The 72,089-nt window shown below is 44.9% G+C and overlaps 2 protein-coding genes and 1 pseudogene across 3 annotated transcripts in view; 2 read left to right on the forward strand and 1 right to left on the reverse strand.

The window, feature by feature from the left end:
* ZHX2 (zinc fingers and homeoboxes 2) overlaps nucleotides 1-732 on the forward strand; it is a 155,531-nt gene extending 154,799 nt beyond the window's left edge. For both annotated transcript variants that reach the window (XM_035011842.1, XM_035011843.1), the window contains exon 4: nucleotides 1-732. This exon is cut by the window's left edge and continues 548 nt beyond it. The gene's annotated coding sequence lies outside the window, so the exon portion shown is untranslated.
* Nucleotides 733-29,976: 29,244 nt separating this feature from the next.
* Nucleotides 29,977-57,571, reverse strand: DERL1 (derlin 1). The gene is made up of 8 exons (XM_035011851.1): nucleotides 57,186-57,571; nucleotides 45,662-45,773; nucleotides 40,631-40,695; nucleotides 39,590-39,616; nucleotides 38,915-39,010; nucleotides 37,071-37,123; nucleotides 35,132-35,242; nucleotides 29,977-31,805 (listed from the first exon to the last, which is right to left on the reverse strand). The coding sequence occupies exons 1-8, from the start codon at nucleotides 57,336-57,338 to the stop codon at nucleotides 31,667-31,669; spliced, it is 756 nt and encodes a 251-aa protein (XP_034867742.1). The 5' UTR covers nucleotides 57,339-57,571; the 3' UTR covers nucleotides 29,977-31,666.
* LOC118015356 lies at nucleotides 47,846-50,465 on the forward strand (annotated as a pseudogene).
* Nucleotides 57,572-72,089: the final 14,518 nt, after the last annotated feature.

Genomic DNA, 72,089 nt, shown 5'->3' on the forward strand with positions numbered 1-72,089 from the left:
TGGGAAGGGCTAGGATTGGGGCATCTGTCTCCACTTTGAGAGGGTTTGCAGATGACAGATCGTCCCCATCAGACCCATTTCCAGTTCTTCCCCCAGCCACCCCTGGGGTCCCTGTTTAGCTACGCACAAGGCTTTCCGAACTGCCAAGAGGTAGGTCTGTTTTCTCCACCACGTGGCCTCTTCGGCTGACCTTGGGCCGAGCCAGCACCAGAGGCCTGGGGAGCAGGTGGCTCCCCCCTTTCAGCCTCTTTTCAGATACCAGCAGAAAGGGCTCCCACCTCTTTAGCATTACCATTACTTCCATGAAATTAAAACAAAAAGAGGTCTTCCTATCTAGATGGTACAAAGATGAACAGCTTCGGTTTTGATTTCTGTTCCTGATGGGCTTTTCTCAGTGTGGTTTTTGACAAGATTTCAGCTTGAAGCCTCGCCATGAATTGATTTTTGTTTGTGTGTGTGTTTGTTTTCGGGCCAATTTTAGATTCCGGAGCGCGCTTTTTTTTTTCTTTCCAGTTAGTCCTAACTTTTAAAGAGGAAAAACCGAGAGACCTGTCTGGTGTAAATGTTGCAATATGAGTTGTGTTTGCAACCCTCCCCCCATCGCCCCCCATCTGGGTACACTGCACAAAGAAAATGCTAGGGAGTTTGGAAAAAAAAAACAACGTTTTTTCTAACTCGTTGCTCATTTGTTGTAACTCAATAAAGCAAAGACTAAACATTTTTACAACCTTTTCCTCTGCTCCTCGTTCTTCATTGCTGCCTGGCCGCTGGGGCATGGCATGAGGGAAGGGCTCGAACTCAGCCCCTCCCCACTGCAGAGCGGTTATGAGCGATTCGCGTGACATTTCTCACTTTCTGTCTTGGTGAGGTCTTAAAAACAGGGCGTAAGTGTTGATATGGAAATCTGTCATATCTCTTTGACACAGAGAAGTACGTGATAGGCCCTCCCTCCTCCAGGGTCTTCACAAATAGATTCATAAACTCCTGCAGAGTGGGAGTGAGATCCACAGGCCAGGGGCGGCACCATTGCTCACACTCACGTGACCCAAGGTAAGTCACTACCCTCCCTGGACTGCCAAGGACTGGTGACAAGGACACTGCCATTTCTCGGAGAAGGCTGGCTTTTGTGTCTCTGCCCAGGTAAGGTTTCGAGAGTCCCTCACTATGTGGAGAAAGGGGAGCCCTCTTACACTCGTGGTGGGAACGCAAGCTGGTGCAGCCACTCTGGAAAACAGTGTGGAGGTTCCTCAAGAAGCTAAAAATAGACGGGCGCCTGGGTGGCTCAGTTGGTTAAGCGACTGCCTTCGGCTCAGGTCATGATCCCAGGGTCCTGGGATCGAGTCCTGCATCGGGCTCCCTGCTCTGCGGGGAGCCTACTTCTCCCCCTCCCACTCCCCTTGCTTGTGTTCCCTCTCTCGCTGTGTCTCTCTGTCAAATAAATAAATAAAATCTTTTAAAAAAATAAATAAAAAATTAAAAAAAAAAAAGAAGCTAAAAATAGAGCTACCCTACCACCCAGCAATTGCGCTACTGGGTATTTGCCCCAAGGATACAAATGTAGGGATCCGAAGGGGCACCTGCACCCCAGTGTTTATAGCAGCAATGTCCACAATAGCCAAACTGTGGAAAGAGCCCAGATGTCCATCGAGAAATGAATGGATAAAGATGTGGTATAGGGGCACCTGGGGGGCTCAGTCGTTAAGTGCCTTCGGCTCAGGTCATGATCCCAGGGTCCTGGGTTCGAGCCCCGCATCGGGCTCCTGCTCGGCGGGAAGCCTGCTTCTCCCTCTCACACTCCCCCTGCTTGTGTTTCCTCTCTCGCTGTGTCTCTCTCTGTCAAATAAATAAAATATTTTTTTAAAAAAGAAGATATGGTATATATACACAATGGGATATTACTCAGCCATCAAAAAAATAAAATCTTGCCACTTGGAATGACATGGATGGAGGGTATTATGCTAAGCGAAATAAGTCAATCAGAGAAAGACTCATGTGGAATTTAAGAAACAAAGCAGAGGATCATAGGGGAAGGAGGGAAAAATAAAACAAGATGAAATCAGAGAGGGAGACAAACCATAAGAGACTCTTAACTCCAGGAAACAAACTGAGGGTTGCTGGAGGACAGGTGGGTGGGGGGATGGGGTAACAGGGTGATGGGCATTAAGGAGGGCATGTGATGTGATGAGCACTGGGTGTTCTATGCAACTGATGAATCACTGAACGCTACCTCTGAAACTAATGATACACTATATGTTAATTAATTAAATTTAAATTTAAAAAGATCTTAGACTAAAAATAAATAAATAAAAAATAAAGAGTCCCTCACTGTTCAGCAGTGACACTCATCTACCCAGTGGTTTTCAAACTTGGGCAGGCCCCAGAATCACCTGGAAGGGCTACTTAAAGTTTTTGAATCAGTAGGTCTGGAGCAAAAGCCGAGAATCTGTGTTGCTAACAAGTTTCCAGGTAAGGCTGATGCTGCTGGTCCAGGGAACCCACTTTGGGAATCTCTGGTCTCTGTGTTTAATTTTCCAGGGACTAATGGACTTTTGGCCAGTTTATCTAAACTAAGCATGTGTGTAAAGCGTGTATAAGCATATTCTTCGGGTAGTCCCCCCCACTTCCCCACACACAGGAAACATTGCCCACTCATCTCTTTACCTCTTTTTCCTTCTCCATCCCCTGGTCCCCTACACAGTCAGGAGGCAGAGATGCCTTCTGCTTAGCGGAACGCGCTCAGTCCCCACCACCCACCCCAAAGCTCATGCTCCAGATACCACAGGCCACCTGGACCAATGTCACCTGCCCTCCAGGACTCCCCACCTACAGGACAGGATGAGATCGAGGCAAGCAAGCCCCTCTGGGTGCAAAACATAAGGAACCAGGGACGTGCCAGTGCCAGGCCTGGATGTACAGGACCCCGAGAGCGGGCATCTCCTTAAAAGTTGCATCCTAGGCGCCATACTTACCTCACCCCAGCCCTGCCTATCTGCCGTGCCTTCCTCCAACCCTGCTTCATTTTCCACCATCTTGCTTTCCGCAACGTGTCATCATATGTCTATTTACTGTCTTTTGCATCCCACTGCATTGCAAGCTCCACGAGGACAAGGATTGTGTCTATCTTGTCCCCTCTCCCACGTCCTCTGGCCCTAGCACGGTGTCAGGCACAGAGGAGATGCTCCCTAGAAATTTGTGGGATGCATGGGTGGTGGATGGACGGACGGACAGATGGACGAATGGACAGATGGACGGGGGAGGAGTTCCAGCTCTGCAGTCAGACCCAAGTTTGAATCCCAGCTCTCTGGCTCATGAGCTAGGTGGTCTTGTGGGGTTACTTCACTTTTTTCGCAGCCCTCATCTGAGACCTGGAGGTGCAGATCTTTGCCACAGGGCCTTTGTGAGGATTAACTGAGCTCAAGTATGCAAAGTACCCAGCACACAGGTGCTCTACAAATGTTCGCTCCCCTCCTGGTGCTCTGACTGGGGAGTGACACCCGGCCAGGCCGTGCGATGGCTGTACCTTTCCGTGTCTGGACGGGATGCTGGCGTGAGAAAGGCAGACAGGATGAAGCTGCACCCAGGTCTCAGAGATGACAGTCCAGACTGCTTCTGGTTTTGGAGACTTTGCCATGTGTAGCCAATACTCTCCTTCCTCCCCTTGACCCCCAAACTCTCCCTATTCCCCTCTTCCAAAAATATCCCAAAAATCCAACAGGATTTTTCCAAAGGGAAAACCAAGCCAGAACATGTCTCTTTTTATTTTAATTTATTTTATTTAATTTATTTTAATTCCTGCACAAAGAAGAAAGCCTTGATAATCGGTTGCAATGAAAACAACAGGGAAGACGGTTGTGCTCTTTTAAGCATCCGGCAAAATTTGTCAGGCTATCTTTGCTGGATGAGAGGGTGGCAGAAGCGAGGAGAGGTTCTTAAGGGGGGCGAGCCGGACAGGAGCCTCATGGAGGTGGAAAAGAGCAGTGGCGGGGCCCGATCCGCTGCTGCTTCTGTCTGCCCCGTCTTTGTTCTACCGTCTCTTCCCGTGGGGTTCCACTCGGCTCCCCCTCCACTCATCTGATTCTGGGGTGCTGCCCATGGTGTGACCTGCCCCCCCAACAGGACGCTCCAGCCCCCTTTCCAGAGCCGGGTGCGGTGCTGGGCAGGCACGCTCCGGTCTGGGGCAGAGAGCTCCCTTTTCCCTTTTCGATGACAGTGTGGGATTAGCCTGTTGCCACCGGCAGCCGAAGACAGGAAGCCAGTAGGTCCAGAGGAAGAGGCCAAAAAAATAAAGGAGCAGAGGAGCGATGAGTGGAAGAGGTGGTTGGTGGTGACAATAACAGTGACAACATCATTTGAGTCCCTGGACCCTGCCACTCCCCAGGCCAGCATCCTCTCTTTCCAGTTTCATACGTACTCACTTCTCTTTTTGATTTAAGCCAAAAACCTGTTACTAGAAACTCGGTTCTGATGGGTTGATGAGATTATGAGATAAAAATCGAAGGAAAGATGCTAAATGGACACAGCCACCTGTTGGCTGGCGGCTCCTGGAATGGAAGGCTCAGCTCTGAGTCCTTGCTACTTAAGTGTGTTCCCTAGTTCAGCAGCCCCAGCCCCGGCCCCAGCCCCACCAGGGTGCTGGTTAGAAATATAGAATCTCTGGCTCCCACCGAGACCTGCTGAATCAGAACCTGGCAATTTGACACTGATCATCAGGTGATTCACGACCCTGCTCTGAAGGCATTGACAGGCTCCTCCCCGACCTCCTGCGGCACACTGGCTGGGGGGGCGGGATGGGGAGGGGGAGAACCCTAATCCTCCAGCACGCCACAGAGCCTGTTCTCTGAATGTAGACTCCAAGGCCTTGGGGAGCTGGGAGGCAAAGGCAGGAACAAGACGGAGGGCGTGTGGTCCACCAAGTGTGGGCACCCTTGTCCTTCCAGGCCACCTGGCGCCCAGCCACTTCCAACCAACAGCTCTCGGAAATGACAGCTCTCGCTGGCTTGCCCCAGTACAGTCTGGAGAGAACCAGCCTGTCAGCTCCTTCCTACTGATTCCTGAAAGCTCCCAGCTGGAGCGCCTCACAGCTGGATGTACTTATAAACCACAGCAGAGACACCATCATTGTCCCTGAGGGGTTGATCAATACAAATCAATAAAAAAAAGACTTTTGTGCATCCCAGAGCGTGTGGCAAGTCAGGTATCGTGCGGAGTGGAGGAGGCACACTGCCCTTGACTTTGAGGAAGGGGGAGACAAAGATGGCCATCAGTAAACTCTTAAAACACTTCCACCCAGAACAAGCCCCCAAAGCGTTACAGACTTCCTTGGTCCAGATTCTTGCAGGAAAGAGACGGAACACTGAAACTGAGTGATTTAGGGAGAGTTTATTAAAAGTTTATTGTTCAGGGGCGCCTGGGCGGCTCAGTCGGTAGAGCGTGCGACTCTTGATCTCAAGGTTGTGAGTCGAGCCCCACGTTGGGGGTAGAGATTACTTTAAAAATTAAAAAATAATAAAATAAAATTTTGGGGGGGCGCACCTGGGCAGCTCAGTCGGTTAAGTGTCTAACTCTTGATTTCGGCTGGGGTCATAATCTCAGGGTCACAGGATCGAGTGTCTCGACAGGCTCCACACTGGGCACGGAGCCTGCTTGAGATTGTCTCTCTCCCTCTGCCTCTGCCCCGTCTCTCTAAATAAATAAATAATTGTAAAAAAATAATAATAATAAATGTTAAAAGTTTATTGTTTACAAAGGTGTGGGCAGGGTTTGGGGAAACCAACAAGGGAAGACGTAGGGCGCTTGGCCTGAAGGGGTAAGGAAAATAGGGCAGTTACAGGAACCCATAGAGGACAGATGTACAGAGGAGGCTACCTGAAAGGAGATGTGGCCTTCAATAACCATGATGACCCAGCAGGGGTGGAGTCGGGGAAATAAACACCCGGACATCATTGTCCTCCCATCCTCTGCCCTCCTGCCACTGCCTTTCCATGGCCAAACCCATTCAGAACGTCCAAAAGCAAGGGGATCTGTTGATCCAGCCCATCGGAGTCTGGCTCCCGGCACACAGAGCAGGAGGGGTAAGGGTAGAAGGAGGAAACAGATGGTCTCACACACAGATCAATCTATTGGCTGGACCAAAGATGGCAAATATACACCAAGCACACCATATGCCCCATTCCACACCTATGACAGACATTAATAATCAAAGTGCCTTTGCCTGCTGGGCTTGGGCAAACTTTCACAAAATTTAACACGGAACTCCACCTCGAATCTGTTAACCTTGAAACAGGAGATGAAATATGCAGTGGGTGCCATTGGTTGCCTAGCTAATATCCAGCCCCTCATTCTTCCTTGCTAACAGAACCAAGATATTGCCCAAGCACTAACATACCCCAACCCTAGGTGAGAAACTCAGTTTCCCTTGCAGCTAGGAATGGCTAATGAGACATACGCAGAAGGCGACTCCATGGCTGGTACCACTCTCCTTTCTCCCTTTGGACATCGTATGCCTTGGTGATCTTGAGACTGTTTCTGAGAGCTTCACTGAGCCCCCAAACCAATGCCACAGATGAAAGTTTCAAACTTATTTTTTTAATTGGATTGTAATTGACATACAATAGCCTATCAGTTTCAGGTGTACAAGATGATGATTTGATATTTTTTTACGTTACAAAATGATCCCCATGCCAGGTCTGGTTGCATCCATCACCACACAAAGTTATTACAATGTTATTGATTATATTCTCTACGCCGTAAAATATATCCCCATGACTCATGTATTTTATAACTGTACATTTATACTTCTTTAGTCCCCTTTACCTATTTCACCTGTCTCCCCAACTCCTCCCCTCTGGCAATCACCAGTTCTCTGTATCAATGAGTCTGTTTCTATTTTGCTTTGTTCATTTGTTTTGTTTTTTAGATTGCACATATAAGTGAAATCATATGGTATTTGTCTTTCTCTGCCTGACTTATTTCACTTAGCACAATACTCTCTAGCTCCATCCGTGTTTTCACAAATGGCAAGATTTCATTCTTTCTTATGGCTCAGTAATATTCCATTATATATACACCATATTTTTACCAATTCATCTATCCATGGACACTTGAGCTGCTTCCATATCTTGGCTATCGTAAATAATGCTGCAATGAACGTAGGAGTACAAATATCTTTTCAAATTAGTGTTTTTATTTTCTTTGGATAAATACCCAAAAGTGGAATTGCTGGATCGCAGATTAGTTCTATTTTTAATTTTTTTATAAAACTCCGTACTGTTTTCCATAGTAGCTGTGCCAATTTACATTCCCACCAACAGTGGACGAAGGTTCCCTTTCCAAACATCTTGATATGTGAGAAAAGTAAATCTCTATTTGTTTAACCCACCGCTCATTGAATTTGTCTGATACTTGCAAGCAAATACACTCATAACCGACACAAAATGTCTGTGCCATACTTACGCTAGGGAGATCCCCCTTCACTCACACATGTATTTATTTAGCCCTGTGCTAATTGTCAGGTGAGAGAAAAAGTAGGCATAGTCTGTTTCCTCTTCAAGGAAACGTGATCTATATTTTGAAGGATCAGGAGGAGTTTGCCAGACAGATAAATGAGAGGAAGACACAAGAAGCAGAAATGAAGGAGTGTAGACAATGTCAGGGTGTTAAGTACTAGGAATCCAGCTAGCCGTCCACGATGTGTAACAAAAGAAGAAACCCATCAGTGTTGAAGAACCAGTTTAATTCAAACGCTGTCATGAAAAAACAGAAGCAACTATCTACTTGGAAAAACCTGAAAAACAGCCAAAGATTATGTTATTTGCTTCTATGATGGGAAATCAAAAAGTGGTTTGGGATTTCCCAAAACAAACAAAATATTACATAAAACAGATATAAAGTGAAACAAAGTATGTTCGAAGCTTTTTACCTCAGACTTGCTTCCCACAGCTGAATTTGGGTCACAAGACTTGGGAGCAGGTCCATACTTCCCAACTTATCCGCTAATTCCTTCCACAAGCTCATCCTGTGGCCACACTGGCCTGCTTGCTGGTGGCTGAACACTCCCTGTGTCCATGCAGTTTCCCCTCTTAGAACCCCCCACCCCATTTCTTGCCGAGTCCCCTGTTCTCCCAGGCCTCGCTGAAGTCCCAGCAGACCAAATAAAGGTAAATCTTGGGCGACAGGAAGCTGGGTTTAAGGAAGACACCTCTCTCACTGGCTCTCAGGGAGCCCTGTTGTTCTGAACTCCTGCAGCGCTCACTTCAACAGGATCTATCTCGTTCTGACCACGTCGGGGTTTGCTGTTCAACCTCCTCTCCGCGTGCCGCTCCTCTGGTCAGGAAGCGTGCGGAGCCTCGGTGGCTTGTACCCCCGGCATCCCTTGCCGGCCCTTCCCACAGCACTCACATCCCTTCCCACTGGGGAGGGCTTCTATGCACCTGCTCTCCCCCTGGGCCAACCGCAGGCTATGGGTGTGGCACCAGGCGAGGGCAGGGCCCTCTGGCCATGGGAGTCACGGGACTCCGGCCTAGCCAATCATGGCCCTCACCTCTGGCCTCAGTGAGTGGTCCAAGGGGTACACACATGACTCAGGCCGGACCAATCAACATCCTTCTTGAGGCTTATAAAAATTTAAGGCGGGGGAGGGGGCAGTGGGAAGAAGGACGTCTGAGATCATTTGAGTTTTCAGATCCAGCGAATTCTAAGTGTAGGTTCACCCATCTTTCCCAGTTATGTGAGCCAATAAATCCCCCTTTTGCTTAAGTTAGTTGGAGTTGTGTTACTGTCATTTGGAAATGAGTTTTGACTAAAACAGATACTGTTACCCCACTGACCAGCATAGGTCTGCAGAAGTGGTAACTGGAAATGCAGGGGCAGGTTAGATTATATTTTAAAATGTATTGGCTATGGTTCCATTTATATGAAATGTCCCAAATAGGCAAATCTATAGAGACAGAAAGTGGTGGGAGGAGGAATGTAAACAAAGGATTGGGTTGAAGCTAGAGAGTATCATGCTAAGTGAAATAAGTCAGTCAGAGAAAGACGGATACTATATGATTTCATTTTTTTTAAGATTTTAGTTATTTATTTGAGAGAGAGAATGAGAGAGAGAGAGCACATGAGAGGGGGGAGGGTCAGAGGGAGAAGCAGACTCCCTGCTGAGCAGGGAGCCTGATGCAGGACTCGATCTGGGGACTCCAGGATCATGACCTGAGCTGAAGGCAGTCGCTTAACCAACTGAGCCACCCAGGCTCCCATGATTTCATTCTTATGTGGAATTTAAGGAACAAAACATATGAGCAAAGGAAAAAACAGAGAGAGAATCCAAGAAACAGACTCTTAACTCTAGAGAACAAAATGATGGTCACCAGAGGGAAGATGGGTGGGGGGATGGGTGAAACAGGTGATGGGGATTAAGGAGTGCACTTGTCATGATGAGCACCAGGTGATGTATGGAAGTGTTGGATCACTATCTTGTACACTTGAAACTAATATAACACTGTATGTTAACTATACTGGAATTACAATGTTTTAAAAGCCTCTTTCAAGTAAATAAATAAATGTAAAAAATAAAAATAATTATCTATATATATCTATATATACATAGTATGATAATAGAAACCCAGAAACCAGAGGCAGCTGGGTGGCTCAGTCGGTTGAGCGTTGGACTCTTGGCTTGGGCTCAGGTCATGATCTCAGGGTCCTGAGATGGAGCCCTGAGTCAGGCTCCACACTCAGCACAGAGTCTGCTTGAGATTCTTTCTCTCTTTCCCTCCCTCTCTGCCCTCCCCCCCTCACACTCTCTCTCTCTTAAAATATAAATAAATCTTTTTTTTTTAATCTTAAAAAAAGAGAAAAAAGAAACCAGAAACCAAACAGATAAAGTTAAACTGTTAAGTTACAGGAATTTAAGGAACACACACATGTGTTTTGCCGCATAACCTGCCCCTATGTTTCCTGTCTTGGTGAATGGCAGTGGCAGCATCCAATTGCCCAAGTCAGAAATCTGGGGGGACAATTTTCACTTGTCATTCCTCCTGAGTTTTAACCAAACACCACGTTCTCTCACTTCTCCTCCAAATATCTCTCCAGTGACCCATCCACCACCCCCTTGCTACTGTCATCATCCCGATTCTCACCTGTTGCCTTGCACAGCCTCCTAACTTGTCTCCCTACCCCAGTCTCACCTCTGTCGGCCCCATTAGCTCTGCAGACTGCAGTTAGAGTAACCTTTCCTACAACGTAAGTCTGATCACACTTCCTAACTCCCTGTCAGTGGCTCCCACTGCCTACAGAAAAAAGTCCAAGCTCCTGGGCTCTACAGGCAAGTGCCTCTTGGCTCCATCCCCTGCCTGTACCTCCCAATGTCACATCCAGTGTATCCCCCATCCCACTTCTCCCTCCCTCCCTCTGTCCCTCTGTCCCTCTCTCTCTCTCTCTCTCACACACACACACACACTGTTCAAGCCCATCCTCGACCACTTAGTGTCCCCCACCTCCTCCAAGTGCTCTCTCGCCTCGTGCACCTGCTGTTCTTGGTACCTGAACTTCCCTTTTCTTCCTCCTTTACCTGGCAAACTCCCTGATGCAGGCAAGTCCCAGATGAATTTCAGGTCCTCCAAGAATCCTCTCCTGACCCCTTCCAGCCAAGTCATTTGCTTCTTCCTCTGTGCTCCTAAAAGCCCTCTTGCATGTCTCTATTATAATTCTAGACACATGGTATTATAACTGTCTCTGTGTTTGTCTGCCACGTAAGCCTGTGGTCTCCTTGCAGACAGAGTCCAGCCCCGCAGGGACAAGGCAAGCATGCATTCAATCGTGTGTTGTAGGAATAAATCTGCACCAGCAGTATCACAAGTTTAATTAGACTAGGGATGGTAGTAAGATATTTGAAAGAAAAAAAAATTGCAGGGAAACATCCATGATGGGATCAAAGAGATGAATGTCCACAAACTTCTTCCCTTCACCCAATGCACCCAAGAGAACCTCTAGTTGACAACCTAACTCTCCTTTCTCCCCTATCACCTGGAGAGACCAATTCCCAGACTTTCTTGGTGCAGGGTCTGGAATGAGCAAAGAAGGATGGCAGCAAAAGGGTCAAAGGAGGAGTAGAAGGACTTAAGGAGGGAGGTTAAATCACCCTGTGTAATAAAGAATAGAGAGAGAAAGAGAGAAACTTCAGGAAGCAGAAATCAGTAGTACTGGCGGAAAAGGAAAGAATTCTTCAAACTTTTGATTAGTGAACAGCTTCAGAGTGTAAGACAAAAGAAAACCAGCCAAGAGTCTTAAGTAGCATAGAAGGCACACTGCCAACGAGTTATAAACCTGGAAACCTGCTTCATGGTCTTTCAGAAAGATGAGAAAAAAGCTAAATTCCCTTTTGTCAGGTTTTGGCTTATTTGGACTGTGCTTCTGTAAGTGGTTCTAGAACTGGACCATGTGGGTCACAGTTGGAATAGGGTTCCATGAAGTCGTTGCAGTAGATGCAAAATGAAACCAGGAAACCAACTGAAAGCATGTCCTGCTATCAATAGGATGAAACTCTTACCCATTTCCATGGATCCTGCTTGTCTTACACTTGCTCATCCTGTTCTGTCTGCTAAGAATTCTGCGTCCTGGAACAGCAGAAACATGGGCAAGCATTTTCACCTGTCATTCCTCCTTGAGTTTTAACCAAACACCACATTCTCTCACTTCTCTCCCCCAAATATCTCTCCAGTGACCCATCCACCCCAGGCACATGACTGTCCATGGCAAGGCCACCCCAGCATTCAGGAGCCCCGAATCCTGGCCCCTGCTTTACCACAAATGGAGGTCTGACGCCGAGAAGGTCACTGTCTCTCTTTAAGCATCAGTTTCCTTATTTGAAAAATGAGGGGGGTTAGACCAGATGACCATCAACCAACTGTTCATTCCAGCTCTCAGATTCTATGATGATAGGAGCCTGGGCTGATACTCCTCTTAAAAGTCTCCAGATTCCAGCTCCCAAACCCTTACCTTCAACTGAAGGCTTTGGGGATATTTTTCAGGATGGCAGGGAACTCAAGAAACTTGAGGACAAGAGCTCGACGGCTTTGGAGCAAAGATTGTCAGCACGCTCCCCAGAAGAACTTTGAAGAAGCATATGTGCCCATAAATGGTGTTTTATTAAAGAGCAGCAAATGGGGGCATCTGGGGGGCTCAGTCGCTAAGCGTCTGCCTTCGGCTCAGGTCACGATCCCGGGGGCCTGGGGTCGAGCCCCGCACCAGGCTCCCTGCTCAGCGGGAAGCCTGCTTCTCCCTCTCCCGCTCCCCCTGCTTGTGTTCCCTCTCTCGCTGTCTCTCTCTCTGTCAAATAAATAAATAAATCTTAAAAAAAAAAAAAGCTGCCATTTGCTGTTCAGTGAAAACTGAAAAGCCGTCTATGCAGGAATATTTCTCCAAATCCAGAACCCATCACTCTGCATCTCTCCGCCAGCCAAGCAACATTCACAATGGCTTTGTTAGAGAAACAGGGTGCCTTTGTTTGGGGTCATCCAACCAGCTGCTCTGGGAAGGCAGCCGCCCTCATCTACGCCCGGGCACCTGGACGCAGTCCCCTAAGCACCCTCTGCCCCACAAAAGTGAATAAACCTCAAGCACCAGCCACCCGGGGAGGCTGAGGACTGAACTGACCTTAGCAGGATGAATTCCTCTTTAAGGGATTGTTAAATCCCTGTGTGTTCCAGAAGTTTTTCCGTGGTGTTTCTGACTCCTTTGTGTGGCAGGTCATGAGCATATTGTGTAAGAATGGCTAGGACCCCAGGAAAGAAGGACTTACAGGGCACGTGAAAATTGCATCATTTTTCCCACCCAGAGGAGTAAAGTTTAGGCTCCAGAAAGATTGCTTCAAGATTGGATTGAGGAGGGGCGCCTGGGTGGCTCAGTCGGTTAAACGACTGCCTTCGGCTCAGGTCATGATCCTGGAGTCCCTGGATCGAGTCCCACATCGGGCTCCCTGCTCAACGGGGAGTCTGCTTCTCCTTCTAACCCTCCCCCCTCTCATGTACTCTCTCTCTCTCATTCTCGCTCTCTCAAATAAATAAATAAATCTTAAAAAAAAAAAAAAAGATTGGATGGAGGAATGTGGCCAAGGCCACAGAAACTAACAAGTGCCAGAGCCAGGATTTGAACCCAGGGTTCTCTGAGGCCAAAGCCCATGCTTCTAACCACAGTGCTTTTGTGCCTCCTCATCTGGTTGTCTTGGCTCACGACCCATTCCAGCAGTGGAAAGAGCACATGGGCTGAGAGGTGGGGACTATGCCCCAAGAATTATAGACCCTGAGGATTCTTCCACTGGCTCCCAGACCAGGGGAGTGGACAGTAAGCCTTCCGAGCAGTCTGGCATTCATGTTTGTGGTCATGGCAGGCTGATTGGGAATGGAGGCAGGGGTTGAGGAGAGCCTTTCAAGGAGCCATGGAGAGAAATGAAAACAGACTTGAAACAACTGGGTATCAAATGCTGTTAACGATCAACCCCTGTTTACTCATAAGAATGAAGGACCAGGAGATTAAGGGAATTTGAAATCTACATCATGACCTATAAAACAGCTCCATTTAATTACTTATTCCAACTACCTCCTAAACCAGTTTTTCTTCCTTTTCCTTCTCATCATTTGATAGAAGTTGCAAAGAACTGGGGAATACCCAGCATCTATCTCTAGCGGGGCTCTCACACACTGTTTTATAATTATCCGTCTGTGTGACTCTTCCTCCTTCATTAGGCTGTGAGATCCCTAAGGCAAGGATCTTACCTTATTCATCTTTACATCCCCAATGCCTAACACATCATAAGGCTCTTGATCAATATTGTGGGAGGAAAGAAGGAAGATAGGAAGGAAGGAAGGGAGAGAGGGAGGAAGGGAAGGAAGGAATTGAATTGAATAAGATAAAGAAAATAAGGATCTAGGGCATACATTTAAGGCTTTTCTTCTATAACAACCAGTTATGATAGATACATGGTCTTGACTGGATCCTGGTTTGAACAAACTCTAAGAGATATTTAGAGGCAAATGGGGACATGTGAATATGGATGGTATTAGATGATACTAGGAAATTATTGTTAATTGTTAGGTATGCTAGTGGTGTTGGAGTCACATAAGAAAACGTCCTTATTGTTTAAAGATGCACAAGGAAGAGGTGAAATGGCATGAGTTATATATAATTCACTTGTAAATATCTAAAATCCTTCAGAAAACAAAGGATGGCAAATCAACAATTGTTAACTCTAGGTAATGAGTATACAGGTGCTTATTATACCATTTTCTCCATTTTCCTGTACCTTTGACATTTTTATGATACAGAATTCCAATAGAACAGTTTTCCAATATAACCACAGTGCAGATATCAAATTCAGGAAATTATCCTTGCTAAAATACTACTTTCTTATATACAACCCATACTCCAGGTCTGCCAATGGGCTAATATTGCCCTTTATACCAATTTTTTGTTTCCAGAATCCAATCCTGAATCACATTTTGCAGTTACGTGTCATGCTTCTTTGCTCTCTTTCCATCTGAAACAGTTCCTCGGCCTTTGTCTTTCACATTGATACACTGTTTTGTCGCATTTGCGCAAGTGTGTCCGTGACTTGATTCTCGAATCCTCCAGGATTCTGGCAGGAATGAGACCTAAGATGTTGTGATCTCCGCCAGGTGACACATCGGGAGGTACCAGATGTCAGCCATTGATTCGACAACCATGTACAGAGCATGTACTAGGGTTGAGCTCTGGAGCCCCGAAACTGAATCCAACCATGGCCTCACTCGTGAGGAAGACAGGAAATAACTTCATCCCAACCCAGTGGGAGCTGCCACAGTGGTGAGCAAAGCACTCCAGGGCAGAGCGCGGGAAGAAGGGAGGAGTTGCATTTTGGACGGGTCTTGAGGGCTGGCTAGGAGTTCCCCCATAGGACTGGGGAAATGGGCCCTGCCAGATGTGTTTGGAAGCAGTCCCCGGAGTCAATGGGCCTAAAGTTTAGAGACCGTAGGATGGCCAGGTTGGCTACAGAGATAGAGAGCAAAACAATAAAGATTCTTTTCTATAAAAACGGCATTCCCCCCGCCCCCCGCCCATGTACACCATTTTATAATCTGCTCCTCTCATTTCACAACTTGCTCTGCACATTTTTTCCACATCAACAAACGTAGCTTAGTTTTAGTGGATTTTTAAATGAGCCATTTCCAATGTCAGACTATGATTTATTTAACCAATCTCTTGCCGATGGACACACAGGTTGTTTCCAGTTGTTTTGCCACTTCGATCTTTATTCATTCTTCTCCCATTTCTCTGATTATTTCCTTGGGATAAATGAGGGGAGAGGCTTTTGGCTGCCAAGGTCAAGGCCGAATCTCAAGGACTCAGGATTCTCCCTGAGTCAGAGAGAGGGGCATTAGGCTGTCAGTTGTCTTTTTTCATCCCTGCCTTATCCCTGCAGCCAGAACAAAGCTCCTTAGAAGCCTGTTTCCCTGCCTGTGTGAGCTGACTGCGGGCCGATCATGGGAGTCAGTTTAAACTAACAACTCACACCGATTATCGCCAACATGGATGATTTAAGAGTCCATGGAGGCACACTGACATTTTCTAGACATAAAAGTAAGGACCTAGATAGACTCATATCCTATCCCAAGATGCCAGAAAGGAAAAAGAGGAAGAACAAAAGGGTTTAGAAGCCACTCTGCCTGGAGACAGGGAAGGAGATGGGAACTTCACGCACTGAGCACAACAGGGGAGGAAGGACCCAGACTCTGAAGCCAGGTGATTCAAATCTTGTAGTTTGGGCCAAGTCACAACTCTCCGAGCCTTGGTTCCCTTGGGTGTAAAACGGGAAGATAAAGGCTGCATAATGGAGTTTTGGGGCTGGTATAGCACTGGGTGGTCCGAAGCCCAAGAGGGACCCACAGGTGGTTCGACGGAAGAGACTTCATTGCAGGGACCTCTCACACAGGTGTGGGCAGGGCGCAGGGGCCAAGCAAGGCACCCAGGAAGCCATTACCCCCTCCAGGGCGGAAGGAACAGCAGAGGGAAAGAGTTGTACCAGGAGCCAGGGATTGCTCGCACCATGGCTGGAGTCACGGATGCAGCTGTGGCCGGTGACATGACCAAAGAAAGAGAAAATGAAGAAGAAAGGCGGCATCCCCACTCCTCCGGCCCTCCAGTCTCCTGCCATTGTCTACCGGGGCCAAGCCCAAGCAGAAGCCAGTGGCGAGGGGCTCTGGGGGATGCAGACCCGCTCGGGTGCACATCTCTGTTTCAAATGTCATGGCATCCGGGATGCTGACTGCCTTCAGCAGCACGCCCAGTGGAAAGTGGTAGTCCTGCAAGGGCATGGTATAGCCAGGTCACCTGAGGAGGTCCAGCCTGAGGAAGGCAAAAGTTCAAATGGACTCACGTGGATTCTGGCCAGGAATCCAGGTAAACAAGCCATCGATTCAGAGGCACCCAACTGCAAGGTGTTGGAATTCATCTAACCCAGCATCCCCAACTCTTGTTTTACGTGGGTAATTTGCCTAAGATCATCTTCTAGCTAGTTACACATCCAGGACCAAAACTGAAATATTATGACTCCAGAACCAGCTTTTTTTTTTTTTTTAAACCATACACATGATTACTGCAGCCATGCGTCAAAGTTGTCTCTGGTAGAGCCATGAATGCACTTATTCCTAACGTTGCCGAGCCATAAGAGGTTAACTATCCCTGGTATATTGTGCCCAACAGAAGTTACGAGAAACCACAGTCATCTCATCTTTGATGGGCTCAAGCAAGCAGGAAGTACGCGCAGTCTTCAGAGCTCAAGGAATAATGAAGGACAAATCTTCCTCCAAATTCAAAAAATACATCCTCAGTGCCAACACCACTCATACGATATTCACTTTCGGAGTGCTTACTTTGTGTCGAGTCCTTTAACGGCTAGGAAGACAAAACTGATACGTGCTGGCCCTGCCCCAAGTGGGCCCCACGGTGTGTGCCCTCAGAGGAGGTGTCCGACTCACTCTTGTTAAACGAAATGAGCTCGGTCTGATGCGGGAGGCGGACAAGTCAATAACAGCCACAGTGAGACATCTACACAGAGAGAACTAGAAAAACAGAGCAGGGGCATCGATTCAAACCTGGGGCACGGTTGGCTTCCTAGAACTGAGATGCGAGACACATAAGGGTAACCCACAAACAGGAGACGGTAGGAGGCGGGGTTCAGCAGAATCAATCTGATACAGGCTTAGATTTTTCTCTCTCCTCGTTTTCAATTCTACTTAACTGCTATCTGCCTCTCCTTGCAGAGCTGACCGGTTTTTACTCTCAGATGAGAGAACAACCTTCAGTTGTCCCACAGAAACATCCAGTGAGCCTGTTCTGGTCTCCTTACGAAAGTCACCTGTCTGGAAGGCAGGTGGAAAATCACAGCAGTTGCTCTCGCCGGGCCTGACAAGTATGAAGAGAGAGGGCATCGGCCTCTGACCAGGAGCAAGGCAAAAGGCGGGAAGAGGGTGGAGAAGGTCCTAGCAGGAAGCAACGGCTTCCAGTCCTGACCTGTCCTGCTCCCTGGGGGGCAGAGGGTCAGGGCCAGAGTCCCCAGGGTCACCAGGGGTAGCTTCTCCTCTCAGCTCAGGTTAACACGGGACAAAGGCACAGAGAGCGTTCACCCCAGAGCCTGACGTGACTCGGATTTCAGAACAGGTAACACAGTCACTCCTGGCACTGGGAGCTTATAAATCAGCCTGCAGCTGGGCCCAGGGTCAGCTGTGTGTCTCCTGGGGCAGACGGTGTGCCCAGTGAGTCCAATCCCCTTGGCAAGACATGATTGGCCTCACTCACCCTCCAGCCCTTTGCTCCCCACTCCCACCCTTTGCCTACACTCGCCTCCAGCTCCCCATTCCTCTTGCATCCAGACCTGAGCAAACACTGTCACCTCCACCTGACACTCTGGCCCTAGACCCGCTCCTTGATCTAGTTAACCCCTGCTCCGCGGTCAGGTCACAGCTTAGAAATCTCTGCTTCTAGAAGTTTCCCACAATCCTACCTCCAGGTCCTGGGGAGCTTTAATCGACAGACTGCGTGCCCGTGTCTCCCACTAGGGCTCCTTCAGGGCAGAAACCAAGTCCTTTTCATCCCTGTATCCCCAGCACCCAGCACAGCACCAGGCCTGTGACTGACCCAGGCCAAGTGAACACATGAGCGTCTCTTCTCTCATGGGAGCCACTGAGGGATGGATTCCAGCCAGCAGGAGGAGAAAGCCAAGGTCACTCCTCAGCTGAAGGGGCCCTTTGATTGGGGGGGAGGGGGGGCGGTGCGGACAGTGCTCCCTCTGCATGAAAAACCACTCCCTTCTATTTGCAAAGGGCTTCCCCTGCACCAACCCTAACCCTAACCCTAACCCTAACCCTAACCCTAACCCTAACCCTAACCCTCGGGGGTAGGTATTAATCTCTCACTTCCAGAGGCCCAGAGAAGGTGGGTTGCCTGCCACTGGGAGGTGGCAGAGAGCGGGCCGCCCTGGGTCCGTCTGACGCTGGTTCACCAGCAACGCTGATTTCCATCACACACACTGGGCCTCTGGCGTTGCCCAGGGGAGCCTCCAGCCTGAGTTCCCGGTGAGGAGTCGCTGCTTGGGCCCTTCTTGTGACATGGTAAGTACTGCCTGACCCTCCTCCTTAGTGGGGTGCTCGAGGCTCGAGTCTCCCCCCAGCCAGCCCGCACACACCCAGGTGTCTGAACCCCAGCCCGTAACCTGTAGGTCCATGTCCCTCAGGAAAACGGGGGTGGGTGACCACAGAAAATTCATGACCCGTGGTGGGAGGGTTGAAGGCACAAAGGGAAGAGAGTGGTATCACCCAGAGTCCATGAGCCCAGACATCCCTGACCCTTCTCCCTTCTTCCCGCCTCCCAGTCACACACGGGTGCCTTTAGCTTGCAAAAACTAACCGGGACCCAAGAGAGTCTGGACAATGTAGTTTCTCCGTGTTGGCGGGGGGGGGGAAGATAAAAGGGCAGGTATCCCGCTGAGCACCGACAGACAGCATCTGTACACCGTTAGGGCCGCTAGAACAAGGCGATGTCCCCAAAAGGCCCTTCTGAGGGCCCCGAGCACAGGGAACACTGGCTGTGCTTTCTGACCTGCACCTGTTGGCAGTCTCCTTGCGTGTGAGGAGTTCCTGCCCCCGACCTCAAAATAGAAGTTAAGCTCTCACCCAGCCAGGCTCCCTTGCAGCTGGGAGTGGGGCTTGGGCTCCACAGATTTGCCAGCAGGAGCCACTGGAACAGAAGCGAGTGATGTGAGGGAAGAAGGCCCTTGCAGCATCCATGTGAGGCCCGCTCGGTTGGTCGGTCGGAGAACGGGTGCTCGCGCCAGAGCAGCATTCCCGCGGCAGGCAGACCCAATTCCTGGCGCAGCCGGGGCCACGGTGGCGGGACTGTTCCCTCTACTGCTCGCTGGGGGCACTTCCTCACCAGATCTGGTCATGCATGTCAGTGCCAGGGGGTCAGCCTCGGGCCGGAGTCCCCAGCCTTCCCAAGATTCTCTGATTTACCCAACAATCTTTTGACACAAACATGAAAATTAAAGTGTAATGTCCTTATAAAAAGTATACATGGAGGGGCGCCTGGGTGGCTCTGTTGGTTAAGTGACTGCCTTCAGCTTAGGTCATGATCCTGGAGTCCCGGGATCGAGTCCCGCATCGGGCTCCCTGCTCGGCGGGGAGTCTGCTTCTCCCTCTGACCCTCCTCCCTCTCATGCTCTCTGTCTCTCATTCTCTCTGTCTCGGATGGATAAATAAAATCTTAAAAAAAAAAAAAAAAGTATACATGGGGCGCCTGGGTGGGTCAGTCGTTGGGCATCTGCCTTCGGCTCAGGTCATGGTCCCAGGGTCCTGGAATCAAGCCCCGCATCGGGCTCCCTGCTTGGCGGGCAGCCTGCTTCTCCCTCTGCCCCACTCCCTCCCCCTGCTCGTGCTTGGATGCTCTCTCTCCCCTCTCTCTCTCTGAAATAAATAAATAAAATTTTAAAAAAAGTTTTTAAGAAAAGTATGCAAATGTTAAATATGCGGCTACGGATTTTTTATAAAGGGAACCATCCTCCATTATTACCCCCAGTGCACCCCCAGGGGCCTTCCCAGAACCTGCCCCCTCTCTAAATGTAATCGCCACCCTGACTTCTAACAGCATAGCTCCGTGGTGCCTCTTCTTGAATTGTATAGAAATGGGAGCACAAAGCAGATATTATTTTGCATCTGGCTTCTTCTCTGCGACATCGTTTCTTGGAGTCCCTGATGTTGCTCTCTATGGCAGTGCTCTGCTTGTGTTCCCAGCTGTCTAGTATTCCGCTGGAGGAGCAAGCCACAGTTCGCCCATTCTGTTGCTCATGGACACTGGGGTGTTTCTGGGTTAGGCTTATGATCAATGATGCTGCAGTCAGCATCCTCACACGTGGTGCTCCTGTGCGTTGTCGTGCTGGGCAGTCATATGAGGGGAGCAGAACTGAGGCCGGCTCAGATTTTGATAAGGAAAAAAAAGTGATTAAAAAAAAAAAAATCTTTCCCCCCAACGGCTGGTGCTAAGGGACACTACCACTGCTTCGCTGAAGTGTGACATGGCAGGCGGACAGGGTTACCACCTCTGGGCCTCAGTTTCCTTATCTGTAACCATAGCACCAATCCCATCAGACTGTTGTGACAGTCAAACTGAAGACTCAGCTGGAGGAAAGGGGAAGAAGGCAGGCGAACGAATATCGCTGTGGACAGTCTCTGTACCAGATGCTTCCCAAACATTAGCTCCCTGAGGTGTCACCATAGTCGTAGGGGGTGGGTCTCCCTCTTCTCTTTATACAGTTGAGGAAAGTAGAGCTCAGAGGTTTCTGTGAGATCCTAAACGTGGCTCCGGGTCACCAGGCTGGCAGAGGGAAGCGTCAGCTTTGCCCATAGCTGCCAGACCACCCCCCCAAGTCCGTGCTGAATATACACAGAAGGTGTTGATGCCTCTCCCCGGGAAGGGGACTGATCCGCTTCCTCGGTGCCCCAGGGGGGCTCATTTGCCGCATGGGGACAGTAAAACCATTGGAGGGCAATTGTGAGGATGAAATCTGTTCATTGGGTAGGAAAGGAAAATGAACATTTCTGAGGAGAGCCAAATGATTTACACATACGACCCGAGTTAATTTTCACAACAGCCTTCCAAGACAGGAGCCGGATCCTTTCGTTCTAGCTAGGGCATTCGGGTGTCGTGAGTTGTGACTCCGAAGTCCCCGCAGCAAACCAGCCCCCACTGCCCTCAGCACTCCTGGAGAGTCCAGTTCCTGCCCAGGGAAAGGTGTCCCGCCGGAGTTAACCCTGCAAAGACGACAAGCTCCTGCCACTGAGGCCAAACCCATAACTCCTCCAACTGCCTTTGTTCCTCAGAACCTGAAGCCAGGCCCGCACCCCCCAACACACACACACACACACACACACACACACACACACCCCACAGGCCTTTCGCAGCAAGCTCCCCTCCCAACCCCCCACTGCTATCAAGAAAGCCATTGTCAAATGCACACGCTCAAAATGCTAAAAGACTGCGTTTTTATTTTTCAAGGGCCCATTCCTAATCACAAGAGGCCACTTAGTCTGAGTGGGGCCCAGTAATGTTGATTAATGATTATGCATTTCTCAAGAGAGTGGGGGACGTTGGACTCCGTCTCCTGCCCCAGGGCCCGCCCGGGGTGCGCATTAATCAGGGCGACCACCGAGGGACGCAGAGCTGTGACCAGGGAACTTTGGGCAAGAGCGCTGCAAGGCCCCAGCACAGGGGTGACTCTTAGTGTCCAGGTACCTTTGCAGCAGGCCCAGCCGCCCTGTGCCCGGCCTCACCCCGCCGCCCTCCCTTCCCTAAGGGGCTGCAGGGTGTAGGGGAGTCACTTCCCTTCTTCAGTGCCCGGCTCACCCCTCCGATCACACGCCACGTGGTTGTGAATATTAATCAGACCCCAGGCGCCGCCAGGTATTTCATCTTAATGATGTTAAGGGTTGTCTTTAATTCCCTTTCTCTGTGTGACAGATACAGACATCATTAATGAGTGAGCGCTCCCAGCTCCAACCCCTAACAGGAAATTTTATCTCCATGTCTTCAGCTCCGCCCCCAGCCCCTCCCACCGTCGCCCCCACTCCTCTCTACCGGTTCGCTTCCTGCTGGGCTTGCGCCCACGTTTTAGGGATGCAGAATCCGGAAAAGGGGCTCAGAGCGACCACATTTCCCCGCTGAGGAAAGAGAAAGAGAGCAAAGGGGGAAAGTGGAGATTCAAAAATTTCCCTCTGGGGACTTTCCACGGAGGTGAGGCGTCGGGGGGCTCGTGCACACCCTCAGGTGTGAGGGACAAAATAGAGCAAAGCAGAATGAGGATTTTAAGAAGTGCTGGGGTAAGGCAGAAAACGGAGGGCTGGTACCCCCACACACCACGCCACAGGGGGAGCGTAGCATGGGACGATCACTTTGGAACTGCTAGTTTCTACTACTGCTGGATGTGCACATACCCTGAGCTGTGGCAATTCTCACTTCTAAGAATTAGGTCTACTAGGTGCCTTACCCAACAGATATATGTGTCAGTATGTCCCCCAGGAGATGTGCCTGGGGAATGTTCCCAGCAGCACTGCTCCTTCTAGCCTGAAACTAGCCTGCTGCCCATCAGCAATAGCACCGAGGAGTAAATCATGGCGCATTCATACTGTGGAATGATCTACAGCAACCAGAATGAAAGCAATACAACTATACACACCATGAACGACTCTCACAAGCATCACATTAAGTAAAAGCAGCCAGACACAAGAGAAGAGGTAGGGTATGGTTCCATTTATAGAATATTCTAAACCAGGCAAAAACCAATTTATGTGGTGACAAGGCAAGACGGTGGCTTACCTCGGGGGCTTGGTGACCGGCAGGGGGTTCAAGAAGGCTTCCAGGGGCTGGAGAGGTCGTACTCTGATCAGGGAGCTAGTGACACAGATGTGTTCAGTTTGTAAAAACTCATCAAGCTGTACACTTAGGATGTGTGAACTTTTCTAAATGTACAGTATACAATTATATTCACTATTATTTATTTATTTACATATTTATTTAGTAGGCTCCATGCCCAGTGTGGAGGCCAACGCGGGTCTGGAACTCACGACACTGAGATCAAGACCTGAGCTGAGATCAAGAGTCGGATGCTTAACCGACTGAGCCACCCAGGCATCCCAACAATATTTATTTAGAAAAAACAAAACAAAAATAGCAGCACTGTAGCGGATCTGTTCTTTGGACTTCTTAGTAAAGATTAGAATGACCATAGAATTGCGTTGGTTGGCTGGGCTGTGTTTATGTGAATGTAATCCTGTGCTGCAACAATGCTTTGTGTTCTTTCAGCTTCATTTGCTGTTCCACCTAGGCCGTCAGAAGGCTTAGGTTTCTGAGCTTCCCTTGCGGGTAGTTGGGACCACGTGGCTGAGTGCTGGCCAACAGCATGTGGGCGGAAATGACGTGTGCCACTTTCCGCCTGGCCCCTAAAATCTCCCGCATGATCCTCCCCTCGCTGTCTCTTTCTCGAGGTGTTCACCATCTACCAAGGATTCAGTGTACTCTGAGGTCCTGGGAGATGATGGAGCTGCTGATAGTTCGTACCATGACAGACAAAAAAAGTTTAAAACCTTGCACTAACTGAAAGGACACTGAGTCCCTGAATAACGGCATGGAGCAAAACCCCCTACTCCTTCTCCACTCCCCTTTCTTGGCCCCACCATCCCACCTGCCTACCCACATTGGACTGTGATTTGCACAAGAAATAGATCTCTGGGGGCACCTGGGTGGCTCAGCGAAGCATCTGCCTTCGGCTCCGATCATGGTCCTGGAGTCCTGGGATTGAGCCCCACGTCGGGCTCCCTGCTCAGCGGGGAGCCTGCCTCTCCCTCTCCCACTCCCCCTGCTTGTGCACTCTCTCTCTAATAAATAAAATCTTAAAAAAAGAAAGAAAGAAAGAAAGAAATAGATCTCTGTTGTGATGTGCAGTGGGGAATTGGTGATTGCTTGTTACAGCTACCGATCTAACCTGACTGACTCACATACAATACGCCTTTCAAAAGAAGCCCTTTGGGTCCTGGGTCTCCAAGTGGAAACTTCTCTGCCTTGCAAATGGGAGTGGAAGTGAACATTCTTAGGGAGAAATACTGGTTTCTCACTCCTTGCATTGCCACAGAGAGTAAATTTCCCGGGAAGGAAAAGTAAACCAGAAATTCTTAATTTTTCTCCCAAAGGGAAGACTCATGATTGGAGTCAAGGAAGGAACTGAGCTTAGCCCTTGTGAAACCCATTAGATCTCTGGAAAGCCACCTTCTGGGCTCTTCCCCATGGTAAGCTTATAGGAGTAGACACTCCTTTCCTTGCTTCGCTGTATCAATGACATGGGGAGGTCAGTCTTTGAAATTCCGGGGTTCCGTTTTAGGACATCTCCGTGACTACACTCGTGTAACATATCTTCCAATCCATCTTTTCTCAAGAATGAAGCTAACATTTTTATCTCTATCTAATAACTGTATCTTTCACTTGGCTCCAAACTGAGGAGGAAAAGGGGAGTGATTTATTGGTCCTCTAAAATCCAACAAAGATTAGGAAAGTAGCCGTTCTCTATAGCAATGGCTCAAAAAAATGAGACCAACTTTGAAAAATCATTTTGACCAACAGAAGTCGGGGAAATTTCAAAGGATTTGCAAAAAAAAAAAAAAAAAAAAAAAAAAAGGGAAGCAAAAAGGGCCTGAAACGAGGGGCAAGTTGTGACACTAGCTGGGACCCCTCTCTTGCTAAACAAATTTAAATCAGCCTCACTTCTGTCTTTTATATCAGGATCTGAGATTTCATTACAGCAAAGAGTTCCATGCCTAAAGGTCATTTGAAAATCGGATCTAGACTAATCTCTGAGGCACCCTGTAGCCTGCTGAGCTTACATAAGGATTCCAAAGTTCCATTTCTGTACTGTTTGCCAGTGATGATGGTCTCTGGCAGACGCAGACAGAGACTGGCTGGAATGCGAAAAGACGTCTAATGGTTGGCTTCTAAATTAAAGGCCTTTTGGAAGCAAAGAAGAGATGCATCCAGGTGATCTCAAGCATAGTGGTTCTCAACCTTTCTCTCTGTCTTGGGCAGAGTTTGATTGTCTCACCCGAAGGGAGGAAAGATGATCACCAATACCCCATCTAGACCAGAGAGAGTTGAGAGTGTTCCAGCCGAGAGAAGCGGAAAGGGCACCCTGCATTTAAGGAACTGAGAGGAGGTCGTTGGGAAGTTATTACAGCACTTTAGGGGGGATATTAGTTTCCTAGGGCTGCTGTAACAAATCACCACAAACTTGACGGCATGGGACAATAGACTTTTATTTTCTCACAGTTGTGGAGGCCAGAAGTCCAAAACCAAGGCGTCAGCCGACCACACTTCCTCCGAAGGCTCTCTGGGAGATTTATTCCTTGCCTCTCCCAGCTGCTGGTGACATCGGGTGTTCTGTGGCCTCCTTGCTCCAATCTCTTCCTCTGTTTTCACATCACCTCCTTGTGGTCTTCCCCTCTTCTGTCAAATATCCCCTGTGTGCCTCTTTTTTTTTTTTTAAGAGGAGGGGAGGGGCAGAGAGGGAGAGAGAGACTCTCAAGTAGGCTCCATGCCCAGCACAGAGCCCCATATGGGGCTTGAACTCACGACCCTGAGATCATGACTTGACCTGAAATCAAGAGTCAGACTCTTAACTGACTGAGCCACCCAGGCGTCCCTCCCCTGTGTGCCTCTTATAGGACACTTGTCATTGGATTCAGAGCCCACCGGAATAATCCAGGATGATCTCACCTCAAGATCCTTAATTACATCTGCGAAGCTCCTTTCTCCAGATAAGGTCATATTCATAGGTTCTGGGAACTAGTACATGGACGTATCTTTTGGGGGCCACCATGCAACCCTCTGCAGGGGGCATATCAGAATTTTGAGGACTATGTAATAATCAAACATTTGAAATACTGTTTGAAATAATTTGAAATAATAAACATAATGAAATCACCTTAATTTTTTAAAGTTTATGTCTTTATTTAAGTAATCTTTACACCCTCAAACTCACAACCCTGCGATCAAGATGAACATGCTCTTCCGACTGAGCCAGCGAGGTGCTCAATATTGTCTTAATTTTCTAGCCACAGAATTCCCCTGCTTCCCTGACCCAGAGTCTTGCTCTTTATCTGGTGAATAACTTTAATAAGCCTTTCCAAGATGGGTAGGTCTGATTAACTGCAAAGCTTTTATTTTGCTGAGTGTAGAGTTTTGGAGCCAGAGCTAAATTGACCAAGACAGAGGGGACTGGAAGACCCACATGGGGAAAGGATGGAGAGAAGGCAGGAAGCCAGCTGACAGCTCGAGAGAATTTAGGTTATGAAATGGATCCATTCCTTCAACAAATATTTATCCCAAGAAGGCTGTGCATGCCAACCTTTGTGCTAGGTACTGGGGATGTGAGAGTGAACACACACAGACTCGGTCTCTCCTCTCAAGAAGTGTGGGGACTTACTTATCCCTGTGATGTTCAACGCCAACCCTCTTCACCTTCTTCCCCCCAAATTTTCAGCAAAAATCCACACTGCTTGCTAATGCTCTGGAGATGAACTTGAGGGAGGAGATGGGGGGAAATAGAGGCTTGTTCCTGGGTTGGAATGAGGCAAAGCCAGAGACTCTTCCAGAAGGCCACATGTGGTTTACAGGCACTAGTGGGCCAACCGGGGCTTTTCAAGGTGTCCAGCATCTGCTTCCCCTTCTGATGAAGCAGGAGCACTTTGATTTGCTTTTGAATATTACTACTCCCCCGTTGCAGAGAGTCTTAATGGGACTGCCAGTCAAATGTCTTTCCCTCAATTCCTAGTCATGGGAGAGTCACAAGGTCAAAGGTAGGCCAGTAAGACTTGAGAATTGAACCCTAAAAGGAGGAACGCAAGCGCAGAATAAAAAATGGAGCTGATTTGGCCCAGCAGATGTGGTTCAGATTAGTTTCTGGAATCCCTGAATCCCTGGTACCCCTTCCAGGCCAGGCGGCTCAGCAGCCCCTTGGGGTCTGTGAGGTACTATATATCCTTCCAATAAATCCTCTTTCGCTGAAGCTAACTGGAGTCGTTTTTGGGTACCTGTCACCAAAGAACCCTAACTGGTGGCAATGATCAGGAAAAGTCCAAATCCCTCCCATCCACTGAGAGGTCTGGGCACCCATAGGTGTTGAAGGCATGCTGTGGTAACAGATGCATCTTACATCCTTAGAGCCGGGTTTGCGACTTCTGCATCACGACAGTTTTGATCAAAATCTAAAGTCTCCCTTAAGCTAACAGTGACTGCCCTTAATTAACAAGAACACTCACTGTACCAGTGCCAGACCTCCGCAAAAGGGCAACATGGTGAGAGAGAAGAGAGAGGGATCAAATTCATCTAGGTCAGATGAAGGCTTCCAGTGACAACTTGAGCTTAAGAAACATTTCCCGAGTGATCTTTAAACCTTGCACCTGAATTCAATCCCACACTCCCTGTGGGTCTTTCTGGCCCTGGTGACACGGTAGGGGGTCTCTCCTTTCTAAGCGCATATGCATTTGTACAGGCCACAGGGGAATTCCTCAGGGGAGACAAAGCTAAATTTATACCTTCCATTAGTCTTCCAGTGTTCTCGCCTGCGTTCAGTCCATACGGAGTCTCCTTTTGCCCCAATCACAAGTATCACACCCCTTAGCGGATAACTATCCATTGTAGACAGAAGCTGCTCGACTGCTTTTTAAAAGTATCTTAACTTTGAATCCAGTCTTCCCAGGATCTCCAACCTCTTCTAATACCCTCTTTCAGGGAACTAGGATTCCCCCGTATGAACAAGAAGTCCTCTAAGACTCCTGGGAGACCGGACCTTTAGCTCTCTCCCTTCACTGTTCAGGTCAAATTCCTACTCAACCCATCACCCCGTCCAGTAGAGAGAACACACCCTGAAGACAGGGAGCTGGTCCTAACTGCATCTGCCCAAGCACTACTCAACAGACACCGAGTTTTTATCATAGATATAATTTATATAAATATATTTACATAAAAATGTTTTGTATTTGTAATTTATATATTTAAAAAAATTTTTTTCCCCTTTGCAAATCACAAGGCAATTCCCCCTAGGGATGAGAGAAAGCTAATTTATACCTCCAACTCAAGTTTCCGAACGTTCTGCCCTGCCTTTGGCCTGGCAAGAAAAGAATCTTCTGTTGCCACTTCATGCCAGATGCTGCACTTTGGTTTCCATAACGGCAGGGAAGCTGCAGAGATCTTAACTCAGAGCTGGGTTCAGATCTGGTCTTCGGCCCCTTGTAGCTGCTTTATCTTAGGTGCCTTAACCACTCTGAGTCGGATGTTTCCTGACCTGAGAAATGGGGATAATACTCCTATGTCACAAGTGGGTTCCCAAACCCAGCTGAATAGCAGAAACTTTAAAAACGTGCAGAATGACAGCGATGCAAGAAACGTGCGCCCTTAAAAAATCCCAAGTGACTTTCCGGGACAGGCAGACTGGAAAGCATAGATTGGAGGCTTACGTTGCATGAGGCAGAGAGATACCTGGCACATCCGGGACCCAGGTATGCTGCTGAAAACAGGATTCTCCCCTACCGAAGTTGGGAGGGTAAGGGGATCGTGTGGAAAACCGTTCTGGGCTTTCACCATACATGTAAGGAACTACATGACATGATCCTCTCCCCTAACCCCAGTGACACTCTGGAGAGCAAACAAGTCAACTGGCAAGAAGCACGTTTTCTCCGCCCCGCCTTCCGAGATCCTAACAGTGTGAAATCCAAACAGAGAGGATTAGATTCTTCCCAAGGTGAAGCTTTGCTATTAGGTTAATGCTGAGAATTTTAAAGGGGAAGGGACCTCAGAAACAGAGTTGCCATGAATGAAGCGCTGGCAACCAGCATCGCCTACTCGGTCAGTGTTACTCAAAGGCAGCTTAGAACACGGGGATACTGGTGATATGCTGTCCCCTGAAATAAGCAGGATCATTCCTTTCTTTCTGGAATTTCTCCAATACCAGGAGAGGGGTGCAGCACTGCTCCTGCTCGTCACCCCACCTTGTGATGAATGAAGAGGGCCCAAGGCCTGGCATACAAATGTGGATGGTTCATGCTCAAGAAAAAAAAAGGCCCACTAAGGTCATGGCACCTGCCTTCTAGTCTCTAGGTTCTTCTATGGCAAGGGGATTAAACTCCTTCTGCAGGGTTCCAGGAGTCGGACCCATGGGCTACAGAAATGCCATAAAGCACACCACAACTGGATAGGACTCCTAACTCGATGGTTGCTAAAATCAAAACCCAGAGATTCCGCTTCCAGGAATGAATCCTACAGATATTCCCCGAGATGTGAACAGAAGTAGGTATTAAACAGGCTGTGTCACTGGAAGAGCAACAAATCCTGGCTACTCCTAAATGCCCGAGAGAGGACGGGTTCCAAAAATTACGTCGTATCTAAAAGAGGCAGCCGAGTAGGTACGTGGAAACTTAAGGCAGGCAACCGTCAAGTTGTACATTTTAATTTACAAGTTTTACCAATAAAAAGGCTTGGTTACAAAAGGGGAGTTCTTTATACAAAATAGGGATTTTTATTTCACTCATTAAGAGAATCCACTGGCATGTCTTGCCTCACCAAGTCAAATCTCAAATAGCTCGCTTAGCTGAAATTATCCCCAAAAGACAGGTCACCCAGACAAAATTATCAGCTCCCTAAATGTGTCTGAGAAGAATTTAGTGAACGTTTTGCCTTGACCACAGGTATTCTGAAGAGTACCTGTAACCCTTACCAAAGCTTCCGCTAGCAGGCAGGTGAGGTGTCAAGAGGGCATCCAAGAGCGTCGAGCTCACTTACCATGAGAACCTTCTCACACGCACAGTTTCCGCCCCTGTATGGTGAGTGCGCGTGCGACATCACAGGAATAATGGCTTCTAAAAGTTTACAAGTAAATTTTTATTGTGGCCACAGGTCAACAGCAAAAACAGACGACAGTTAAGGTTCAGATTCTCTCCGCTTCCCATCTTACCGTATAAATTAAATACGGAGAGGTACCCACAAACTTTTGTTAAAAACGAGCTGTTTTCAAGTCCCCACTTCCTGGGAGAACACACATCGCTACCGCTTAAGGGTGGGGCAAAGTAGAGTCATACTGTTAGAGCGCAAAGTTTCCTGAGAAGAAACCAATCAAAATGTTCAAAGCCTTTCGAGCGGACTCCAAGTATGGCGGCCACTCAACACGAGCATGCTCCTGTGGCTGCATTCAGACTAAAAACATAAAATAAGAAACTGTGAAACACCAAAGCCTTCAAAAAACTTTATTGGGGGATAAGCCTAACTCTGATGGGAAAAGCCCACCTATGAAAAAGAAGTTGTGGGTATTTACGCTGGTCTGACGTACATTCGTGACTTGCACATTCACGGCTCAAAAAAAAGACCCTCAAACACAAAATGATTCTAAAGCCATTACAACCCAAAGTTACGGGATTCACCTAGATGCGCTTGTATTAGCTCTTAAGATATGATCTCTGTACAGAGCAGCTTACCTTCCTCATGATTAAATGAAGCACGTGGCCATTAAAAGGGGAGCGGAGGGGGGTGGGAAACAGACAATTTAAATAGGGTATAAGGTTCTCCTCTCCACTATTCAATGAACATGTATCTAGAAGGAGAATGAAATGTGATCAATGCCCAGGTGTCTCTCAAAGAGAGCAACTCCCTGTGGCAAATGCAATTTGGAACTTTTAGCACAACACAATCCAAACTACTCTGGGTCCACACAAAACCAGTATGCCCTACACGAGATGCAAAGGGATCATGCCCACCACAGTTCACACCTAGCCCCCCTGCAGCTCCACTATAGTTTTCATCACTTCACTTAAGGAAAAAAAAAATGCCTAGCAACCGCCCTCATGCCTCGCTGACACCAATCTGTGGCCCTGGCTGACACAGTGGCGCTTTTTTTTATAAGAAACATCGGTAGAGGTGGCAAATGGCTGCACCTGACATCAGGTCACAGCAATTCCAAAAGCTGACGAAGCTCTCCATCCGCTGGTCCAGTCTTCTCCCCTATTGTTACAGTTCTGCCACCAAAGGGGGGAACATGGTAGACAAGTTCTTTGTGACCAAGCCTTGGCAGAAGTCAATAAATAAGAGAGCTTGTCACAGGCAGAACCATTTTATGGACAACCTCCTCTAGCTGCAAATGCGGGGGTTGGGAAAAGGAGGAGGGAGGCGTGTGTGCGAGAAAGAGGTAAGAGTCCCTTTGTCAAGGGTTTGGTGACCCAACCCCACACGCCCTGCTTGGCGCCAGCAGACCGGGACCTGTCAAAACCCATTATTCAGAAGGAAAAGGAAGAGAAGACACCAAAAAAATATAGTCAGTTCTGAAATTTGCACAGTCAGTATTTGTTCTTCGTAGCACTAAGGACTTGAATGAGAATCACAAAACTTGAGGAACACTTATATTTTTCTTCAGGATTTAAAAAATTGTGTCTTGTACTGAAAGACTACATTCAGTGTGGGTCGGGTCCAACAGCATTTGCTAGAACTTGGTTGTTAAGCACACCCAGCACTGGGAGGAGACTTCATCTGAGCGGAGTGGCTGGTGGGCCGGCCCGAGGCCGCTCCTTCACTGGTCCCCAAGCCGAAAGCCCTGTCCCCAGTTATGTCTCCCGCCTCCGCCGTTCTGGTCCGCAGCTCGCCTCATGCTAGCGGGGGGCACACCGAATCCTGACACCCCTCCTCTCCTGCTGGGCAGCCAGCGGTACCTGGAGTCGTGGGGGGGGGGGGGGGAGCAAAGGGAGAGAAACAACACAATCACTTCCATGAAGTGATCCGACCATTCAGTGCATCTTCCTTTCTTGCTGTCCCCATGGCATCTGTCTCACTCTATTATATTAGTCCGGCCAATGGAAGGCCAGGGACAAGGGCTTACTTAACTCTGCCTTTTCAGCACTTCGCTCAATGCCCTGGCCGCAGGCGGTACTCACTTTTCGGGTTCCTTAAATTTACTCCATTTCCAGCCAAATTCACACTCTAAAAAAATTTGTTTTCTGGTTACAAAAGTAATTCATGCAGAACAGTATGGAAACAAAAATATTACTCCCACAAGCCCAACAATCAGAAAGAGCCACCTATATATAGCATTTTGACGTATCTAAATATGGATCAAACTGGATCAAAGCATACAAAACAAATGCACGTGCAAAAGACAAATCTGCAGCCTGTGTGTCGAGGCCCACAGGACATCTCCCAGCCGCGTCCCCAAGGGGGACTGGAGATGCCCACTCTGTCTTGGAGTCTGGGGTAGGTTTTTCATGTGAATTCTTTATCTCCCCTCCGACAGCATTCTTTCCATCTCCAAGATGGTGTGAGAGCTGAAGCCCACAACGGGCACACCCCATTTCCCACCTGACAGATTAATAAACCAAGAATCACAGAACAGCCAGGAAAACTTACACCCAGGTCTGTGCTCTCTAGCGTTTTGCCCTCCCTTGACTCTTAGTAAACTGAGAATGCGTTTAAACTTACTCCACTTAGTGGTTCAGTCGGTGAAGCGGCTGCCTTCGGCTCAGGTCAGGATCCCAGGGTCCTGGGATCGAGTCCCGCATCGGGCTCCCTGCTCAGTGGGGAGCCTGCTTCTCCCTCTGCCCCTCCCCCTGCTGGTGCACAAGCACTCTCTAATAAATTATAAATAAAGTCTTAAAAAAAAAACCAAAACCAAACCTATTCCACTTAGATCCTAATGTTTACAATTGTGCCTCAAGGCAGAGACTCTACTACCCGACACCCCTGCTCAAACCCCTTATGGCACCAAGAGCAACCGATGAGCGCTGACTTGCCCGCAGCAAAGAGCCGGCCGAGCACGACCATATCGTATGGCGGGTGCTACCTGTGCATAAATTCACCTCCTCTTCACCACAACCCTATGGGGCAGGGACTATTATTAGTATCCCATTTTAGAAATGAGAAAACCAAGGCAAGACTGACGGTCAGGATTCAAACCAGGCAGCCTGGCTCCAGAGCTGGTACCTGCACCACTCCCTGCACTACAGGCCTTGAGCTGCAGCTGAGGGGACACACGGGGCACCGTTCAGGTGACAGCAGTTCGTGACTGGAGTCCTCATTTGTTTACATCATCCCTGACGCCTTCGTGTTCCCGCCAAAACCAGACAATGAACCCCTTTCAAACAGAAAAATAACTGCGTGCAGAAGAGGATCGACTTTTCTAACTGGAATGCAGAACAGCGATCTTAGAATTCTAGAACTCCCATCTTCTCTTTTAAACAAACACAGCTTTGTCTTTAAATCAAAATGTATTTCCAACTCCTGATTTCTCAATATCCCTGATGTTCGGTACAATAATATTCCTCCCAAGTGTATAATAAAATAGAACACTTAAAAAGGGCGGTCTTGCTTTGCTTCGTACTATAAGACAATATGGAAGCCATCTCCACTGCTTAAACGGATAGTGAAATTAAATGCAAGTAATTAGTACAAAAAGACACCCAATTATACACAATCAACAAAAATTTATGGTAATTTCAAAGCAGTTACTGCTTTTGCAAAGAGCTACATTTTGTCATCTGATCTTTATGCAAAATTTAACAGAAGGGCTTTTCCACCAACAGAGAACGCTCAAATGGAAGGCAGGCCCCAGTGTGCCCTGGATTTTGCCACTAGAACCTCATATACTTTGTTGCCTGCAATTGAGAAAGATCTCCAAGCCGGTAAGTCAGAAATAGGGCCATTTAAAGTAAAAGAACTGCTGGCTACCCACCAGAGGACCAAGTTGGTTTTTTTTAAATGATGCATCTGCCGTCTGACTTGATAAACCTAGATCAAAAATCCAAACCTGCTGTTATCGTGTCCTTTGATAATTAGAAAGCAGATTGGTCATTTGTTTTTTTAGCCTGAAGGCAACTCAAGGCTCAGAAGACAAACAAGTTTCTTTCTATGCACTTAAAAAAAATAAATAAATAACAGTGTACTTCTGTTTGTATGTTATATTTCACAGAAGAAGGCTTTCAAAAACCTACCCCTGACTGACAAAGGTGGTGGGGGGAGAAGGGGCCTCCTCAAGTTTTACTGCTCTCATTGACCCCTCGGAAGAATGACGAACCGCAAAATGTTAAAAATGAGCAAGATGTGTGGAAGGGTTCTGGGGATCAGGCGCGGTCGCCGGGCAGGCTGGGACACCCGGATGGCGATTTCACTGGTCCCTTCTTCAACTGTCTTTTGCTTCCCTGACAGAATGGCCAGCTACTTTCATGCTTCAGTGTGTCAGCACCTCTTCTGGCTCGTAAAACCCCACCCCAGTCCCAACGTTAGGAACAAAGCTAAGAGCTCTTATCTATCGGACACCCACCAACCCGTGGCCAACAGCGGACCTTACCACCTGCAGTGGTGGGAGACAGGGCGGCCCCTCAACTTACAGATTTGCAAGGTGAAGCTCGGAGGTTTTATTAAGTCACTCCCCCCGCGTCCGCCCCGATGATCAAAACTGGCAGATGAGGGGAAGGGGATTTGGTTCTGTCTCAGAACCAAATCAGTGCCCCTAGCCTCCTCACTTGAGTGGACCCTAAAAGCAGACAAAGAGCCAGCACACACTCCCTGGGTGCTTGGACTATATGAACCTCAAGTTTCTCACTTTCACTCTGAAAAGTCCCCCAAATTTTCTGTTCTATAATAGCTCACAGAAAAAGATCTGAAATTGCTAACCAATGGGTTAACTGAACCCCTTTGCCTCTTCTCTGGCCAAATCTTGCATAAAACTGATGCTGGCGCACGGCGGCCCACACCAGAGCCTCGCACAGTGCCCCGCCTGCCCATCCGAGCTACTCTGTGCCCAGTGTCACCTGCCGTGAGTCAGCAGCAGCCCCCAGCTGGAAGGGCTCCACGGCGACGACCGAGCCGTGACTTTGATCCCTGGCTTCCCGGGACTGTGTGACCAGGGCCAGTCTGTTGGCTCACATTTCTCCACCCGCCAAAGACGTAAATGCTACCCCTTGTGGAGTTCTGAGGAGGACGCTTGAGACACGGCAGTAACATGGCTGTTCCATGAGAAAACAAACAAAACCAAAAAAACACTTACAAAAACTGAGGCGTGGAAAGAAAATTTCTTCCTCCCAAGTCCATCGGGTATCTGAACATTAGGAAGAAATAAAGATGTCCAACAAGATTTCCAATTAGCTCATTGATTACCCTGCAAACAAAGAGCCAAATTAGTCTGAAGCCCTTCAAGCAGTCAAGTGAGATGTAGCCAATTGTACCCAGTAGGCCAGGGAAGAGAGCCCTCCTGGCAGCCAGTTTCTGGTCCCCGGGAGCCTGTGACAGCCCCACAATGAGCCCTTTTGTAGTCTGCGCGGCAAAGGTATTCCGAGGGGAGGGGAAATCGGTCCTGCGGGGCTCTGTGCTCTGCGAGACCAGCTGCCCTCTGACAGCTCTTTCAAGCCCCAGCTCATCCTCCAAATATCGTTTTTGCTACTTCCTGCCTCTAGAGTCGGAAAGTTGCAAAGCAAGCTTCTGACCGCTTCAGTCATAAATACCGTGTTTGCAAACCCCGGGCAAATCGGAAGGGTGGCAAGAGAGAAGCATGGGCACCCTTCTGGAGCGGGGGGGGGGAGGCGGCAGGGAACACGTTTCCCCACTCCTGGAGCCACACACTTCTCCCTCGCCTCCTGCATCCTTGAGTCTAAGACATCACAGAGATCAGAGATCACTTCGTACAGCTGACCTTCGCCTTGTAATCCTAAAATAAACATTGACCTTCGGTTTTCCCAGGGCTTACATACAAGCCACTTCAAGGTTTTATAGATCCACTCCTACTATCACGTATCCTTCTGTGTCTTCTCCTGCCACAGGCGTCCCGTCAGGGACAAATCAACATTTGCAGCTACTCCCAGACTCTGCCCTTCCGGGCGGCGGGGCAGCTGTACCACGGTCAGAACTTGCTAAGCTCGAAACAGAGTCTGTTTGCTCAATTCCCTCATTTCTATCACTACACGGCAGACGTTAGGACCACACAGAGTAGCTATGTCAGACATATTAAGAACTGGTACTATTAAAATCTGTTAAAACATTTGAAGTATTTTGTAGCATAGGAAGTGGGAGTTCACAGAACAGTTGCATCTTGATATCTTCCTTTTAAAATTCTGACTGGATGCACTGAAGGTTTTCCTCTCAGGTCCAATTCCAGGCTAGAAATCTGAGCCTATTTGGCTAAAACTTCTGTACTATCAAACCACTTACAAAACTACTTCCCATCTGAGAATTTGCATTTCGATGACTGGCGAGCAGTCTTCAAGGCATCCTGGAAATGCCTCAAGGATAAAAAACATAGTAATTTTACGCATAGTTCTTAGAGGAGTCAAGCTCAGACACAAATTAAATTAGTTCCTTGTTTGCTCAATCTGGACAATGAATCCAGAAATATTTATTCAAAAACACATAAATGGAAGTACACAGTACCTAACGATGAGCTAACAAAATAACAATCATTCAATGCTAAATGTGCTTAAAGCCCTGCAATTTAATCAGTTACATCAAAATGAAATTACAGTTGATCCTTGAACACAGAGCTGAACTGTGTGGGCCCACTTGTATATGGAGTTTTTTCATTAATATAGTACAGTTCTGTAAATGTATTTTTCTCTTCCTAAGATTTTAATAATATTTTCTTTTCTCTAACTTACCTTATTCTAAAAATGCAGTATATAATACATGTAATACACTATAACTTACCAAATGCGTTAATTGACTGTTTATGGTATCAGTAAAGCTTTGGTCAGCAGGAGACTATTAGCAGTTAAGTTTTGGGAGAGTTAAAGAATATACACTAATTCCCAACTATGCAGGAGCTTGATACCCCTAGCCCCCATTGTTCAAGGGTCAACTGTATTTCCTAAGTATAAGGTCCCAATACATCAATGTTGAACTTCTTTAAAGTTTATAAAGATTAGAGAAGGAAGATAAACAATAATGGAAGTCTTCTAAGGATTTGTTTCCTATTAAGTAAATCTACTATCACTTACGAGCCTCCGATGATATAGTTGAATCCAAGGATAACCCAAGGTAAATAACAGGCCTAGGAAAAAAATACACACAAACATGAATAACCACACCTAAAAAGGATACAGCTGCTAGGAGGCTGGAATGGGTAAAGATATACTGATAAGAGCTTTATATAAATCCTTTGGAAAGTCACTGCAAAAATTTCTCAAACCAATCTAGCATTATTGTACTTAAAACTTCCTATCTAAAATTATACTTATTCAGAGGCGCCTGGGTGATGCAGTTAAGTGTCTGACTCTTTGGTTCTGGCTCAGGTCATGATCTCAGGGTCATGGGATTGAGCTCCGCGTGCTCAGTGGGGAGTCTGCTTGAGATTCTTCCTCTCCCTCTGCCCCCCCCCAACTTGCATCTCATGCTCTATCTAAAATAAATAAATAAATCTTTAAAAAAATAAAATTATACTTATTCATGTATTAGTAACTGGAGAGACAAAGTACTTTGCCCAGGGTCAGATACAATACATGCCCCTCTGAGTGAATATTAACAGAGTTTCACAAAGGAAATGGGTGTCCTATGGACGCTGATGAAAACATGACCCATAACAGAACCACATTAAGACTCCAACTAGGAAACTGCTACCTACGAACTAAAAATACCCCATCCTTTTAGGTTCCTCTTTTGCATATTTCACAAAATTACTCTGAATTTTTATCTCATTACACACTGATGCCCTGAACTAATACTCTCCCCAATGAGAAAGCTCTCCAGCCGAATTCAACATTTGAGCCTCTGACCAGACCAGATTCAACACATCATACCAAGAGCTAAGGAAGCTGCGGGCGCCTGGGTGGCTCAGTTGGTTAAGCAACTGCCTTCGGCTCAGGTCATGATCCTGGAGTCCCAGGATCGAGTCCCATATCGGGCTCCTTGCTCAGCAGGGGGTCTGCTTCTCCCTCTGATCCTCCCCCCTCTCATGTGCTCTCTCTCTCTCATTCTCTCTCTCAAATAAATAAATAAAATCTTTAAAAAAAAAAAAAGAGCTAAGGAAGCTGCAAGGAACTTCATGAACAAGTAAAGAAAGGGTTGTATATAAAGAACTTGAAGGCAGAATGAGGTAAGTACTATAAGAGAAACATAACATATTGCAGAGCCCAAAGGCAAGACTAATTCCAGGCAGGAGACCAGGAAGTATGTTCAGTCCCAACTCAAATGAAGAACAGGTAGGATTTACAAGAGGAAGAAAATAAAAAAGATGTTACTGGTGGAAAACTGTGAGCAAAGGCACTAAGGGAAGTGTTTGGGGACAAAAACTGTTTTAGCTAAAGTATAAAATACGTTAACAGGGAATGATAAGAACAGATTTTAAGAGACTGCTCCCCAGGGCGCCTCGGTGGCTTGGATGGTTAAGTGTCTGCCTTCGGCTCAGGTCATGATCCCAGGGTCCTGGGATCGAGTCCCGCATCGGGCTCCCTGCTCCTTGGGAGCCTGCTTCTCCCTCTGCCTCTCTCTCTCTCTCTGTCTCTCATGAATAAATAAATAAAATCTTAAAAAAAAAAAAAAAAAAAAGAGAGACTGCTCCCCATTAGTATCTTTCCTTCCCCCTCTCTATCACACACACAGACATGAGATTGCTCAGGGTCACATGCCTGAGGGGCCTGAAGCACAGAGGGAGTGGAATAGTCAGCAAAGGATTTCAGGTTGGCTAAAGACAGGCAAGGGGACTGAGCAGGGGAGAGGGGGCCTGCCTATGGTACACTGCTCTGCAGTGACCTCTACTGCACGAGTCAGAAAGTGCATCTCTGAGCTGAAGAGGGATTTTGCCGAGACAAATGAAAAGGAAATTTTTCCAACTACGTGAAAGTACCTTAAATCGTGTTCCAAACCAAAATGATACAATCATGTCTCTGTTCAGCTGGGCCCAGACATAGAGTACTGACATGATCAGAGGAATCATCAGCAACTGCAAAAGAAGTCAACATGTAAAGACAAGGCTCCAGAGGCACTTAAAACAGGCTCAGCAGGAATCTTTTTTTTTTTTTTAACCTCTCCCCTACAAACAAATTCTCATATGGCTATTCAAAAACCAAAAAGAAATTCAATCATCAGAATTACAAACTGATCCTTTCAGTTAATCAATTATACAATGCATGCTACAAAATCCTGGAATAAAATACAATTACTTTAGGTGCATTCAGAAATATCAGGGTCAAGCTTGGTTATTTGAAAAAAAGTAGGCAGTAAAACCTTACTTACTATATATTCTCAATTAAAAAAAATACATATCCACATAATGCATAGAAAATACTAGAGAACCATCACTCTCAATGCACAAACGTAACAAAGAAGCCTGAAATGAGCAAGGAAAGTAACGGTTTAGATAATTCATGTAAGATGTTCAAAACAAAAGTTGTTATAATTCTATAATTTCAAAATGCCACGTAATTAACCACAGGATTAATGCAATCTAAGCTTCTCTCAAAGGCCATTAATTGTAAATCTGAAACACATAAAAGGGCAAATAGTTTCAAGGGACACTTACCTGCATATCCATCGCTAAGCCAGTAATCTTGGTTTATAAAGTTAAAGATCAGAGACAAACAAAGCATTGTGCACCTCGTATCAGTTCATTTCATTCCTGTGTTCTGAAAGAAAACCCTTTTCTAGAGTTCAGGTTGTTTAAAACATCCCAGAACACAAAAATATCTAATAATCTCCATTATGAATATTCTGTTATATGATGACAAGGAAATGCAAGAAGTGAACTCCTCTGGCATATGACTCAGTTGGCCCCGTTGCGTCCTCTTTGCCTTGCCCTGCGTTTTAGCATCTCATCTTCAACTGGAAGATGGAGATACCTGTGCCCAGAAACAAATTAAGGATTCTACTCATACCCAGGGCTCCATAGCATAGTTGAGGTCCAGAACAATTTTTTTTTTTTTTGCCTTCCCTTAAAGGAGGGGAAAGGGCATCCAAAGTGCCTCATGCCCTGGCTCCTGGCCAAGCTTCAATGGCAGCTAAGCCCCAGAGCAATGTTAAAACTCACCAACTGGGCACAGACTGAGCCATCATGCCCGCTCTGCTGCCCTCACCATCTGCACAGGTCCGCAGCTGGAAGAGAGCCGAGCAGGTCCTTTCCCAGAACCGGGGCCTTACAGAGGGACCGAGTTACCGTGTAGGCCCCAAAGACAAGGGCAGCGGCGAAGTCAGAAAGGGATGCTGGTCGTAAATTAATTTTCTGAGAAGGAGCACAGATTCCAAAAGCAGTTTCATGGCACGGAATCTTTGTGCTGCAGTCAACAAGCTGTCACACATGAGAACACAGAACTGGGAACAAGAAGAGGAATAGCAGTAAAATTCAACCAAATTTGGAAAACCCCACAATGGCAAGAGAACGCCATCACTCAAGGGCTCTGTGATTTACTACAGCTTTAAAAATGAACTTTAATTATTCGTAATTATTAACTGTAGCAAACAAAGATGCAAATACTATAATTTGAACTGTTGTATAGAATACTGTCTACTTCCCCAAACCTGCAAATAATGGTTTATTTCTGGCCCCAAACAACAGACTAAAGGATACCACGATGCAAATCCAGTTAAAGAGGAGCATGAATAAATAGTCTGCCGGCCTCCCATCAAAAGCTCCTAGAAACAAAAATAAGCCAAATGTCATGGTTCAGAATTTCAGAACAAAGTGACTCCTATGTAGAGAAATACTTCAAAAAGTTACAGAGAAAGCCAACATGAGAATATTTTTAAATTTCTCCTCTCAAGCAAAAGAAAATTTTTTAAAACATCTAAAACCATGCCCGGGGCCACCTGGCTGGCTCAGACGGTAGAGCGGTAGAGTGTGCGACTCTTGACCTCGGGTTGTGGGTTCAAGCCACATGCTGGGTGCAGAGATTACTTAAAAATACAATCTTTAAAAATAAATTAAAAAAATATATAAAACCATGTCCTCAACAGAGCCTTGAACTAGAGTCAACTGAGCAAGGCTAATCTGTGTTCTCCTAACTGAATTCCAGTAAGGAACATGCTCCCCAACCACCGCAGGCTAAAAGACCCATGGGGAGGAGAGTCAGTTCCACAGGCATCTATCTGCGATCCCACCCCCTGAAGACCTCCCAACCAGTCGGCCTCTCTTTCCTGGCTCTCCTCATGACCTGTCAACACATCTGTGATCACCCGGGTAATCCTTTCCCCCTCCACTACACCATAAGCTCTGATGTGGGAGGAGCCCATCTGCCTTGCCTACCATCGTGACTCCTCCAGCATGACTCTGCTGGGAGGTTCCTACTGTTGTTGTTATAGATACACACACATACTACCACTGGGTCTGACACTGAGCTTTCCGAGAAGATCCGATCTCCTTCCAGCTTACATTCTAGCAAGGGAAAACGATGCTGAAGGAGAGGAGGAATGGGGCCACAGCCAAACCTTCCCATAGCCTCTGACTCTTCACCTTCTGGGAGGTAGAAAGGAAAGACCCCCTTTCTACAGATGAGGACAAAAGTTGCATGACCAGAGTCACATGGCTTGTTAGAAGCAGGGTGAACTCTAATTACTAGTCTAGTGCCTTTGTTACTACACCATATACCAGACTCTGTCTCAGTTCTGGACAGAATAATCAACACTGGTCTGGCTCTCCCTTCTCAGAGTGGTTCCTCATGCCTTCAGCTGGAAGACTAGAAAAGAGGTAGAGATAAGAAACAAATGACTGTAAGGTCACACTAGCTCTCTCTAATAAATAAAAAAAATTTTAAATCTTAAGAGAATAAAAAATAAAAATAATAAAACAAGTTTCTAGCAGAAGTCTCTCCTTCTTTCCCCAGTTTCTCCCCTGGTATCTCAAAGGCACACTTTAGCTCCAGTGTTAAGTATGCTTAATGGTAGGGGATCCCTATGGATGAATCAGAGGTGAAATTCTAATAACACTTCTGAATTTTAGTAATAGTTGTGCTTCTTTTGCTTTGGTTTCGGCTTTGTGATTTGTTTGTGTTTTTTTAAAATAAACGACCAAGGTGGGGCTTAAACTCACGACCCTGAGATCAAGAGTCGCACACTCTACCTACTAAACCAGCCAGGCACCCCACTGGCTTTATGATTTCTAAGGATTCTTTGGATTGAATACTTTAACTGTTGTAATCACATAAACTACAGTACTGTATTATTTGACAAGTTTGCAACTGGAAATTTACAAATTCACTGGTCTCAAACTGCAGTCTTCCAGTTCAAATCAGAAGCCTTATAAGTAAGCCAACACTGCTGTATACTTAATTGAGTCAGGGAGGAAAATGTGCAGGTGGCAAGCATTTTGTCAGGATGTTAACATGAGACTGTATGGTGCAGAGAAGACTGGGGATCAGCGAACCTGGGCTCCAGTCCTAGCTGTGTTATCTCAAACAGCTTTATGACCTTCAGGGCACGTCACCACCTCTCCAGACCATTGTTTTCTTGTCTGTGAAATCTTATTTTAAAAGGACAGGCCTCAAAAGTTCCTCTTGACATGAATGTTCATAGCAGCCTTATTCATAACAGTGAAAAATGAAAACAAGTCAAACATCCATCAACTGATGGATGGAAAAACAAAACGTGATAATGATAATTCCGTACAATGGGGTCTTATTTGGCAATAAAAAGGAATGCTACATGGAAGAACCTTGAAAACACTACGCTAAGTGAAAGAAGCCAGTCACATATTGCATGATTCCTTCTGTAAGAACTGTCCAGGGGCGCCTGGGTGGCTCAGATGGGTTAAGCGTCTGCCTTCGGCTCAGGTCGTGATCCCATGGTCCTGGGATCGAGCCCCACATCGGGCTCCTGGCTCAGCGGGTAGTCTGCTTCTCCCTCTCCCTCTGCCTCTCCCCCTGCTCATGCTCTCTCTGTATCTCTGTGTCTCAAATGAAAAAATAAAAAAAAATCTTAAAAAAAAAAAAAAAAAAGGAAATGTCCAGAAGAGGCAAATCTAAAAAGGCAAGAGTAAATTAGTGGTTGCATAAAAGCTTAAGGGGAAGATAAGGTTGAATAGAAATGGGGAGTGGCTGTTGATGGGTACAGGGTTTCTTTCTGTGGTGATAAAATATTCTAAAATTAATTGTAATAATGACTGCACAACTCTATGAACACTCACCAGATTATACACTTTAAATGGGTGGAACTGGATAACATTTGAATTAGGGGTCAATAAAACTTTTAAAAATGCCTCTCGGCTCTAGAACTTCAAAATGCTCTGTGACTGGCTAGTAGGGAAGGGGGGGAACATAAGAATTAAAGCAGACAAAAGAGATCAATGGGCTAATAATCCTGCAGATCGATCTTAAGTGTTATTCAGGTATTACAAATTAGTTATATTACCTGACTAGATAGTAGGGAAGGGTAAATGGGGTCCAAGATATCAAGTAACCAAGAGAAAACAATTTACAAACAAAATGTGGTCATGAAATTATTGTAATTTACATTTCATAACAGTATTACGATCATTTTTTAAGTCCTTGGGTTTCAGAGGTGAATATTAAAATATTTACTGATGAAACGCTATCATGTCTGGCATTTGCTTCAAATAATCAGGGGTACGGGCACAGACATGAATAGAGATCAAATAAGACCAGCGATGAGATCACTGTTAAAGGTGAGAAGGTAGGGGCGCCTGGCTGGTTCAGTTGGTGGAGCATGCGACTCCTGATCTCTGAGTCCTGAGTTCGAGCCCCATGTTGGCTATAGAGATTACTTAAATAAATACTTTTTTTTTTTTTTAAAGGTGAGCTATAGTTAAAAGGGAGTTCATGTAGACATGCAGACACACACTACAACATGGATAAACCCTGAAAACATTCTACTAAGTGAATGTAGTCAGTCACAGAAGGACTCATAAAATGTGTCAAATAGTCAAACCCATATGCACAGAAAGTAGTTCAGAGCTTGCCAGGAGCTTGGAGAAAGGGGGGTAGGGGATGGAGAGTAACTGCTTTGGGTTTTGGGGGGTTGATGAACACGTCTTGAATTAGATAGTAGTGATGGTTGCATAACACTGCAAACAGACTAAAGACCAAGGAACTGGGGCGCCTGGGTGACTCAGAGGTTAAACGTCTGCCTTCAACTCAGGTTATGGTCTCAGGGTCTTGGGATCAAGCCCCACTTCGGGCTCCCTGCTCAGCAGGGAACCTGCTTCTCCCTTTCCCTTTGCCTTTCCCCCTGCTCATGCTCACTCTCTCTCTCAAATAAATAAAATCTTTAAAAAAAAAAAAAAAAGACCACAGAACTGTACACCTTAAAATGGTTAAAACTGTCATTTTTTTGTTATGTGAATTGTATCTCAATGAAAAGGAAAACAAAGGTTCATTCACCTTTCTCACTACTTTTGTGTATGTTTGAAATTTTTCCACAACCAAATGTTTAAAAGCCGGTCATGAGTCATCCACACTTAGAGTTTACTACTGATGTAAAAACAAAATTACTCCAACAGCTTAACCCTCAATGAAATTATATCGGAGGAGTAGAATGCGAAGCAAGTCAGCATCATTATCAGGCCCAACTGGGACAGGGGAGAATAAAAATCACGTATTCTGGGGGCTTTAAGGACCAAACCGAGATGTGGTGGTGAGAATCCTCCTTGTCAGTTTTGGCTCTGCCCAGACATTTCACCTCCCTGAAAAAGGGGATGGGCTAGGTCCCTTCCAGTGGTAACAGTCAATGACCGGACACTTTGTATTAATATAATGATTTTCCTTTTTAAACGCACCTTGTACAAATGCCAATTTAAGGAAAAATCACGTTTGACACCAAATGCCCATCCTTCTACTTCCCTGCAGTTATGAGGTTGATTCACAATTCTCAAACTGACTTAGATTTAAGGGTGGTTCAGAATTCTCTATCCTGAGCTAACAGCCAGTGGGTTTATAAAGTCTCTGGAGTCAGCCAACCTTTTCAAAATCATTTAGGCTTAACGAAATTATGTTCATGTTTTGACACAGCGCCTCACTTTATGGCTGCTCAGTATAAGCAACTCAGAACAGCACATAAGGTATTATACAAAGGAAGTAAGTAAAAATTCACAAAGAAACTTCTAAGAAAAGATTTTTGTAAAAAAGCTTATCCATGACATCATATGGGTAGTCATATCTGATAAACTACCATATTATTAAATCCCAGCTATGTATTTTACAAGTGAGTGATTCGATCACAGAGAACAAGGCTTTCATAGTATAAAGGCGTATTTTACAACCCCAATCTGGGAGATGTATACAGTTCAAACAAAATGGTGCATTAAAGGACAAGGACCGCCACGTGACAGACATGAGATGTCAAATTTAAGTGAGAGGCACACAGCTCAGCCACGAAGAGACAAGGTGTGGACAAGATGTGTAAAGCTCTGGTCTTCTACTTTTTCAGTGATAAAATGGTGACACTGTTACTTATGCCTCATGATGTTGTAGGGATTACAAATCAAGTCATCTAAGCGCCTAGGAGAGTCCTAGCATCGGTCCGACTTTCTGAGCATTTGCCATCATTATGCCATTTCCTAAGCCAACTGCCCTCAAAATTCTTCCAATACGTAAACACGAACTGGTAAATTAATCAGAAACAAATCTTAAAACAACTATGGATAACATACCTGTTTCAAGTCGTGTAGAATACTGATATAAGAAATATAAATTGACCAAATAAAGAAATCCAGTTCCTGGACCCACAGGGAAATAAAAGGTGGCAGTGATTGGCCTCCAAATCTGTCCAGATTGAAATAGACACAGCCGTTAGTTTCTCTAAGCCTGGTTAATTTTTTTTTTTTTAACTAAACAAAATGCATCCTCACAAAACATTCTCCTCTGTGATGATGGCTACCAAAGGGACACCACCAATATAATTCAAGAAAACTGAAGAAGAGCTCTCATCAGCTACAATCATATCAATTTGCAAATCGACAGAATAAAATATTATAATATAAGCAATAAATACTTCTAGCCAAGTTGAAAAAAATTAATACTATAGAAGTGCATGCATGGTTAGTCTTTACTGGGATAAGGCATACAGCTAAGCCCGTCAAAATTGAACTATAAAGACAATTTCCAACAGGACAGTAATATCTCTACGTAGGAAAAAGAATATACTGGGATGACAAGCCTTCCCAAAAACTGTCATATTCAAAAGGTAGAAGTAAAACAGAAATGTTTGTATTCAAATCCCTGTGCTATTTAGGCAATATGGATATATGACTTCACAATATTAACTCCCCCCCAAAAAAAAATTACAGAAGGGTCTACAGTCTCCCTCCTGACCCCCATCTCCCAATTCCCTTCAGCAACAACGATCTGTTTCTTGTATTTCTTTCAACAAATAATATTATGTGTTACTGTTCCTCCCTTTTCATCCTGCCTCCCATTACACAGTTCTATACCTTGTTTCATTCCCTTGACAAAATATTTTTGCTGGCTTTCTAGTATTCCTTTTATGTGAATGTCCAAAATTCATTTACACTGTTACAATGCCACAATGCCTATTCTTGATTATCTTCTTTATACACGTACATGTAGGATAAAATCCTGTGAGTTAAACTGCTAAATTAATAGACAGTTGAGTTTAATTTTGGTAGACACTGCCAAATGCCTACAAAAATATTTAACCGACTTACACTTTCTCCTAAAATGTAGATTAATGCCTGTCTTGCCTCCACGTGCTCACCATTTAGTGTATTCTATATTTACCAATTATGTTTTTGAAACTTTAGCCATTTCCTTTCTTCATTTTTCTGCTAGATTTGCATTTCTTTATATATTATGGAAATTCCCCTTTCTCATTGTTGCAAATATTTTCTGGTCTGTCATTAAATCTATGCTTTGATGGTATTCTTGCCATATTTTGAAATGTAGAAGTGTTCCTTTAATGGAGGCAAATGTATCCATCACGTATCCTGCTCACAAGCTACTTCTCCACTCTAAGAATATTAAAGTGTTCACAGTTTCACTGTAACACATTCCCCGTTCATCTCAGGAGTGAGGAAGAGATCTGACTTCTTTTTCTAGATGGCCCCTCAGCTTTCCCAATCCCATTTACAGAGTAACCCATACTTTCTCCATTGATGTGAAAAGCTACTTTCCTCATATATTTCCTTTTGTAGTAAAGTCTCTTATTATATTAAAGTGCTATCCTGTTTGGAATTGAATTCCTATATCAATATCAAACTATTTCAATTTCTAGTCTTACAGTACGTTACAATATCTGGTAAAGTTACATGATTAAATAATCCCTCTCCGATTTTTCTTCTACGTTTGTCTTAATTTTCTTGGCTGGTCTCGAAATTTTATTTTCCTAAAAGAACTAGAACCGGCATCTATGATATCAGTGTGATACAATTCCCAACCAGGAAGAAGTCTTTCATAGCTTTTATTGGTTTTGTATATACCCAACCATCAAAGCTGAATTATCTTATTGTTTGTAATATTAGCTGAGTTACCTTATTGTTTGTAATATTGGAAAACTGAGCCTCTTAGGCTTTCTAAGTATACAACTCCATCTGTGAATAAAATTTTGAATCTTATTCCATTCTTGTCTAATTCACTGGCTAGTACTCCCAGAACGATGTTAAGTAACCGTGGTTAAAGCAGATGACCTTCCTAGACCATAGGAAATACCAGCATGATGCTGGCTTTGGCCTTACTACCCAAGCATCAAGGACACGACCCCTGCATCAAGGAGCTCTCCAGTAGCGGGTTGTCCAAAGAAGCAAAAGAGTGATCCCAAGGGAGGGGAAATTTGGTCTCGGAAAAACAAATACAAAGTCCGAAAGAACTGCAAGAGCACAATGAACGAACAGGTACTGCTGACAATTTGGGTGTGGCTGGAACAGAGGACATTAGCTGTGGCGCCTGGCCAGACACCGAGCTGCCCAGTTACATTCTCCAAGTGCAGGAATGTAACCCTCACAGCTCAATTCCCTTTGGAAGAAAACGCACTTTGTGGGATACCCAAGAGTGACTTTCCAAGAACCCCGTATTAAACCAGTAAAACAAAATAGGTTGAAACTCATTTTGATTCATTCACAACTTCATCATAGATACAGTAGAGTTTAATAGAAAGAACACTGGAAGTGATCTGAGAAGGCGTGGCTGTAAGTCCTGGCTTACGAGCTCTCACTCCTGAGCCTCAACATCCATCCGTAAAAGGGGAATGATCTACTAATATGTGCCCTATTTTGATTAGTGGTTAAAAAAAAGTGTGCTCTTCTAGTCATTTACATGCAATGACTCAGGAGATAGATTTTATAGTTGAAGAAATAGAATGAGAAAAGGTTAAATAATAGCTAGTAAGTGGTGGAGCTAGAATTTTATCCCAGACAGCTTGACTCCAGAGTTTATGACACAAAACCCTTAGTTTTTTTTACAATGTCTCTCACAAGTGATATCATTATTATGAGGAATAATTACAAGTAGTAAACATTTTAAGTACTACTATACTTGCATAAGCCTGATTCTCCCTGCTTATGAAAAGCACTGAGCAAAAACCAGAAGCAAGCAAGCCCTGGCCTTAGCCCTTACATAGCCCTGGGGCCTTGGAAAAGTCTAGACCTTTGCGTTGGTGTCTTCATCTACCCAATGACGTCTGCCCCCTGACTCCACCTTCCTTATTTCCAGATTTTGTAAAAGGTAGGAATTAAGAAAGTGGATTAAAAAGGTCCTTTGTTAAAAAAAAAAAAAAAAAAAAGGTATGTGTGGCTGTATGATTATTATAATCTTTTAGGAGACACACACTGACGTGGTTTTTACGAATTCCCATTTTAAGCTACCTCCATATTCCTGTAAGTTACTCAGAGCCTGATTTTGGAAACGAAACCCTGGTTTTTTCCGACTACATCTTTCACTAACACTGACGACATGGCACTATTTTTAGCCACTGTGTGCACCTGTGCTTTGGAAATCAGTGTCTGTCAAAATATCTTACTTCTTTTCCCCGTTCATTAAGCTTACCCTTGAGTTATACTTGGCTTTCAATGATCTAAGAGACTTAATATTATTTTTGTATTACTTTAAAACTATAATTTAAAAACACCAGGAGAGAGCTGATCTCTTGAGAAAAACACAATGTAATACACTTCTGAAATCCCCACTGAAGGTGCCTAGCTAAATCCCCTCCTTTCCTCTGATATGTAAATAGTTAGGATAAGAAAATGGCTTGCTTTTCAGGGCGTGGGAGAGGGTGGAGGCCCATTTTTCAACCCTGGAAAGCCTTCACAGATCCCATCATGGGCAGCCAAGTGCAGCACCAAGAGCACAGGACCTGTAGGCAGAAGAGGGGAGGGGAGCAGCTCCTTTTCACCCCATGGCACCCCAACTTTTTCATGATGAAAGCTGGGCCCTCATGACAGTTTAGGTGATTTGCCCAGAGCTCCTCACTTCAAAGCAAGAAGCCCACATCTTCAGTGGCATATAAGGCTTTAAGAAAGGGGGAAGACATTGCTCTTCAGTTACTAGTCCAAAAACTTCTGTTGAGAGAGTGGGCTGCAGCCGTCCTTGAACTAAAAAATCTCCCAAACAATCTGCTACTGCAATCATCACAAATGCTACCCAGAGTCTAAAGTGGGGTTTTTAAAGTACCAAAAACAAAGATTTTTCCTGAAACAGTATGAGCTGATTGATTTGGAGTTAAGAAACTCTACACAGGTCACCAAACAAGAAAGAGGGGGAGCACCCATGTGCCAAATGCTGATGTTAGCTAAGTGTGGGGTTTTTTTGTTTGGTTTTTTTTTTTTTGGACATCCTAGGTAGGCAAGACAAACAACCGAAAGGCACTCAGGTTCAATTGTGGACTTTAAAAGAGCTATTAGAAGCCATCCATTCGAGAAACGAGAGTGGGGCGTGAACAAGGGGAAGCAAAAGAAAGCAAGGAAGTATGCGACCATGTAGTGAACGCTTAGTCTCCCTCCAAGACCAGAGGCTTAAAGAGAAGGATAGATTAAAACCTAAAAAGAAAGAAAAGAAAGATCCCTGTTCACTCAAGGAAAGAGAAGTCCCCCAACATCCTTCCTGCTTCTTCTTCCAATATAACACACAGCTGGACCCACCTTACCACATCTGGTTGATACCAACTTTAACTTTTCCATTCAAGCCAAACTTGACTTGGTACAGTCAATGATGGACTGTCTGTATGCCAAGTGTATCCCTTGTATAACTGTGAAACTGGGGTAAAAGTATCGCGTGGCTCTAAGGATTGCCAACAATCCAAGATTTGAATGATTACCATACACACACAAAGGAGCCTATGCAGACAAAGGAGCCTATGCAGACGACTGCCTAGTAGAGAGAGTAACACAGCACAAGTGTTACATTGTGGCCACAGTTAACCCAGACCTTAAACAAAGGATCCTGAAGATCCCTGGAGTTCTGATCATATACATTTCTAACCATCGGTGCTTGCCCAATATATGAAGTAAAGAAAATGAGGCATAGGAAGCATACAAACAAAAGCACGGAGACATGGATGTTACATGGAATGACTGCCTGGCCTGTCAGACATCTACCAGAAGGTTTTTCTAACTAGAACATAGGGGAAAGAGATCTGTACCCACATCTGAGGCTCCAGAGTAGGAGGTGGCTGGCAGGGGGCCTTATATGACATGCTAAAGGGTTTGGACTTGATTGTGAGGTCAACAGGAGCTTATTAAAATTTTAATTAAGGTGCATAACAGGATCAGATATTTTAAACAATCACAAGGTAGTATAAGCATAGACAAATAGATCACTGAAATAGAACAGAAAGTCCATAAACAGACCGATATATTTATGGCAAGTTGGTGTGTTATCAAAGTAGTATTTCAAATCTGTGAGGAAAGGAAGTTTTATTGGAAGGCCACAGAGTGTGGAGTAATTCTTAGTGGGGTTCGAATCCTGATTCCACCAGTTACTATCTGTATGAGCTGGGCACAGCACCTAACCATTTGGTGCCTTCCTTGCTCCCTCTTTAAAATACGTTGTCTAGGGCGCCTGGGTGGCTCAGTCGGTTAAGCGTCTGCCTTCGGCTCAGGTCATGATCCCGGGGTCCTGGGATCGAGTTCCGCATCGGGCTCCTTGCTCTGCGGGGAGCCTGCTTCTCCCTCTCCTCCCCACTTGTGCTCTCTCTCACTCTCTCTCTCTCTCTCAAATAAATAAATAAAATCTAAAAAAAATAAAAATAAAAATAAAATACGTTGTCTAATCGTCAAAACAAGCCTGATAAGATGGTATGAAATCGAATAGTCCATGACACAATTTGAGTATTTTTCAGTAAATGTCAGTGATTATTGCATTAAAAAAAAAGAAGACGAAGAAGCCATTCATTCCACTCCTAGATATGTACTCAACAGAAACGTATACCTGTGTTCACCAAGACATGTGCTGGAATGTTCACAACACTATTCATTATGGCCAAAACTGGAAACTATCCAAAAGGCCCATTATCAGTAGAATGGGTAAACAGATGGTGGTCTATGGTAATCTATAACCATGTGCAACAATAGGGGAGACTCACACACACTGTAAAAAAGAAACCAGACACAGAAGAGTACATACTGTAAGATTTCATTTACGTAAAGTAAAAAAAAAAAAAAAAAAAATGGCAAAAATAATCTACGATACTAAAAGGCAAGAAAGTAGTTACCCTTGGAGGGGGTAGTTACCAGAAGGGAGCCGTAGGAAGGTTTGGGGGATATTGGTCATGTTCTCCGTCTTGATCTGGGTGCTGGTCATATACAGGTATTCAGTTTTTAAAAATTTATAAATATATAATACATACACTTTACTGCCTGTATGCTATAATTCCATAAAAAGTTAAAGCTATGATCTAATGGCAACCTTATCTACAGGCCATAGCACAGCTGTCTGAAGTAGACAGGGCTGTTAAGGAAAGCTTTTAGAGCTGTACATACCAAAACCCTAGCCACTAAAGCTCTAATCCAAACCTTGAGGCTACTTCTATGCTCAGCCTATAGACCAAGTTCACGTCCCTTCCAGGTTATGTGTAATAGGTCTCTCTTCCCCATTACACTTTTTTTTTAACTTTATTATTTAATTCAATTAATTATCATATAGTGTATTATTAGTTTCAGAGGTAGAGGTCAGTGATTCATCAGTCTTATATAACACCCAGTGCTCATTACATCTCGTGCCCTCCTTAAGGTATTTACCCCAAAGACACAAATGTAGTGATCTGAAGGGGCACCTGCACCCCAATGTTTACGGCAGCAATGTTCACAAAGCCAAACTATGGAAAGAGCCCAGAAGCCCATCAACACATGGATAAAGAAGATGCGGTGTATGTATATATAATGGAATATTAATTACTCAGCCATCCCCAACACACTCTTAAATCAATTTGCTAGTGTTGCTGTCATCAGGGTTAAAGGTGATAACATAAGCAAAAGCTTGGAAAATATAAGCACAAGGCCCAAATCACAGATGTGGCTGGTGCCATCTCATGATTCCTGAAAACAAATCTTTGAAATTGAGAGTTCATCTCTTCTCACCTAAGGTCAGGATGCTTTTAAGGGGGCAAACTATGGGATAATAATCCAGCAGTTACATTTCAATTTCGGTGACAAAATGAAATTAGAATCTTCCTGCCCACAGAGAAAAAGCAATAATAGCAGGAATTATTGGCTAGTAAATAAAAATGGGCACTATTTTTGAATAGGTTATTTACCAAACTATATACTGGGCACTTCGCATTTTTCTATGAATTTTACATAACAGCGGCATGAAGTAGAGAACATACCTCCTCAATTTGAGGACACTTGATTTTGTGTTTCTAAAACTAGGATGTGGCTTACAATCAACATATTCATTTAATGGAATTTCTACTCTCCCATCCCTCCAGAAAGTTGTATTTAGTTGATGAAGCATCTTATAATCAATGGAGTTAGATCAGAGTTCGAATGGTATTAAACTATCCCCACTCTTAGCTAACAAAATTGAGCCTCAGAAAGGATAAGTAACTTGCCTAAGGGCAGAGAACTAGTAAGGGTCTGAGCCAGGCCTGGGGAACCATGACTCAACGACTTGAAATCCCATGGTCTTTCTCTTTTAAGGGAAAGTAGATAACTGACTTGGAAGAAATCACCCTCGAGAATGTTTGCTAAACACTGAACTGTGTATTTTGGTAGATACTATGCGAAGGAGTTCAACGAGACAGCTCAGAACTATCTTTGACTCACGGAAGTAGAAACCATATCTGCAGCTGTCTACCCACTGCAGTGATACTTGTCTCGGGATGCCTGTGGGAGCTGAATGAGCTAACACAGAAGTACAATACACATGTAAGGGGGCGAGCTTATTCTGTCCAAAGACACCAGCGGCCCCAGGAGACATCATCTCAGAAACCACCAGGGCTGCAAGAAATTACCACCTCTCTCCTAACTGATCAAGGACCCACACGAAGACATTTCATCATTATGAACTACTTGATGGATGAGTGTGAAATGTGAGGGACTAGGAATTTTGGACAACAGCATAGTGAGTCTTAACACCCCTACCCAAACTAAGAAAATAACATTTTAAATTTTGCAGTTCCAAACCAACAAGTACTCAGACGAGACCGAAAGATAAGGAGAAGTGACTCTCATCACTTCCAACGTGAATCCACAATTCTAAATCAATCATCCCCAATTTTTTTTAAGCTGTTCAAGACTCAGCTTCTAAGGAAAAGATGAGCCTCTAGCAGAAAGCACATCACACGCTGTTTGTCACACATCTGTCTCTCAGATGCAGTTTTTCCTTCCACTGCTTCATTTACAAATGAGTTCTTCCAGGTGGGTCTGAAAGCTAAATTTGTCCAGAATGGGTAGGAGCCAGAGGAGCAGAAAGAAGATACAGACGTTGGCCCTTTCACATGTGGACAATCTCCCTGGTCTCGGGATAAGCCCGGACGAAACAACGTGAAGAAGATGGGAGAAGCATGGGAGCTGGCACATGAATGATGATCCTAATAATCACATCATCGCTGTCAATATTTACCTGGAGTCTCTTGGAAAGGCTTTCTTTTTTTTTTTTTTTTTTTAAAGATTTTATTTATTTATTTGAGAGAGAGAATGAGAGAGAGAGCACATGAGAGGGGAGAGGGTCAGAGGGAGAAGCAGACTCCCTGCTGAGCAGGGAGCCCGATGTGGGACTCGATCCAGGGACTCCAGGATCATGACCTGAGCCGAAGGCAGTCGCTTAACCAACTGAGCCACCCAGGTGCCCCTGGAAAGGCTTTCTTATTTTACTCATCTGACTACACAAGTGAGCAAGATGTTGCAAGGAGGGTCAAAGAGCCAGTTTTGACCAGATCCTTCTCACGAAAGGATTTACAACCACTGCTCCTCATGTACACGCATTACCCAGCATGCCACTCACCAGGCACAAAATGCACAATCACAAGTAATTACCAAAGCAAATAAATAGAAAACAGTGTGCAATTCTGACTGCGGGCCCAAATCCTATTCTGACATCCAACTGCCTATTTAACTTCTGCACTTGAATGCCTAAGAGGCATCTCTAGACTTAACATGGCCAAAACAGAACTCTTTATCCACACCCTCCCCTGCCCCCAAGCCTACGCCTTCCTAAACATTTCCATCTTGATAAAGGGCTCCACCATCCACTGTACAAAGAGTGACATCTCTGACTGCCGCTGCCTTCAGCCACCCCCTTTTCACATCCATTCAGCAGCAACCTTGGCCACTCAACTCCCAAATCCATCCACTTCTATCTTCGTGGCCACCCTGGCCCAAAACACCATCTCTCTTGCCTTCTAACTTGATTCCTTCCTCTCCCCCATTGCATGTATCAAGTCCATCCCACAGAGTGGTCAAAGCAATCTTGTCAGTCCTCTGTTCAAAATGCTCCAGAGCCTTCCCGGTCTCTTCAAGATAAAGTTCAAACCACGAAGCCCTGTATGATCCAGGCCCAGACTACTTTCCATCTCTGCTTTACCGTACTCACCCCTCGTTACTTCTGTCCTCATCTACCAATCCTCATCCCTATAGCTGACTCTGGACTACGCTATCCACTCTTCCTTCTGTTTCTAGCCCCTGCCTCTCAGCCTTCCACTTAACTATTTCTTCTTCTTGGAAAGTTGTCCCCTGCGCCAGATCTTCCCAAAGCTGGCTCCTCGACATTCAGGTTTCAGTTCAGATATCTTCTCTGAAGCCTTTCTGGAACACTCTATCAAATGTTAAGTCACTATCTATCACACGCCTCTCTCTCCCTTTCTTCATGGGAGCTGGGACTTTCTGTCCTATTCACTATTGTGACTCCAGTGCCCAACACTAGTAAGTGCCAATTATTTCCATGCATTCAACCAACATGAAAGCACCTGCGATGTGCCAGGCATATTCTAGGTAACAAAAACAGTAGTAAGCAAGTCAGGGATCTGGCTCTCATGGAGCCTGATTTTCTGAAAGGAAGCCAACTAACAGATGCCAACAGGTGATACGTAGCAAGTAAAATTAAGGATAAGGGAGACGGAGTGAAGGAGGGGTACTATTTTATGTAGGGCAATCCGTAAAGCCTTGCCAATAAGGCGGCCCTGGGGAAGAGATTTGAAGAAGGTAAGGAAGTAATCCTGGTTATCTTCCTCAGAGAAACAACATGCGCTAACCACCTGAGGAGAGAGAGTTGGCTGCTGAAGGAATAACAAAAATTCCATTGTGGAGCCTAATGTGCAAGGAAGGTGGAAAGTGGTAGGAGACAAAGTCAGAGCAGCAGTAAGGGGCCTTGCAGGCCACTGAAAAGACTTGGATTTTACCTATCTGAGTTGAGAAGACATTGGAAGGTTTGGGGCAGAGGATGGATGGACTTGGTTTCTGTTTTAAAACGATCATTCCAGCTGTCTAGAGAAAAGACAGAAAAGAACTGGGCTGGAATGATAATGGCTTGCAATGGAGAATGGACAGGGACCTGTACTCTGGATATATGTCTAAAATACAGGAAACAATTAGCTGGCAAATTGTGGGATGTGGGAGAAAGAGAAGTCGAAGATGATTCTATGACTACTAGTATGAGCTCCTGCAATAATGGAATTGCCATGTACTTCTAGGGCAAAGGAAAAAGGGTATCCGGTTTGGGACATTTTAAATTTGAGATGCCTATTAGTCATCCGAGTGACAATTCCAAACAGACAGCTGGAAATCAGGAGACAAATCTGGACTGAAAATACGTGTATTTGCATGTGAGAGTCTTCAGTGTATAAAGTATTTAATGCCATGGAGCTAAATGAGATCACCTACAGCTGGGGAGAGTATAGAGAAAAGGTCCTATAACTGATCCCTGGGCCATATCACATTTAAAGGTCAGGAAGATGAGGAACCACAAAAGAGACTAAGAAACAGCCAGTAAAGAGGGGGAAGACAAGACAGTGTTATCCACATGTCAACTAATGTGCTCAAATTAATGTCAGATCTTAGTATCTGACCTGCCACTGATTAAAAATCTAAATCATAGAATCCAGTGAATAAAGATCATCTCTGGGAAACTAATACTCCCTTGCCAGAAATACTCTGGACAGTATTCATGTTTAAACAAATAACTAGGCCTTCTATTTCTGGACCAATTTACTCTTTACTCAGTCCTTCATACATTTAACTACTACCAGATACCAGGTCGGGACTGGGTGAAACGCAAACAACTCTTTGCATCTGACCTCAAACCACTCCCACAAAGAAAAAAAAAAAAACAAAAAAACAAAAAAACTCCATTAACACAAGAAGAACTGGATGTTGAGTAAGTTGACAATCACATGGCACCCACGTGAGTGGCAGAGCAAGGTCAGAGGGCACCTGCTCCAGGTGGACCCAAGCTGCTAATCACCGGCGTCCAAAAGATGAACAACTATCACAGAATTACCTTCCCTCTGCCTCCTTCTCTGAATGCAGAGGGCGGGGAGTATAATCTTAGAAGGCGAAATCAGTCCCTTCCTACCAGGCCAAACCCACTTCTCCAGCCATCCTGGCCCTAGCTCCAAATCCCTTCGCCTCCACCCCGCCCCCAGACCACAGGACCCGCCCTAAACCGCTGGAGCGGTCGCACTACAAATCCCACCAGGCACCGCGCGCCCGCAACATGCTGGTCTACGCTCCGCCGCCGCCAGGCCTCCTGGGACCTGCAGTCTGCACTCCCCTCGTCCCTGGTCAGTACCTGGAAGCGATAGAGGAAGGCTTCGGGCCAGAGAAAGAAATAGGCCGGGCTGATGAGACCGAGTTTGCCGACCAAGGGCACCGCGACAGTGGCGGCGAACCAATAGCGCGTGATGGCCGGGATGCTCCTGAACCAGTCCCCGATATCCGACATCTTCGCCTTTTAAGTAGCCAGACTGCGCACAGCCGCCCGACTCCCCGTCCCTGGCCCCTCACGACACGGCCCGCTCCGCGAGTGGAAGGTGTCGAGGCGGAAGCCGCCCAAGCCGCGGATAAGAAGGCGAAGATGGGCGGACGTGGCGCCACCGAATTCGGACGAGCGAGGCAGCGTTCGACGGCGAAACTTCCCCTTCCGGCGGCCAACGGAAGACGTTGACCAGAAGTCCCGCCGCTTAAAGGGCAAGCACAGATTTTGCCGCTGGGCCGAAGCTCGGCCGTCCGGGGGCGGGGCGGTAAGGGGCGGGACCAGGCGGGGAGAAGACACGACTGGTGGGAAACAGTGGTTGCCAGGGGCAACGGCAAATACTCCAGCCAATGGCGAGGCTGAACGCCTGGTACATAGTTCAAGCCGGATTTGTAATCCAGGTGGGTCTTCTCGAGCGGTGTTTGGAAAGGAAGAAGGAAAATAAAGTACGTAGTTCGTCATTTGCTCTTTCGTTCGACACATGTTTGTTGACTTACTAAGTGCGTGGTAAGGTTCTAGGCACCGGGGATCCTGCGACTATCAGAGCTGTCGTGGTACCTTCTCTCCTGGAGTTTACGTCCTAATGGGGATAGACAGCAGCTAAATAAGTGAATGAGATAATTTCAGAGAGTGAAAAAAATAAGGAATATAAAATAGGATGATTCGGTAGAGTGATGGAGTGGGAGCAGGGGAGTGTGAGAAAGATGGCTACTTTAGATGAGAATGGTCAGGGAGAACTTCTTGGATGAGGTGACCTTTGAGCTGAACCACCCCCCAACCCCCACAGCAAAGAACTGGGGAGTTTTCCACGCCGAGAAAACAGCCACTCCAACCAGCTTGGAATGTTGGAGGGACTGAAAGTAGAAATGATCTTAACAATCGAGTAGGATTTAAATTACAAGTGATAAGAATCCATCTTGTTCTTAAAAGAGCCTGTAAAAAGATAGGGAGATAGAACTTTATCTGTTATTTTCAGATGCGGGTCCTGCAGTTTAAGTTTGATTACGCTAAAAAAAAATTTTTTTTATTAAGCCACCCAATAAAGACCACTAGGAACACACCTGTAGCCCAGAGTTAGTTTTATTTACTTGCTGTAGCAAGGGACACTGCACTCCAAAGGAACCTGGACCATTTTATCAATCAAAAGAGTGGGTGAAGTAAAATTTTGGTAAAATTTAAATGAAGCAGTGTTTTGATGGGCTCAAAGCAAAGCAGTGCTGTGTGTAAAAGTGTTAACATCGAACCTGGGCCTGAGCTGAGAAACAGACCCAGGGCCCTCTTTCCTTTGAAATCTCAAATTTAGGATAAATGTGGACTGTTGGGTCTGAAAACTCCTCACCTAAAGCTTTGCACCTAGATTGAAAATCATGTGTCAAAATGACCCATATAGCTCAGATCCATCGGGGGAGCATGGGATTTTCCATCTACACCAATAAAATTTCAAACAACAAAGTGTGTCCGACAATGCATTACTTTAGAGAACATTTCTCAGCACAACATCCCTGATGTTTATTAACAAAAAACAGTTTTTACAGAATAAAAAGGCACTAAATATTGCACAGTCTGATAAACACATATAACATTTAGGGACCTAATGAATATCAAGCATAGTGAATATATGAAGAAACCCACATACAAAGCTGGTGGGAATATAAATTAGTACAACCTTATAAGATAATTTTGATATACAATAAAAGCTAGAGCATTGTATAAATAACATAATATTTGAAGATACTGCCTCAGATTCATTCTGTGCATCTCCCTATCTTCTTGTATCCACTACCATTGCATCCAAGGTACAATAAAAGGAAATGGGTTATCTAGTTTAGGTGGAAAGCCAAAGAAGTTTTCTCTGATGAAATCGTAATTACGGATGCAAAAAAAAAAAAAAAATCCACCAAAAACAAAACACACACTCCAATTTGCAGTATTTATTTCTAGGTTGTGCTCTAGAATTCAGAGAGTGCGTGCTCTGGAATTCGACTTCAGGCTTTAGAAACACTACAGTTTAAGTTGTGGCTATACCACTTACTAGCAATATCATGTAAAAATTATAATCTCTCTGTGCCTCAGTTTCTTCATCTGTAAAATGGGAGAGGGGAGAATAATAGTACTGCATTCATAGGATTGTTGTGAAGATTCAAATGAGATCAATTCATGTTTAGCCTTAAAGAAGCATCAACATTATTACTCTTCTCTTTTTGCTTCTCTTTTCAAAATGTTTTACAATGAAAGCATATCACTTTTAGAAATAGAAATCTGCATTTTCAAAACCCTATCCCCTCCCACCATGTGATTCTGATCCAAGTTATCTGCAGACCATTCTTTGAGAACCATCAGACTAGATGGACATTCAGGATTTTTCTGTTTCTCTCTATAAAATCACTATATATTGTAATAAACTATTCTGGGCTATAAAAAAAGTGGTTTATTCTTAGCTATCTTAAATAGAGGACTTCCCCACTATATATTGTGATAAACTATTCTGGGCTATAAAAAGGTGGTTTATTCTTAGCTATCTTAAATAGAGGACTCCCAAACAGCTTGCTCTAGAATTTAATTGCTTAGCTTGTAAGGAAGTCCCCGTGTTACTGTCATTAACACAAGTCGTCATTTAAAAACATGCAGGCAATGATTAGGCTAAGTTCTAGGAAAAATTGTGGAAGTGTGGGTGAAATAGGCGCTCTCATGAATTATTGATGAAAATATACATTGGTACAGCCTCTCTGGCAAGCAATTTGGCAATACTGAAATGCATTTCTAGGAATTTAAGCTTTAGAGAGACTCCCAACTTTTTTTTAAGTGCACAAGGAGAATCATTGCCACACTTTTTGAAATAGCAAGAGTTGGAAATAGCTGATTATCCATCAATAAGAAACTGATTATGGTTTATCATGTGGTCAAATACTATCAACCTTTATTTAAAAACAGTAACTTCCTGCACCCCAAAATGGAATGGGTTATCTAGCTTAGGTGGATAATAACATAGCAATGTTCTCTAATAACATAGCAATAAGGACACAAGAGTGATATAGCACAATGTGCACACTATGCCATTACACAATTGTACAGAAAGCACACACACAAACACACACACAGTATTTGCTTGAAAGGGCGGTTACCTCTGGGGCGGGAAACTCAAAGGCTGGGAGACAGAAGTAGGAAGGAGATATTGTATTGCATCTTCTTTTATACCGTTTAAATTTTGTCCCAATTGTATGTACTATGTATTTTAAAATTAATTTTCAAACTGTGTAGAAAGGAGGTTTGTTCAGAAAAGAACAGGTTCGATGTCAAAAACTTTAGAAAGATTGAAAAGGTAGAAAAGATGACCTTAACTATGTCTTTCCTGCTGTATTGAAGTATATTTCCAATTGTTTCTCTAAAAAAGGGACTTTAAAAAAACTGGGGGGAGACCAACAATTAAGAGCACAATATTGCCTAGCTTTGAAGCTTGGCACTGCTGAGTGATGCTGACAGGCGGCTGATGACTCAAATATCTTCTGTCACAACAGTCACGCAAGAACACCATCCTAATGGATGCCTGCCACATAAGTGGCATCTTCAAGAAATTCAAAGCACATTGCAAAGATGTAATTAATCCTTACGTTAACTAGTAGGCAATTTCATTAGCCCCATCTTGCAGGTGAAGCTATGGCAAGAATAATAATTTATCTCTGTCATGCTTGGCAGAACCAGTCCTTTATTCTTAGTCATAAGTCTAGGAAGTTTTAAAGATTTGGAACACTGGGCTGGGGGACAAGGCAGTTACTAAACACCATATAAAGCATTTTGCATTGTTATTTTGATGTCCGTGCGTGTGCACGTGTGTGTGTGTGTGTGTGTGTGGTCTTGTGTACTAAATAAAGTCAGCCTTCTACATACCATAAAGGAATGAATCTGGATTCCAGTTCTGCTGCTGTCCTTTGCTGATTGTGTGACCATCACTGATTGTGTGACAATCTGTAGGTGATCTCATTTAGCTCCATGGGCAAGTCCCTAATAGTAATAGAATCATCTGCCGCTACATCAAAGTTGTTTGTTGTTTGTCTGTTTGAATTGAGAGCCTGCCGTTTACCAAGCTCCAGGCCTGAGGTTTCCTTAATGGGCACACTAACCCCCACAGGTAGGTACAGAATCATTATTATTGTTACAGAAACTGAGAGACATCATCTAACTCATCCAAGGTCTCATAACTATAAGTGATGATTCCAATCCAGGTCTGTCTGACTTGAGTCCATCTTTGAACCACTCTGCTATATACTTCAGTGACAAATGTAAAAGCTCTTTATAAACTCCAAAACATCTCATAGGTACTAGTTTTACTCTTGTAACTAACACAAAGGCCCAGCACATGGGAGGCACTCAATGTTTTATGGATGAGTAAACCAGGCTGGCTGGACCAGAGTTTATGCAGGAAGTATTTGGGAAAAAATAATCCCTTTCATATTCATAATTATCATTCTAATGACTAAATAATATTCTACTAGTGGTATAGCATAATCCTTTGACCGTTGTCCTATTTCTGATGCCTGTTTTGCAATACTAAATAGAGCTTGAACATCTTCATGTGTATGTTTTTGTATACTAATAATTAGCTTCTTTTTCTTTTTACTAATAATATGTGTTGAGTATTAATAATTTGACACTTTATGGATATGGTCTTAACAAGTCTTCACAAGAACACTTCAACCTGGGGTGCCTGGGTGGTGCAGTTGGTTAAGCATCTGACTCTTGGTTTCAGCTCAGGTCATGATTTCAGGTTCCTGGGATCAAGCCCTGCCATCAGGCTCTGCGCTCAGCATGGAGTCCGCTTGAGATTCTCTTTCCCTCCTTCTGCCCCTCTGGCTCCTTCTGTGCTCCCTCTCTAAAATAAATAAATAAAATCTTTATTAAAAAAAAGAATGCTTCAACCCTTTGAGGTACTTTTATTTTTATTTATAATTGAAGAAACAGCCTCAGTGAAGTAACTTGCCACTGTCTAGCAAGTGCAAACATAAGACTTTTTAATTCAGCCATCCAACAAAGTGCTCTAGTCTGGGTGGTTTACAGACAACAGAGATTTATTCCTCACAGTTCTGGAGGCTAGAAGTTCAAGACCAAGGCGCCAGCATGGTCAGGTTCTGGTGAGGGTCCCCTTCCATCTTGCAGACTTCTCGCCATATCCTCACATGGTAGAAAGGACAAGAGAACTCTTTCAGTTCTCTCTTATGAGAGCATTAACTTCATTCATTGTGGTGGAGCCTCCCCAAATCCCTTCATCCTGGATACCATCACACTGGGCATTAGGATTTCAACATTGTGGTGAGACTTTGGGGAGACACACCAGGCCACAGCAATGTGTTAGGTACCAGGTGATGTGGAGAACAAAGGCAAAAGAAAAAAATTAAATTTCCTAAAAACTTACAGCCCACTGACAGATCCTTGATACAAGCAGAGTGACCTTCCTCTAGGAACTCAGCTGCCTCGATGTTAATACTTTGCTAAGGGCAGAAAGCAGCCTTAGCTTAATATTAGCCCAACCTCCAGGATCCTGTAAGTCTCCTTTAACATATAAAAATTCCTTTGGGAATTTCCTTTATCTCTATCCCCAAAGATACATGTTAACAGTCATCCTCCAAGCGTATGGCCCAAGGGTCTCATGACTAAGGTTTTACTAAGGAAAATGAACTTTTCCTAACAACAGCTAGCCCCTCCAGGTCCTGGAAGCCTTGCTTCCAAATTCCTTAGAAACTTATGCTATCCCTAACACCCTCCCAACTTGAAAGCATATAATTAGTCACTCCTCGCAACCCCAATGCAGCATTTTGTGCCCACAGGTCCTCTCCCTGTGCTTTAATAAAACCACCCTTTTTGCACCAAAGGTGCCTCAAAAATTCTTTCTTAACTGTTCGCTCCCAACCCCAACATTTCCACATCACCAGGTACTCTTCCAGGCATTGTGGATAGAGCAGTGAACCAAATTGATGACTATCTCTGCCCCCTTAGAGCTTACATTCTAGAGGAGGCAGGAAGACAACTGAAAAGGGTAAAAGTAAGATGTATACTGGATGAACTCTTAATAAGTACCAGGAAAAATAAATAGAGCAAAGGAGATTCGGGTTGGTCCAGGAAGACCCCACTGTGATCTCAAGGGATACTTGAATAAAGATCTCAAGGAGATAAGGAGCAAGAAATGCGGATACCTGGAGAAGAGCCATTCAGATAGCCGGATTGGCAAACGCCCTGAGGGGAAGTGAGCCTGGCTGGCATGGAGGCCTCACAGCACGAAGACCAACGTGGCTGAGTGGAGAAAGTCGGGGAGAAGGGAGAGATAGAGCAGAGAAGGGGAGGTACTTAGAATCAGGTAGGACACTGTAGGCTATTGAAAGGACCTTGCATTTTGTTCTAATTTTTTTAAGACTTAATTTTTGAGTAATTACACCCAACATGGGGCTCAAACTTACAACCCCGAGATCAAGACACATGCTCTACCAACTGAGTCATCCAGGTGCCCCTTTTTCTGCTCTTGACCACTCTACCACACTGCCTCTCAATAATTCTATTGAACAGATTTCCAGGAGTGGGATTCTGAGATGAAAGGATGTGAGCATCTTTAAGACTGTTACTCCCAGAGACCACCTGATTGTGAAGCTTATCAAATTTAGGCCACAGAGGCCTTCACTTACATGGGCTCTTCCAAGGCTCTTGCCTAACTTTCTATTCATAATTTTATAGCCTTTTTTTTTTTAAGAGCTACCACCCCTCCCAAAAGTGTGTAAGCTTCAGGCCCAACAAAAACTAGGTCTGCCCACTTACTTCATATGGACACATTGCTTTTCACCGAGGCCTGAAGTTGGATTGAAGTCCAGTCATTAGCAACTGTTAAGGATTGTTGGGATATGTTGGTCCTGTGTCCTGGGGGTTTCATCCTCACCTAGAGCCCTTCTGCATAGAGTCCTTAGCTCACAGTTAAAGGCCCTCGACTCTCATTCCAATTCAGGGCAATCTGCATCGAGTTGATGGACAAGTCCCCGGCACTTCCTGCTGAGCTGAGCACCCAGTCAAGTTCCTATTTCCATGTAGGGATCACATCCGGCTCTCAGTCCATCCACAGACCAGATGACCACTTCTCCTCACCATCTCCTGGTAAACCATGAACAGGTTTAGCACACCAGCAAAGCAGAGGATTGTGAACTTATCTAGAATTTCCCATTGAGACAACCTAGAATAAACTTTCTTTTCTATGTGTTTAACTTTGTGCGTTGTTTCTGATTTTGATTTACAAATAAGGACAGGTTCCTTCATTTTTTTGATTCAGGGTCTGCTTTGAAAAGTCAGTCCAGGCGTGCCTGGGTGACTCAGTCGTTGAGCGTCTGCCTTCGGCTCAGGTCGTGATCCCAGAGTCCTGGGATCGAGCCCCGCATCGGGCTCCCTGCTTGGCAGGAAGCCTGCTTCTCTCTCTCCCACTCCCCCTGCTTGTGTTCCTGCTCTCGCTATCTCTCTCTCTGTCAAATAAATAAACAAAATCTAAAAAAAAAAAAGAAAAGAAAAATCAGTCCAGCCCTACCTGCCCTTCTCCCCACTCCAGCCAAAGCCCTCCCTCCTCTTCCCTTTTCTTTCCATCTGAAAACATTTCAGACGCCTCAAGGGAATGGCCTTCCAGAATCTTATGACTATATATTGTTTTACAACATCAGTGAATTATGTTTCACGTGCACTAACAAGTATTGATTGCTTTCACCAAAAAAGAAGCTCTCAGTTTGTGACTTCTAGCTCTGAGTTCCACAAGGATAAGAACTTTGTTTTGTTCACTTCCGTATCCCTAATGCCTACAACTATGCCTAGTACATAGTAGATGCTCAAGAAACACTTGTTGAAGGGATGAATTATTCATTTGAGAAATTGTCCCTGACTCCCCCCACTTCCCATCAGCATCTCCCTGCCTAGCTTAATGCTTCCCCACTTCCTCTATAGCCCTAGAACACCACACAAATCACCATCATTGCCCTCGGCACCTTGTTTAATAATTGTGTGTGTGTGTGTGTGTGTGTGTGTGTGTGTGTGGAGCAGTCTCTTCCTCTAGAGGATAAGCTCCTTGAGGTGGAAACTGGATTGTATAACTCTTCATGCAAGACTGAATAAATTTCATGAGTGAACCCAAGCCTCTCCACCTTCGAAGTATATCCAGAATCCAACCACTTTGCAACATCTCCACTGGACTACCCTACCTCTCAACCTGCTATCACTTAGTACCTAGGCTTCCTCAGTCGACCCCTGATTGGTCTCCTGCCTCCCAGTGTGCCCTCTGGATTCTCACACAGGAGCCTAAATCAGCTCCTGCCCTCCCTTGCTCAAAGCTCCATTAAATTTTATCCTAAGTATGATGAGCAGTTCTTACCATGACCTTCAAGGTCCTAGATGATCTGAACCCTGGCTTCTTCTGTGACTCATTCCTCCCACTTTCCCCCTTGTCATAATGTTTCAGCCTCATTGAGTTCCCTGCACTGGAAAAGCCAAGGCCGCACACATGTTTGCTGGACCCTTAACTAAAAACATGCTTCCCCCAGAGAAGTGGTGCTCAGCTCTGTCAGACTAAATGCCCTCTTTTAAAACAAATATTTGCTCCCCAAATGAAAACCATAGGTCATGAGTTATAGTTCCAGTAAAATACCTGTAATGCCTAATTGTCATAAATGATAAATAAAAAGGAAATTAATTTATACCGTAATATGCATTTTAATATATAAATGCTCAGGCACAACTAGATTAACAGATGTAATGCAATAGTCTGGTGCTTGCAGTTAGACTTAGTAATGTGAGCAAGAAGCTACAAATGCAGACAGATACCCCTGGGTGGTATTTGTAACTCAACCACCACCAGAGCCCGACATTGGTTACGTGATTGTGCATAATAGCGGACAACTATTGGGAAATTTCTGAATAAAGAGAAGACATCAAAATTCATATGTAATAAAATAACAGACTGAACAGATTGAACTATGTAAAAATAAAATATATTTGCATGACAAAGAAAGTCACCAACTCAAAAGGTGAATGACAAAGTGGGAGAAAATAGTTTCAAGATTTATCACAGATAAAAGACTAATATCCCCAAATATATGAAGAACTTGTTTAAAAAAATAAGGGGAGGAGTGCCTGGCTGGCTCAGTCAGTAAGGCATGATGAGACTCTTGATCTCGGGGTCTTGAGGTTGAGCCCCATGTTGGGTGTAGAGATTACTTAAAAATAAAATCTTTTTAAAAAATGAGGAAAAAAGACCAAAACCCAATAGAAAAATGGACAAAATGCACAGATAATTCACCAAAAAATAGATTACCCTGAAGCATTTTAAAAGATATTCAACTTAAGGGCGCCTGGGTGGCTCAATTGGTTAAGCGACTGCCTTCGGCTCGGGTCACGATCCCAGGGTCCTGGGATCGAGGCCCACATCGGGCTCCCTGCTCGGCGGGAAGCCTGCTTCTCCCTCTCCCACTCCCCCTGCTTGTGTTCCCTCTCTCGCTGTATCTCTCTCTGTCAAATAAAATCTTAAAAAAAAAAAAAATTCAACTTTTCCCATAATAAGAGAAATGCAACTTAAAGCCATACTGAGATGCTATTTTTCACCTACCAGATTGGCAAAAAAAGTAGTATAATCCCTCGAGAATAGAAACAACATATACATTTACCGTTTAACCTAACAATGGCAATTTTAGTAACTTACCCTGAATATAAACCTGGAAGAGTACAGAAAAAAAAAATTGTACAAAAGTCAGATACAAGGTTATTTATTGTGTTATTGTAATTGCAACATATTGGAAGGACCAAAGTGCCCATACATAGGAGATAGGTTGCAGACTATGGTACATTCACACATTAGAATAATTTGAAAGAATAAGGAAGATCTTTATGAATACATATGAAATGATTTCCAGGATACCTTAGTAAGTGAAAAAAACAGAAACTGCAAATATTTTATATATAATATGCCATTTTTTATGTAAGACAGAGGAAATAATAAACACATATACATTAGAAACAGTAAGTATATACCCCGTAAATTTACACAATGGTATATGTCAAATATATTCAAATAAAAAAAAAAAACGAAACCAAACAAAAAAGAAAAAGTAAATCTCGTCTCAGTGAATCCAGTAGCTGCATTCCAGGACAACTTAGAGTATATTAAATCCCTTTAAATATTCTTTATGTTTCCATGTGAAACAGAATTAGGTTCTAGTTCATATATTACAAACAGGGTTTTCACTTACAGGAATATGTTGGAAACGTTCAAAAGGATGCAGGACCATTTTATACATTGTAGGATGTCTACCTAGCATCCCTGACCCCTTTCCTAAATTCCTGTTGTGCCCTTAGTCATTGTGATAACCCCAAACAATCATGTTAGAAGCTGAAATGTGTTCCCCAAACAGATATATTAAAATCCTAAACCCCGGCACCTATGAATGTGTTGTTATCTGAAAATAGTATTTGCAGATGTAACCACGTTTAAATGAGATCATACTTGATGAGGGTGAGCCAGTCCATTGGATTAGCAATGACTTGATATACAAAGAGAAAACGGAGGGGGAGAAGGCCATGGGAAGACAAGGGCAGAGATTGGAGTGGCACATCTATAAACCCAGGATTGCCCACCAGGACCAGGAGCTTGGAGAGAAGCATGGACCAGACTCTCCCTCAGAGCTTCCAGAAGGAACCAACCTTGCCAATACTTTGCTTTCAGACTTCTAGCCCCTGAAACTGTGAGAGAATAAATTTCACTATTTTAAGCCACCCAATTCGCGATACCTTGTTACAGCAGCCCTGGGAAGCCAATATAAATGTCTTACACTGCACAGTAAGTACACTGTTGAAAACCTGTCTTTGTGTCTCCTTCCTGTGCGGCACTCAGTTCCCTGCTTAGACAATACCTGCCAGCAGTGCCTTCCTTGGATACCGTCACCCAGGTATCAGCCCGACCCTCCTGCTCATCCCTTTACCCTGCTTAAATGTGTCTTCACTTTTGGGGCACCTGGGTGGCTCAGTAGGTTGAGCATCTGCCTTTGGTGCAGGGCATGATCCTGGGGTCCTGGGATGGAGCCTGGGATGGAGCCTGGGATGTGTCGGGCTCCCTGCTCAGTAGGGAGTCTGCTTCTCCCTCTGCCCCTCCCCCCATGTTATCTCTCTCTCTCTCTCTCTCTCTCTCTCTAATAAATAAATAAAATCTTTAAAACAATTCTTCACTTTCCATTACCTGACATGATATAATTTATTTATTTTCTCAGTAGTTGTCTGTCTTCCTAACCAGAATGTAAGTTCCAGGCAAGGGCAATTTTGTCTTGTTCACTGCCATTCTCCAGCGCCCAGAACAGCCCTTGCCCACATAGGAGTTCCACTGATATTTATTGAACTAGCGAACGAGGATCTCCTTTGCAGAGAGAGGGCAAATGTAGTCTTCGGACAATGAGGAATGGAACAGAATAGCTTACCTGGAGAAAGCAAAGAGAGATATCAAGAGCACCTGAGAGCCGGAAGACTCGGAGGAAAAGTAATTCAAGATGTCTCGGTGAAAGTTGGATGTGCAAGCTCCTTTAGTCACAGGACGTTATTGCTGATGCTGCAGATGTAATGTGCAAACATGCATATGCTTGACTGGCAAGGCACTGGAGCCAAAAAAGCTACATCTGTCACGTTTGTTTGAAGCCAATCCAAGTAGGCTGAACATGCATTTAGAGAGCTGTGAAAGCGTTTTATATCTTGTAACGTGTTGTCAAAGGCAGTAGGAAAAAATGTGTTGGCAAGAGAGAGTACACACTAACCAGACAAATTTGTGCGTGTGTTAGGTTACACTCAGGGTTTCACAGACCCAGCACTGTTGACACTTTGAGTCAAACAGTTCTTTGTTGGTGCGGGGCTTCCCTGTGCATGGTAGGATGATTAGCCACAGCCATGGCACCATGGGCCAGTAGCACACGCCTTCTCGCTTATGACAGTCAAAAATGTCTGCAGAGGGCGCCTGGGTGGCTCAGATGGTTAAGCGTCTGCCTTCGGCTCAGGTCATGATCTCAGGGTCCTGGGATCGAGTCCCGCATCAGGCTCCCTGCTCCTTGGGAGCCTGCTTCTCCCTCTGCCTCTCTCTCTCTCTCTCTCTGTCTCTCATGAATAAATAAATAAAATTAAAAAAAAAATGTCTGCAGACACGGCCAAATGTCCTCTGGGGTCTGGGGCAGTCACTCTTGGTTAAGAATCACTGAGTTACATACAATGCTTGTCCACTCCTCCTCCTTTTGCAACTCCCCTTACCGCCCCAAGATACACACACACACACACACACACAGTAGGACAACCCTCTCAACCCCCTTCAAAGGATGATTTATTCCTATATGTACTCCCACTGACTGTGCCTCTGGGATTTCCTGATGTCATCTGTGGTCAACCATCACATTAGGCATCTCTAACAAAACACATCTCTTGGGATCATGCAGGTGTGTAATTTCCTTCTACATTGATCCATTTTGAGTTAACTTTTGTATAAGATTTAGGTCAAGGGCTTTTGGGTTTTGTTTTGTTTTTTGTTTTTAGCCTATAGATGTCCAGTTGCTCCAGCACCATTTGTTGAAAATGCTTTCCTCTATTGAATTTCTTTTACCACCTTTGTCAACCTATGTGATCCATTTTGAGTTAACTTTTGTATAAGACTTAGGTCAAGGGTTTTTGGTTTTTGTTTTGTTTTATGTTTTTAGCCTATAGATGTCCAGTTGCTCCTTCTACATTGAGTCTAGACCTGACCATGTGACTTGCTTTAGCCAACGGGACATTAGCAGGCATGATGCTGCAAGCAGAGGCTTGTTAAACACGTATACGTGCGGGCTTGTCCTATTGGAGCATTCCTGTCTTAGAACCCAGTGCCACATAAAGAAACTCCAGCTAGACTGCCAAATGACGAGAGGCCCCGTGGGCAGAGGCACTGGTAGATGGGAAGCCATCTTGGATGTTTCAGTCCCAGGTAAGCTTCAGCTGAATGCAGCCATGAGTGACCATGGCTAGAACTCATGGAGCAGCAGAACTGTTCAGCTGCGCATGGTCAACTCACAGAACTGTGGAATTTAGGAAATCATTTTTGTTTTAAGCCAATAAATTCTGAGGTGATTTGTTACACAGCAACAGACAACTGAAACATTTGATGATTTGAAAAAAAATCTTTTCTTAATTATTGTACCACGTTTTATAATTATCAATGCTGTTGCGATTACTCGTGTCCATCGTATCTGTATAGGGAACATACTATGTAACAGTGTACTATTGTTCACCTCTTTCCAATGACATCACATTGCTAGCTTGACACTGGTCTTGAATTGTAGGAGTATTTACATGCTTTTTTTCTTCATGTCCAGAGAGTAAGTGGTTAGATTTCTCAGCACATCACTGTTACTCTCCTTAGAAGGGCTTAAATAATAGCAATAATACAATATATAGGAGTGTGTGTGTGTGTGCATGTGTGTGTGTTTGTGGTGTGTTAAGGGGGCATAAACGGGATCATCATGCAAATGATGAATTCCCTTCATTGCTTAGCAGAATAAGCCTTGAGAATACAGATGAAGACAGCACCAGAGACTTCCTGGGCGTGCAAGTTTTTTTTGGATTATTGTTTCTTGTACATCCGTAGTGCTAAGTAATGGTCATGGGGCCCTCCAAGGAATTGCTCTGTGCTATACTACCAGTGAGAAAAGCATAATGTGGTTGCCCATTTCTTGTCTGTGGATAATAATCAGCAAAGTCTGTAGCATTCTGGATGGTTTAATAAAGAAAGATACACAAAATAATAACAGCAATAATAACAGCTAGCATTCACTGAGGTCTTCGTGCCAATGCTGTTCTAAACGCTTCACAATTCTATGGCCTTGCTCCTATTATAATCCCGATTTTACAGATGAAGAAATCACGGCACAGAGAAGTTAAATACTATGCCCAAGGTTAGAGTACTAGTAAGCATTAGAGCCAAGGGACTCAGGCAACATACTTACAGGGAGAATAGGGTGGAATATGCGAAAGTAGGACTCCGTGTTCACAGTACTCATGAGTTAGAGGTTTTAATTTTATGCAAAATTCAGATTATTCAGTCCTATGGGAAATAGTCCCAGCATTCTCTGACTCCACAGCCTTCTGACCAGGGAGGCCTTTACATAGGCCCCTATGGGCAGAGTGACACCTTTCTAAGGTCTATAGGTGAAAGAGGCAATCTTGTTGTGCATGTCCTATCTTATCTTTCTCTTTCTTCATGCAGAAAGTTGCTTGCAATATTTTTCAAAGCCATCAGTATAATGAAAACAAAAATACTTGGGTAAAAGGGAGAGGGGAGGGATGAATAGGTGGAGCACAGAGGATTTTTAGGGCAATGAAAATATTCTCTATGATATTATAATGTCCAAATCCATAGAATGTACAACACCAAGAGAGAACCATAATATAAACCACGGACTCTGGGAAATTATGATATGTCCATGTAGGTTCATCAACTGGAACAGAGGTGTCCCTCTGGTGGGGACGTTGATAATGGGGGAGAATGTGCATGTGTGGGGGCAGGAGGTATATGGGAAAATCTGTTTACCTTTCTCTTCATTTTTCTGTGAACTTAAAATTGCTCTAAAAAAAGTATTTTTAAAAACTTACTTGGGGGGGCGCCTGGGTGGCTCAGTCATTAAGTGTCTGTCTTCGGCTCAGGTCATGATCCCAGAGTCCAGG

This window comes from Mirounga leonina, unplaced genomic scaffold (assembly GCF_011800145.1).
Source record: "Mirounga leonina isolate KUSES-001 unplaced genomic scaffold, KU_Mleo_1.0 Mir_165, whole genome shotgun sequence".
Lineage (NCBI taxonomy): Eukaryota > Metazoa > Chordata > Mammalia > Carnivora > Phocidae > Mirounga > Mirounga leonina.

What these genes read in the sequence shown, in the direction of transcription:
- DERL1 (XM_035011851.1), bottom strand. Translation starts at nt 57,338, where the DNA reads ATGTCGGATATCGGGGACTGGTTCAGGAGCATCCCGGCCATCACGCGC. An exon ending in TTCTACACGACTTGAAACAG is followed by an intron (nt 40,696 to 45,661) that starts GTATGTTATCCA and finishes TTTTGTTTCTAG; the next exon opens with GAGCTTTTGATGGGAGGCCG. An exon ending in CTTTCCACGCCTCAGTTTTT is followed by an intron (nt 31,806 to 35,131) that starts GTAAGTGTTTTT and finishes CCACGACTCCAG; the next exon opens with GTACCGCTGGCTGCCCAGCA.